At 39.8% G+C, this 69,649-nt stretch overlaps 2 protein-coding genes across 3 annotated transcripts in view; both read right to left on the bottom strand.

Moving 5' to 3' along the window:
* Positions 1-13,646, bottom strand: part of SAR1A (secretion associated Ras related GTPase 1A) — a 15,279-nt gene extending 1,633 nt beyond the window's left edge. Inside the window, exons 1-8 of one of the 2 annotated variants that reach the window (XM_016198353.2) lie at positions 13,559-13,573; positions 13,132-13,192; positions 9,919-9,992; positions 9,673-9,792; positions 9,178-9,243; positions 6,208-6,311; positions 2,478-2,609; positions 1-814 (exon numbers count right to left, since the gene is read on the bottom strand). The exon at positions 1-814 is cut by the window's left edge and continues 1,633 nt beyond it. In XM_016198353.2, the coding sequence (XP_016053839.1) occupies positions 698-814; positions 2,478-2,609; positions 6,208-6,311; positions 9,178-9,243; positions 9,673-9,792; positions 9,919-9,976 (597 nt within the window). In that variant the 5' untranslated portion in view covers positions 9,977-9,992; positions 13,132-13,192; positions 13,559-13,573 and the 3' untranslated portion in view covers positions 1-697. Of the gene's footprint in view, positions 815-2,477; positions 2,610-6,207; positions 6,312-9,177; positions 9,244-9,672; positions 9,793-9,918; positions 9,993-13,131; positions 13,193-13,558 lie in introns of both variants that reach the window. The other variant, XM_016198351.2, reaches the window with a different exon arrangement.
* A 22,962-nt stretch (positions 13,647-36,608) lies between these two features.
* PPA1 (inorganic pyrophosphatase 1) lies at positions 36,609-68,021 on the bottom strand. The gene is made up of 11 exons (XM_087824373.1): positions 67,879-68,021; positions 65,525-65,583; positions 54,955-55,008; positions 54,137-54,256; positions 52,983-53,069; positions 51,970-52,096; positions 42,249-42,376; positions 41,893-41,978; positions 38,739-38,808; positions 37,534-37,576; positions 36,609-36,960 (listed from the first exon to the last, which is right to left on the bottom strand). Exons 1-11 carry the CDS (start codon positions 67,940-67,942, stop codon positions 36,929-36,931), a joined length of 870 nt encoding a protein of 289 aa, XP_087680499.1. The 5' UTR covers positions 67,943-68,021; the 3' UTR covers positions 36,609-36,928.
* Positions 68,022-69,649: the final 1,628 nt, after the last annotated feature.

The raw sequence follows: 69,649 nt of genomic DNA, 5'->3' as shown, positions 1-69,649 counted from the left end.
CACTCTGTGATGAGGAACAGCCCTAGCTTGCCACAGTGGAAACCTGCTGCAACTGTGAGGCCAGGTTCTGCCCTTTCCTAGTCCTCTGTGCACAAGGTGATGCCACCTACTACAAACAAGGCAGTCAGACAGGCAGGGTAGCTTCTCTCACCAACCTGCTAACTCAACAGGGGTAAATTCACTTGATTGAGCTCTGGCCTCCAACATGTATCTGTGCATAATTTTATGAAGTATCTAAATGCCACTCACTAGATTAAAAAAAAAAAAAAAAAAAGGAATAGAAAACTCTGGACCAAGTAAATTGTAAACTCAAAAAGTTAGAAGGGAAACCAATTACATAAACAACACTTTCTTTAAAAAATAGAATCACTTTCTTTTGAAATCAACCACAGTGGTGAGACGTGTTTTTCTGTTCAGGTGCCCCATGATGGCACACAGCTTTACCCGGCAAATCCTGCCAGCTTCCAAGTCCTAGGATGCTGACCTGCACCAGCACATGGGGCAGCGTGACCTCCTGACAGTGTGGAGAAGAGCACATGTCACCACTGGGCAAAGAGAGCTGACAGAGACTCTTGGCTTCTCAGCGCCAGACATGGTTGTGGAGAGCTTTCCTGGTTCTATTAGAAAAGTTCATGAGGAAGCTGTGAATAGGATCAGTCCAGAGAAGTAAAACTCTTTTATTTTCACTGTCCAAACATCAGTCAATATACTGGGACAGCCAGCGGAAGCCCTCGCCGTAGCCTTGTCTCTTGAGCACGCTGCACATGAACACTTCCATGGGGCGGGCATTCAGCTCCTTCAGGGTCACATTCCCCTAAGGGAGACAAAATCCAGAAAGCCCTATTAGCACCTTCATGGTAGAAAAGTTTGAAAGGGTGATCACAAAAACCACTTTCTCCATTCCTCAAAAGCAAATCTAAGGAGGGATTAATTATAAAAATGTGGTCAAGGCCATACAGATGACTTCCCCAGGGCTTCATACATTCAGGATAGAGTAAGCAGCAAAGTCCTCCTATTCCCAGCCTCTCTCTGTGAAGAGCATTTGCTTTGAACACACCAACATTCATTGGCCAGCTATGGCAGCAAACCAAGAAGAAGGCCACTGGGACCCACAGAACCAGCATGCTCACTGATGGACAAGAGAAGTCTGAGACTTTTTAGAAATAACGATATTTTAGTTAATGCAAACATTCAGAAATATACATTAATAACAGGTTACACTGAAGAAATTAAGAATTCATGTGTGTATGACACTCATGCAAGAGGGGAAACTAAAATTAAAGGAAGTATTTCTGGAAAGAAATAGATAACCAAGAGGCAAGACTAAGGAACCATGTAAAAAAGTAATTATAGATCCCAGAAAAGGAAAATTTCAAAAATTAAATATGCCAAAGCCCTGAGCTGAAAAGACCAGGATTCCTGCTTAATGATAGCTGATTTAAATGTTCTCTCACAAGCATACTTTTCTCCTTTGAACTGGAGACAGCATAACCTACTGATCCAGACAACTTGGGTTTTACTCCTGTTTTGTACTGGCTTGCTGTGTAGAGCTGAATACATCACTGTCAGAATTTCATCTTCAAAATGGGGATAAGAATACAAGCTCCCTCAGCAAGGAGCACTGAGGATAACCCAGTACTGTGACTTCAATGCTTGGAAAGTGATTTATATAAATGACCACTCTTCTTCATAACCTGAAATCTCCAGTAAAAAAAAACAAACTGATTTCTGGCTAAAAAAGGATCTTTCAAAAGAGATTTCTCAGAGTTGAATTTGAAAGATAGTCAAAAAATTTCTTAAAATGCTGTTTGCCTTTTGTACCATTTCCTTCACCCTCATGTATAACATTAAAAAACAGTTAAAAGATACCCAGCCGGGGGTGGCTCAGCGGTTGAGCACTGACCTAGGATCCAGGCGATCGGGGTTCGATTCCCAGTCAGGGCACATGCCCGGGTTGCGGGCTCAATCCCCAGTCAGGGGTGTGCAAGAGGCAGCCGATCAATGACTCTCTCATCATTGATGTTTCTATCTCTCCCTCTCCTTTCCTCTCTCTGAAATCAATAAAGATGGAAGGGAGGACGGAAGGATGGAAGGAAGGAAGAAGCGAGCTCCGGCTTTCAGAGAGTCTACAAATTACCTGTAATGAAACAAATCCTAAGCCCAGTTAAACTTTAGAAAGACAAATAAAATCTAGATAGCAAAGTATGGAAGTTTGTTTTTTGTTTTTTTTAAATATATCTTTATTGACTTCAGAGAGAGGAAAGGAGAGGGAGAGAGAGAGAGAGATAGAAACATCAATGATGAGAGAGTCATTGATCAAGCCTGCAACCCAGGCATGTGCCTGACCGGGAATCGAACCCCGATCACCTGGATCCCAAGTCAACACTCAACCGCTGAGCCACACCCAGCCGGGCAGCATGGAAGTTTTAAAAGCTGTGAGTTTCCTTTATAATGTACCCTGAAGATTTTTCTCTTACCTTCCCTGTGGTCTGTCCATAAAGTCCAAATATCTCACGGAGTTTTTCTTCACTGATTGCATCTGCTCTGTCAATTTTGTTACCCAAGATAAGGATTGGCACATTGGATATTGTTTCATCAGTCATTAAAGCCTGAAAACAAGATAAAAAAAAGTGAGGAATCTATGAAAGCCCACCAGATAATGAAAATCTCTTTGACTTCCACTTGTCTATAAGGTATCAAATGTAAAATGGAAATCTAACCATCTTTACACCTGCATGATTAACTCAAAAGTTAATTCTGGACATTACATAGAACGCTCTTAATATTAGATACAAAGCCCCTAAAAATACTTTGACATTAAGCAAAAATCCCCAAATGCCTTCAAAACAATGGCAACTTAAGGCTCTCTATTTATGAGGCAGCTGACCTGCCCCCAACCTTAACTCTGAGCTAAGCCACTCACTCACAGACCATCCTCAGGCTATCCACTGAGCAGTCCTGGAAGCATGAATGCTCTGGCTAGAGAGCCTCAAAAATGACTACAGAAACTCCCCAAGTATTCACGGGTGCCGATGAGTGCAAAATGCTATCTTGGGTACTGACAGGGATACAAAAGGAGGGGTAAGACACGTCCCTAGCCTCAAGAAATCCTCACTCTATGTTCACACATCTGTCAACAAAGCAAGTGCATGATTGTCACAAGGAATGAGGACAGAATATAAATATTAAAAGACAATCAGGCAAATAAAATGCCGATGTGGGTTCAAGGAAAAGTCTGAGCAAAAATGTACAACCTAAACTGGGCTCTGAAATAGGGAACAGATCTGGAAAGGTAGAAAAGAGGAAGAATATAAGCAATGGCTTTATAGTAGGGAAAGAATTCAGGAAGCTGCATGGAATAACATCTGTCTGAATTAACGCATTTATGGTGACATGCAGTGACAGAGTAAATGGGATAGCAAGGGATAACCAGCATTATGGTTCCAGTCTGAGAGGTTAGCTACAATAGACCCTAAAGACCCCGAATCTAGAAGTTTCAGGACAGAATCTATATACTTTTTAGTACAATGAATTCACAAACACTATCTATCTATAGTGCTCAGGTAAGAGATGATGATCCAGCCTAAGATGGCAGCATATGATGAATAGTGCTGCAGGCATTTTGGAGTAAAGAGGTAAAGAGACTGAAGTTTAAATAATAACAGACAAAAGAGGAGCCAAAGCTGGCATAGATTTCAAGACTGGGTGAGCTGGTTCTGGTACCAATTCCAATGTGAAGGGAGGTTCCCCAGCCAACAAACAATTCTCAGGACTCCAGCTGGGTGTCCTACAATTCAACTCAATTCTGATACTATCTATCTGAAGATAAACATCAGATTCTACAGGTTAAGGGTTTAGTCCTACAAGACTCCTGCCCCTCTTCAGACACCAGTACCAAGTCCAGGTTATCACTTGTACTTCTGACCAACTGGGTAAAAATCAGAGGTTCCCATAACCCCCTCCTTGGGTTTAATTGTTAGAATGACTCACAGAACTCAGAGAACCATTTTACTTACTAGATTACTGGTTTACTATCAAAGGCTACAACTCCGGCAACAGCCAGATAAAAGAGATGCATAGGGAAGGTATGGGGAAAAGGCATGGAGCATCCATGCCCTCTCCAGGCATACCATTCTCCCCAAACCTCCCAACCCAGAAGCTCTCTGAATGCTGTTTTTTTTGGTTTTTATAGAAGCTTTATTACATAGTCATGATTGATTAAATCCTTGGCCACTGGCAATTAATTCAACCTCCAGCCCCTCTCCTCCCTGGGGGTCAGGGGATGGGGTTGAAAGTTCCAATCTCTACTAGCTGGGTCTCCTGGCAACCTCACCCTTAGAAGAGGTCTAAAAGCTACCTCATTAATATAACAAAAGACAACTATGTGGCTCCCCACGCTTAGGAAATTCCAGGAACTGTGTGCCAGGAACTATGGATGAAGACCAAATATATATTTCTCATAAATTACAATGCTGCACTGGGAATCTAGTTCTCACTAACAGGAAAAGCAGGAAAGCCTAGAGTTGGATGGATAAAGGGGAACATACTTTAACCATCTTAAGTTCTAGGAAATGACAAAATAGAGTAAGGAAGTCATTCATGCTAACAAAGTGCCTAAGGTCCGATGTTTTGCTAGGTACAGAAGTTTCGTTTAGCAAAGAAGACAGACAATGTCCCTACCATTTAAGATCGTAGTCTGGTGGGAGAGACCTATTAAAAAAAAACAGTAAAGACAAAAGACACTGATGAGGTGGAGAGTCCAACAACCTGAGAAGAGGAGGATTCCTAGAAGTGGTCATGCCTGAACTCTAAATTCTCTTAAAGGACATTTTCAAATTTACCAGCAAAAGGGGGTAGGGGGTCAGGTGAGAAAGCCAGGCAGGGATAGCCACTTCTGCATACTCAAAGAAGGGCAAATTGTTCTCTATGTTTGAAATGTAATTTAAAGTAAGCAATAGAAAGGGTGGAGAAATATACAGAGGCATGCTCTTGAGAGAGTTTATGTGCTAAGCAGAGCTGTGGATTTTACCCTGAAGATGACAGAGACCTATTAATGGGTGACAGAGACCTAAGTAAGGCAATGACAAGTCTGAGAAAGTTCCTTCTAGCATTATTACAGTGTATGGCAGGGTGGTGGTGAAATCTACAGTAATTCACATGGTGGGGAAGATAAAAAGTTCCATTTTGGGAGAACAGAATTGGTAGGTGGAGTTGTCCAGTAGGCAGCATTATGTATGAGGCTGGAGCTGAACAGAGGTATGGACAAGAGAAGTCCATTTGGGAGTCACTGTGGCAGAAGAAGGAATGGAATAGCCTGGACCAGCCTAGGAGAAAGTATAGACCCTGAGGAAATAACAAGATTAAAGGGTGATGCAGAGGAGTAAGTATTTGGGGAAGAGTCTGAGAAGTATCAACCAGAGAGAGAACACCAAAGCCAAGAATGTAAAGAGGAGTTTAAAAAGAGAGAATGGCCAGTGCCAAGGGGTCAACTAAGAGGACTGCCCTGTAGGTGATTCTACATGAGCCAAGAATACAGATTTGAGAAACATACTTACAAATAAACTTGAGACACATTCAAATTGCCAGGAACAAGAATGCAAAGAGACAATTATAAATCCAAGAGAAAGAAGAGGCACAGAGCGAAGCAGTGAAGGTAACAAAGGCAACACTATAGAAATTGTCAAGCCAAGAAAATGCACTGTTGAGAAAGGAGAAAATCTGAAGTGAGTCCTTGATAGTGCTGCACCCTGCACGTGACCAAAACTGAAGACTGAGAACAGATTCTTAAGGTCTGGCAAGTAATTCAGTGCAAGGGTGTGTAGGCACAACCTGAGAAGGCAGATTCAAAATGTAAAGGACTCTAATCTCTTTAAAGGTGTCACTATGCCAACACTTCATAAAGAGTGACCATACATGATATGTGAAAGGGAAAGAAGTTAATTATGCTGAGACAACAGATATAAACTGGGGAGCGTCTTGTGCAAACTGGACACAGAGTCACCCTATAATAGACATAAACAAAGTTAATTTACTCAAGTTCAAGCTGAGTTTCCTTAAGACACTGAAAAGCAACGTTGTAGGTTTCAAAACACTTTCTTCTCCTAACTAGAACCTTTATTAAATGTAAACTGGAATGATCACGTATTGGCACTACTGAACTGTATTCCTTAAAAGAAATATAGGCCAAAGAAAAAAATATAAACATACATTAAGTTCAACTTTGGATTCCATGAGGCGAGGATGATCCGCACAATCCACCAAAAAGACAATCCCATTAATTGCTGGGAGATAATTTTTCCAAACCCGACGTGCTAAAAGACAAAGTTCATAGTTGCATCAATAAAAAAAAAAAATCCATTTTGAATAATGGTCATATCTTGGCCAGATTTCAATAGCATTAAACTCCGTATGATTTTTCAACTCCTAGCCATTATTAAAAGTCAGAACAGAAGGTATGAACTGGTGGTCCATGAAACTGAATGATTTTTTAAAACTCAAAAACCAGGGGTTTTTGCCTGATTTTCTCCAAAACTGCAACACTTGTCAATCCCATGCCTACCTACCCACATGCCCCTTTGGATGAGATCTGGGCTGTTCAGTCTATCAAAGTTCCTACCACTCCCTACTGTCTTATACCCAGTCAATATGACTCAATTAAATCACATACTTTGCCCTTGGAGCCATGTTAGTTTGCAACCATTCAGTTAAAATATCATGATGCCAATTACTTGTCCATATTAACTTTAGTCCTAAGTTAGTTCCTAACCAACTGATGTGTAAGCGTACTGACACACTCATCCACTCAGCCGTCAGGGAGGCTGGGCTGACAGGTGGTTCACATACCCAGGCCAATCACCTGTTTCCCATATTCAACCAAGTGTGCCCTATAATTTTTCTTTGTCTGTGATATGAAGTGATAATGGTTTAGGAAGCAATGCTTTGCTTGTATTATAATTTCTAAGTCATTCATTTCTAATTCTTTCAATGAGATAACTAAGGAAGCATATCTACATTAAACAGTTAATAAGGTCACCTCTAAAGTGGGACTGGGAAGAAGAGTTTGGGGAAACTTTCACTTTTACCTCCTACCATATTTGTATACTGACTGTATACTGAATTTGTTACACTGAGTCTAGATTTTTATAATAGTTAGATAAATATATAACTATATATATATATATATCTAACTATATATATATATATATATATAGATATATATATTAAAAAATATACACACACACACACATAAAGGAAACTTCCAAACGTACAGTATTTTAGTAACTTCTGTGTAACAGTGGCTAGGCTATTATGAAAAACTGTTTCTTTTAAGTAAATTTTCCTCAAACTAACCTATATACATGAACACATTTCCCTTCTTACTCTATCAAAATCTGAAGGCTAAATTATTACACCAAATAATACATAATTCCCAGTTCAGATGTCTAAAAACACCTATTGCTCTGCATTCTCCAAATGGCCTCAGTTCAGCTTATAGCTGTATTACCTCGGAATTTAAATTTGTAAGCAGTTACAAATCTTTTTGAAAGAAGAAAAGAAACTATATACCCTTTCCTACCCAAATGAAAATACTGTAAGATCATTATAGAAAAACAAGAAAAAAGATAATCTAGAATCCTCCATCAAAACACACACACTGCTAATGTTCTTGTCTACTGTCTTTCAATATTTTTTTCTGTACATATATTTTATATAATTGTGATCTTACTACACATATGATTTGGAAGCATATAAATATTAAGTACATAAAATAAATGTAATTATATGCTACTGAAATCACTGACTATAAAATTATTTGGATCACTTCCCAGTCTTTTGGCTAAAATTTTTTTGGCTGAATGATTAGTTACCAACATTCTTTTTTTTTTTTCCTCAATGTTTTGTTAATCCTCACCCAAGAATATTTTTCCATTTATTTTTAGAGAGACTAAAAGGGGTATGAGGGGTGGGGCGATTGATGTGAGAGAGACACATTGATTGACTGCCTCCAACACACGACCCAACCGGGACTGAGGATAGAACCTGCAACCCAGATACATGCCCTTGACTGGGGATGGAACTCAAGACCTTTCGGTGCTTGGGCCAATGCTCTAACCACTGAGAACACCAGCCAGGGTCCAATATTCTATTTTTTAACTAAACTTTAAAAACCTGTTATCAGAGTCTACCTAACATAATGCTCCAAAAGGAAAACTTCTCAACTCAATTTAATAACAAGTGAATAAATCTGAAAGAATCCCAATAGGTTCTTTCTACCTTCCCAGAATATTTATTCCCACATCTTAAATGTTTTACTCCTAAGACCTGAGTTTTACCAAATGTAAAGCGAGTGTGCATCAGATAAAAATGGCCCATTCTGTATATCTCTAAAACACATATAAGACACCTGATAGGAATCTGGGAACCAGACAGACACAGCCTGAGTAAGGCAAAATGCACTGAGAACAAGTAGAACAAAATGTTCCACAAACTGACCCAAATGGGGTAGAGTAAGTTTGTGGAACAAAATATCAATTTAGATCAGCATGATCCCAAGTAGTCATTGTATTATTTTTACAATTTTGACAAGCTTGAAATTACTTACAAAGAATAATTTAATTTCCTATATACTAACACTCCACTGAAAAAAGGATAAAAAGAGACACGATTAAATTTGATGTGATACTGCATTGGATCATGTTTTAAAAGGAAAAATGCTATAAAGGAGATTACGGGGACAACTGACCAAAAAAAAAAAAAAAATGAATACACACTACAGAGTAGATAAAAATAAAACTTCCTGGGTTTGATAACTATTAAGATCATATACAGGAATATTCTTGTTCTTAGAAAATATACATTAAATATTAAGGAATAAAAGACCATGATGGACTCACAAACGATTCAAGAAAAATAAATATTAATATGTATTATATAAAGAGGGAGACTAATAAATGTGGACAAAAGGTATGAAGAAGTGGACTTCTCTATTATTTATGAAACTTTTCACAATTTGGAAATTACTTCAAAATAGTAAGTGAATAAACCAACTTCATTAAAATAAGATCAATCCTAAATGCAAGCAATTTAAAAGGTAAAAATGACAAACTGCTTTAAAAAAAAGAGGGGTACAAAATAAACCACAAGTCAATACCATCCTTCCAATGAACCTTTCCTTACCTTGCTCATGCCCACCAAGATCAAAAGTTGTAAAAGTCATTCCAGCAATCGTCAGCTCCTCTGATGCTGAAAAATTGTCAAAAAAGAGGAAAGAAATAAACTTCTCCATCCAAGCACCCCAGCCACATGAGTATTGTAAGCCAATATAAATGCAAAACTTAATAAAGCTTTCACCTTGTAAAGAAAAGAATTGTGAAAATATTCTTAAATTATTTTTAAAAGCCAAGTTTATTTTTTTCCAATGTGTCTGCTGCTTCTTGGAAGTAGATATGAGAGATGTGTCCTGTTACAGGGCCAGTGAGAACAGAGAGTGACAAAGTTCCAGAGGTTCAGACTTACGAGTATGTGACCTATTTGTCCTATACGGAATTTTTTCAAGAGAGCTGTCTTTTGGGACCTCAGTTAAGAAAAGAACTACATCAATTGGGGATTCATCCTCCAGCCCTGACACTGACCTTTAAATACCAAAAGGTCACCTGGTATTTTCAAACCTACTTGGATGTAATGTTGGAACATGTTGGCCCAATCTGTCATCTTTTAGCATGTGTAGAAGAGTGGTTTTGCCTGCATTGTCCAAACCCAAGAATACAAGTTTCCCAGATTTCTTGTACAGTCCTAAAAGAGAAAAAAATTTTAACATAATTTTGCTCTCTGCATACCAAAGGCTGCTTGTATTTAAATCGTTGGAGGAAATGTAGAAAGTTTGAAACCTATGATATATTTCAAGGAAATTTGCTTTACCTAGGAACTGGAGCACACTGCTGAAGCCATTGTAGATCCACTCAAAGATGAAAGACATTATTAATGCTTACTACCTGTATAAAATAAGAAAACAGCAAACATTAGCTTTCTGAATGCTATATAGTTCTGGAGAAGTTAACTTTTATTCCCGGGCCCTGATGCATGTTTACAGTCCCATGTTTTGGGGCATAAGAAAACAAAGGATTTTGCACCCTGTAGGGAAGTCTCTGGGATCTTTTGATCTGCACAAACTCCTGACTTTTAACAGTTTTCAACCTACAACACTCAGAAGACTAGGAACTGAAGATATACCTTCCTCTTTTACTATTACTTACTCCTCCAGGAAGCTGCTCATTCACATTCTCTAGATATACCACCGCTGTCTACCAGTTAACAAATTCTCTAGGAAATCAGTCCCATCAATCATCTATAGCAAAATTTCACATCAATTCATTAAGTAGAAAATAATGGGGGGGAAAGGCATATTAACCAGAATGAAAAGCTGCTTGTAAACTGCTCTTAAAAAACAGTCACAATTTGTCCTGCTGCATTTATCAATGCTATCTCTTCTTGTTTGTTTGCTTTTTTTTCTATCTCATTTTCATTTTCTTTTTGCTATCTCTTCTTAAACAATACTTGTTTAGCCCCTCTCAACTTATAGAAGAGGTGATACCACTATTTTGGAGAGAGCCATGAAGCAGTAAGAAGATAATCCTTTCATAATGTGAATAATCAAGACCTAACCACTGTACAAATACAGATTTTCTTAAAATAAGAATACTCATTCAGGATACTGTGGAAGGTTCCCAGCCAAGCACATACCTTAATTTTTCTACTGTTTCCCAAAGGCCTAGACAAAACAAAAGATGATCCAAAGCTACAAAAAGGTCTACACACATTGGTAATAAGCAAGAGGAACTGTGAAAGAAGTTAAGAAAGGAGGATCTAAAGCCAATGGCAGGTGGTAAGGTTTCTCATTGAGTCAGCATTTCCTGGTCACACTGAACTTTGCCTCATTATTGCAGATTCAGTGATGAGAAAGATCCCACATTTTCAATCCTGTCCATCATCAAGAGCATCTGAACACAATAGTTTATACTACTAGATGTGACCAACTGCTTTCAAATAAAACTTTCATGAAGCTTTGTTGTTTCAAAAAAGTAAAAGTTTAGTGGTGTTACTTTTACTAGTAACTTGGTAAAAAGGTTATCCATAAAAACCTACCTATATTCTTCAAAGAATGCTAGATGAAGAAGAAATTGGAAAATGGAGACAATGTATGTTATTTTCTTTTTCATTCGATTACTGGTTTTTGTGTTTGTTTTTTATCAGGCCTGTGACCTCAACTATAAACTTTAGGGGCTGCTTAATGCTTATTTTCTCTGGCTCTTACATGGAAGGCCAAATGAAGGGCAGGAGTTTGAGAGTGAGACTAAAGGCAAAAACTTTTATAAAAAGATACTAAATAAAGGGGTTTTTCCTTTCAGTAACATCAAAATATATTTTGGCAGAAAGAATAAATTTAGCATGTTAAATAACAATTCTGGCTGCAAACCTGTCTTGCGCTTTAAGAAGTCCAGAGACTTAGTACACTTACAAAGTTCCTGTGCTTAACTTCCCACGATAGGTAAGGAAGAGAACAATGGCCACGTCTGTGCAACCCCACAAACCAGCCATCCAACCTTCCCTACTTTCCTCAGTCTACCACGTGGAGAAGTGCAGATCACCTTTAGAAAGCGCCCGTCATTTAGGTCACTTCCACCCTGATCCCTCCCTTAAAACCCAACACATGCATTCATTTGCACTACAATGGTTTGCAGTCAGTACTTTACAGACTCTTTGTAAAGTTTTATCACATCGTTTTTTTAGAAGTACTCCAGCTAGACAAATTCTCGGAAGGTGACAAGGGGAAAACCCCATTTTAAGGAAGTTTTCATTTTAAATGAACTACTTTGATTTTCCAATTTATTTTCCCTTGACATAATCTGAGTTAAGCATCCTATAATTCTTCCCATCAGAATGATCTATGAAGAGTGAAGAAACTCTTCAGGCGATGTTAAAAAAATTAAAAAAACCCTTATTGGACACAAAGAGTTGTGCTGCATTACTACCCTAATTTCATGGCACCCCCATTCCTGAGGTCTTAGGATCTGTATCCCTTTCTAAGTAGTTATACAGTTAATGCAGTGCCTGCACATACATCTCATTTCAATCTCACACCAACCTTACTGGGACCAATCCTTGGCCTCCCTTAACATAATGAAGATGCCGACACTCCTAGGTTAGCCAGCTTAACAAAGACTGCTCAGCTGGAAAAGTAACAGTGCAAGAAAAATAACAGTGCCTTCCTCCTTCAATACCAAAGTCACAGCTCTTCCTGTTAATATTACACAAAATTCAAATCAAAATTGCAAAACTGCTTTTAAAAAAACATCAAACTTCCTTAACCCATCAGCTACACTCAGGATAATCTTCTAAAGCTTTCTTCCTTACAATACATCACACCTTTTGAATGGTATGTTAACTAGCATTGATCTATCCCTGATTCACTCTACCACCTTCTGGCATCTTATGGCAATTAGAGTAGTCTACAATTTAAGGGCTCTGAACTACCAACAAAAGCACTGCCAAAGTACACCGAACTAAAATGTGCAAATTTCAAGACTGATTGATCAAATCAATAAAAAGGAAAAGCACTAGGGTGCGCATTAGCCAATAAAGAGTCAATGCATCACTTCCTATACATACTCATTACTTCTACATATACTCAGAGCAACTTTGAGACACCATTCCAAACAGATCAGGGGTACCAGGCAAGCCGGCTTTTAGCTAAGAAATCTGCTTAGCTACAGGGTGTATGTGTCAAAGGCCGGACCCATTGCAAAGCTCCACAAGCCCCTGTTACAATCTAAGCAGATGGATCAAGGTGAAGGTGAAAAGACAAGAGCAAGAGAGAATACTAACGAGACAACTTGGTGTCCACGCTCACTTGAGTGCTCCCAACCGCTCGGCTACAATCATGAGCTAAACAATCTATATACCAAACGAACATGAAGAAAGTTTGCCATGAAATGAAGACAGAGGAGATAAAAGAAGGAGACAGAAGGGGAAAATATGGGTTCGACCAAGGACATCAGATGATAGCAGAGCTTAAGTGTGAGGGGGGTGGGGAGCCCGGGACTAGGAGGCAGGAGAACTGGTTCCAACGCTTACACTTGCTATCTCTGGGGCCTTGGCCAATTCACTGTGCCTCGGCGAGCCTTAGTCCCCGAGTCTGTAAAACAAGGGTAATCGTCAAGGTCTCTCACCCGCCTCACCGAGGGCTCTAATGGAAGCCTCATCTGAGACAGGGGATGTGCAGCTGTTTCGTAAACCAGAGCGCACAGTACAGACAAGAAAACTGTTATCCCGCCCAGCAGCTACAAGACCCCCGATACCCCGGAGGCAGGCGCGGGACCGTGCGGACCCGGCCGGGTCGGCCCATCCCCGCCCAGAACCAGTCCCGCGGCTCCACAGAACCGCCTGCGTGTCACTTCCCCCCCCACACCCCGCCTGCGCCGGCCTCCGCCCCGACCCTTCTGCCGCCCACCCCAGCCTGTACGGCCCCGGCTCCCTCCCTCAAGGCGGCAGCCAGACATACGGCCCAACGGGCTCCTCCGGCGGCGGCGGGCGGCTTCGACCCTCCTCTGAGCGCACAGCCCAGCAGCACTCGGGACCGCCAGCAACTCGCCGGATATACGTAACACCTCTCCCCCGGGACTTCCGGGCGCGTGCTTGCCCCGCCCCTTCGCGCGTCACGGAGCTCTGCAACCGCGGGGCTCCCTACGAGCGACTCCAGCGGCGGAGGGGCGGGCCTGGGGCGGGGCGAGAGCGCTCGGGGGCGGGCCCGACCTGGCCACGCCTCCTCCCTTACGGATCGCAGGACGCGCGAGACGTGGCAGCGCCGCGGCCCGGATCTGCAAGCTGCTCACCAGCTGGGAAGCCCTGGGCGAGCTGACAGGCGCCGCAGGCCCCGGTGTGCCCGCCTCTAAGGTGGGTGAAGGGGGCATTGTTGGGCATGTTGCCAGTTTTTCTAGATTGTGTTTTCAATAAATGTTTTGACTATGTCCTTAATAAGTAAATAATAGGACTGGGACAATTGGGTAGTCAAAAAACCTAAAAGGTGAATTTATAAATCACATACTATACCAAGTAAGTTCCAAGTGATTCAAAGATTTGTATGTTTTCAAATGACACCATAAAAGTATTAAACAAATGGAAGGAAACATGAATGAATTCCTTATAATATTGGAATGCAGAAACCTTTCTGGTTCTGATTGAAAATCCAGAAGCCATAAAAGATTGATAAATGTAACTACAGAAAAATAGAAAACTTTTATATTAAAACAACAACAGTGATGCCACCATAATACTCAACAGATAACAAGTTGAGAAAAAATATATGTAATCGCATCCAAGGCAAGTGAAGAATTAATGTGAAAAAGACTAATTGTTGTTAGAAAAATAAGCAAAGGTTAGGACCAGACAATTCACAGGAAAGGAAATGTAAATGGCTCTTAAACACAATAAACTAATAATAGAAATATAGTAGGTATTATAGATTACAGAATGGGGCAAACGTAAATTTATAGTTATGAGTACTCGAAACACAGTTCGTTTGTTTTTTAAGTGTTCCTTTTTTTTTTTTTTTAATATATCTTTATTGATTTCAGAGAGAGGAAAGGAGAGGGAGAGACAAACAGACAGAAACATCAGTGAGAGAGAGTCATTGATCGGCTGCAGCCCGCAACCCGGGCATGTGCCCTGACTGGGAATCGAACCCTGATCACTTGGATCCTAGGTTGATGCTCAACCGCTGAGCCACACCCGGCCGGGCCACAGTTTGTTCTTTATTATTATTTATTAATCATTGTATTCTCCATATGAACAGCTGTAAGCCTACTTTTGCCCCACCCTGTATATAGATATAGAAAATAATAAAAGATAAATAAACTCACTGAGATACCATTTTCATTCATCAGGTTGGCAAAGTCCACCTGTTTATTGGTGACAAGGCTCTTTTAAATATAATAGTCAAGGAAGACCCCACAAAGGTGTCATTTGGACCAGACCTGAAGGACATCTGGGGGTAAAATGTTTCAGGCTGACAGCAGAGCACGTGCAAAGGCCCTGAGGCAGAAGTGTGCTTAAGAGGTCCTGGGAAGAGCTGGGAGGCCAGTGTAGCTGGGTAGGATAGTAAGGGGAAGAGTAACAGATGAGGTGAGAGAGGTGAGGGGGTAAGCAGTTAAGAACTGGGAAGGCTCTGAGATTTTACCTCACTTGCAAGCTAACAACTTAGTCTAATATACTTCCTTGGATACTGACAGAGATGCAAGACTCCTGGGGCAGAGAAAGAATTTCATTACCTTAAGCATGGCAAGTAACATGAGCTTCTTGTTTGTGTCTTTTCCATTTACCTCCCTCTCCACCCAAGTACTTCGGGGTGACACAGAGCAGCCCAGGTAAATGCTACCCATATAGTGGGTTTGCATCACAGCTGAGGAACCCAGAGCTTAGGAAACTCAAATCTTTCATAATGGACTGTAAGCAAAGCTGCCCAACCTTTGACCCAGAAGTAGACATCATTTCACCGGAAGGTAAACAAACCTGTCCCCAAGCCCCAGACAAAGAGTCTGCCTTCCAGGGCTGTTCCTAATATATATAAACATCCTTGGAAAGATAGTCCAAACAAAGGCAGTCTGTACTTCTGCTCGAAGAAAAGCAGAAATGGAAGAGATTGTGGAGAATTGTCGCTCAACAGGGGTAAAGCTTTAGAGCCTTGTAGGCCACTGTGAGGATTTTAGCTTTTTTATTGTGGGTGATCTGGAGAGCCACTAGAGGGTCTGAGCACAGGAATTTTATGTAATTCTTCTCCCCACTCTATTCTTATACCCCTACACATGCTCAACATTAGCTAGACATGCACTCAGAAATTAAAATAGAGCCTGAAAAGTAACTGTGTTGGTCAGCGTTCTCCAGAGAAACAGAACCAATAGGATCTTTACAGATACATACAAAAGGAAGTTTGCCCTGGCTGGTTTGGCTCAGTGGTTAGAATGTTGGCCTGAGGACTGAAGGGTCCTGGGTTCGATTCCAGCCAAGGGCATGTGTCTTGGTTGCAGCCTTGATCCCCAGCCCTAGTTAGTGAGTGAGTGGGAGGTGGCCAATTGATGTGCTTCTCTCTCTCTCTCCCCCCTCCTCCCTTTCACTCTCTCTGAAAAGCAATAGAAAAAATATCCTTGGTGAAGATTAAAGAAAAAAAATTTTTTTAAGTATATAGGAGGAAATTTATTAAAGGGACTGGCTCATACAGTTATGGAGGCCAATAGGTCCCATGATCTGCTGTCTACAGGCTGGAGAACCAGGAAAGTCAGTGGTATAATTTAGTCCAAGTCCCAAGTCGAGAACTAGGAGGCTGCTGGTGTAAGTCCTGGAGTCAGAATGCCTGAGAATCAGAAGCTTTGATGTCCAAGGGCAGGAAAGATGGCTGTCTCAGCTCAAGAGAGAGAGAATTAGCCCTTCTTTTGTGTTTTTGTTCCATTTGGGCCCTCAACAGATTGGGTGATGCCCACCCACATTGATGAAGGCTGATGTCTTTACTCCGTCTCCTGAATCAAATGCTAATCTCTTCCAGAAACACCCTCACAAACACACCCAGAAATAATGTTTTACCAGTATCTTTGCTATAAGTGTGTTTGTAGTAGACATCTTTGCTGCAAGCATTTTTGCCACATTTTCACTGCATAATGGCTGTAAGGCAATTTTGCGGTAAGAAAGATAAAAATCACAGAAATAAAAGAAGAACATTAAAAAGGAGAGCAAAATTTAAAAGTCTTTCTTATAAAATACAAAATATTTGAATTCATTTAAAATGTGTATAGATTCATGTCAGTACTACACAAATAGCTGACTTTATTTTGTGGATTGTACCTAAGCACTTGTCTTATGGGAAATATGAATTCAACTCTGCATTCTCAGAAAAGGCCCTCAGGCTTTCTACTCCAAAGGTAGTGTTTCAAAATAAGACAACTCTTGGGGCAAATCATCATCATCTGGAAGAGTTGCTAACAATTTAAAACCACTAACACATCTACTTGTCACTGTGTAGACCATTATGAGGAACTAGCTAAGATTTATATGTAATATAAAAATGGGAGTAACTGTGAGAAGTTCGTCAATAGAGAAATGAAACTAACTTGACAACTAGGTCAAATATGCTAAACCTGTTGGAGGTTGTTGATTCAGCAACCTAACGGAAATGAAACCTAACTGAAAACTGGCTTAATTAAATACATTAAATCTGCTGAAGTCAACTAATAAGTTAATGGAGAAATTAAACTAAACAAACAAAAAAACAAGCTGTCAATCATTTATTTTATCTTTTTGACAGCCAAATTGCCTCATGGCCAATTAGTTACATGGCTAAAATGTCTGTAGCGAAGATGCTATGGTGAAAGTACTGTAATGCTGTTGTAATAACCTCGTTATTATTTAACAAGAAAGGAGGAAAGGGAAGACTAAATAATATAGGCATGCCATTTATACAGCTTTGCTAACTTAATACTCTCCAAGTCTGTTCCCTGATGGGGAAGGGACTGGACAAAGGCTGTTTAGACACGTGCCTGGTAAAGTCTGAGTGACATGGGAAGATGCTTACCTGTCTGTCACTCACACCTGGGAACAAATTAGTGGCCAGGATGGGCTTGGCCGCTGCAAGCACATGAAACCTGAACATTTAAACTTCCAGACAAAGAAGCACTCTCTCTTCTCTCTCTGGCACACCCAGTTCCTGGCTCTCCTGTTGCAGGGGCATTCTCCCCTGCACCCAGGTGGCCATGGCCATGTGGGACTCCACATACTGGGTTAATGGGCTTTAATTGGATGCTGAACTACACCCGCTGCAACATGGAACGGATCTACCTAATACATAGAAACAAACCCAAACAGGCAGCCAAAATGGGGGACAAAAAAGCCCTAAATGAAAGAACAAAAGAAGTCTCCAGGAAAAGAGCTAAATGAAATGGAGATAAGCAATCTATCAGATATAGAGTTTAGAGTACTGATTGTAAGGATGATGAAAAGAGATAGGGATACTATGAAGGAGATTAAGAATGACAGAAGAAATAAAGAATACATTGGAAAGAATATAGAGCAGATTAGAGGAAGCTGAGGATCGGATTAGTGAATTAGAAGACAGGGTAGAAAAAAATCACTCATTCGGAAATCCAAAGAGAAAAAACAGAGATCCAAAAATTAAAAAACAGGAGGACAGTTTCAGAGAGCTGTGGGACAGCATGAAATGTAACAATATTTGCGTTATAGGAATGCCAGAAGGGGAAGAGAAAAAGCAAGGCATAGACAATTTGTTTGAAGAAATAATGGCAGAAAACTTCCCTAACCTGGTCAAAGAAAAAGTCACACAAGTTCAGGAGGCACAGACAGCTCCAAGCAAGAAGAACCCAAAGAGGTCCACACCCAAACACATTATAATTAAAATGCCAAAAATTCAAGACAAAGAGAGAATATTAAAGGCAGCTAGAGAAAAGCAATCTGTTACCTACAAAGGAACTCCCATAAGGCTGTCAGCTGATTTTTCATCAAAAACTCTACAGGCATGAAGTATTCAAGGTAATGCAAAACAAAGATCTGAATCCAAGACTATTCTATCCAGCAAGACTATCTTTCAAGATAGATGGTGAAATAAAGAGCATCCCAGACCAAAAAAAAGGCTAAAGGAGTTTATCACCACCAAACCAGCATAGCAGGAAATGTTAAAGGAACTGCTGAAATTAGAAGTAGAAATATATATATAGAGAGAAACATAGGCATAAAGAATTAAAATGGCAATAGATATCTATCAATAACAACCTTAAATGTAAAACAAGTCGCTACAAGTTCAAGAAGATTGAAATCATATCAAGTATCTCAGATCACAATGGCATGAAATTAGAAATCAACTATAGTAAAAACACTCAAAAGCATTCAAACACATGGAGGCTAAATAGCATGTTATTAAACAATGAATGAGTTATCAATAAGATTAAGAAAAAAATCAAAAACTTCCCGGAAACAAATGAAAAGAAACACACAACAACCCAAAGTCCATGGGACACAGCAAAAGCAGTCCTAAGAGGGAAGTTCATAGCACTACAGGCCTACCTCAAAAAGCAAGAAAATTTTTTAGTAAGCTCTCTAATCCTACAACCTATAGAATTAGAAAGCTCCCCCATGAAGCTGTCCGGACCAGGGCTTTCGTTTGCTGGGAGTTTTTTTATTGCTGCTTCGATTTCATCAGTTGTTAGCCTATTCAGATTTTGATTCTTCCTGATGCAGTTTTACATGATCTCACTCATATGTGGAATCTAATAAACAAAATAGGCTGAGGAAGAAAATAGATCCAGAGACATAGAAGCATGGAACAGACTGATGGATCTAAGTGGGAAGGGAGGGGTGGGGAGAGATTAATCAAGAACTTATATGCATATATGCATAACCCGTGGACACAGACAATAGTGTGGTGAAGGCCTGGGGGGGGGGTGGATGAAGGGTGGAGGGGATCAATGGGGGGAAAAAGGGGCTATCTGTAATACTTTCAACAATAAAGATAAATTTTTAAAAAATAAAATAAATACAAAATAAAAGTACCTAGAACCTTCAGCCTAGAACCTACATCACGTTGATAGTACATGCCATGCATACTGTATGATGACAATGGCACTTTACCTTTGTGATCTTCCTCCCTAAAACACATTACCCTAGTCTAATCATGAGAAAAACATCAGACAAGTCCCAAGTGAGAGACATTCTACAAAATTCCTGACCAGTACCCCTCAAAACTGTGAAGGTCGTCAAAAACAAGAAAAGTTTAAGACATTGTCACAGCCAAGAGGACCTGAAGGAGATATGACAACTAAATGTAATGTAGGATTCCAAAAATATATCAGGCAAGAAGGAAATCTAAATAAAGTGTGGGCTTTAGTTAATAATGTATCAATATTGATTCATCAATTGTAACAAGTGTACCATAGTAATGTAAGATGTTAATAATATGGAAATGGACTATAGTTTATATGGGAACTTTCTGTACTATTTTGCAACTTTTCTGTAAACCTAAAAACATTCTTAAACTAAATATATTTTTTTAATAAATAAAACTACTTCAGTCTCACTCCTCCCCCACAGAGAATCTGAGTTGGGGGTGGAGAGGATTGTCAAGGGGGAAGGAAAGAGTCAAAGAAAATGATTGAAATCAACGTAGTGCCTCCAGCTGTGTTCTTCGTTCTTAGGAATGCTATGGCTATTCAGGGTCTTTTATGGTCCCATACAAGTTTTAGGATTGTTTTTTCTATTTCTGTGAAAAATGCCACTGGAATATTGATAGGGATTGCACTGAATATATAGATGGCTTTGGATAATACAGACACTGTGATAATACTTTCTTCTGATCCACAAACATGAAATATTTGATTGTGTCTTTTCCCATTTCTTTTCATCAAAGTCCTGTCGTTTTTCAGTGTGCAGATCTTTCACCTCCTTAGTTAAATGTATCCCTAAGTATTTTATGGTTTTCGAATGGGATTGTTTTCCTTCTTTCTTTTTCACATGTTTTGTTGTTAATGTACAGAAATGCTACTGATTTCTAGTTATCGATTTTATATTCTGCAACTTCGTTGGGTTTGTTGAGTAGTCCTAATGGTTTTTTGGTGGACTCTTTAAAATTTTCTCCATGTAAGCTCATATCACCTGAAAAGAAAGACAGTTTTACTACTTCCTTTCCATTTAGGTGCCTTTTACTTCTTTTTCTTTCCTGGTTGCCCTGGCCAGGATTCCCAGGGCTATGTTGAATAGGCATGTGGTGAGAATAGGCATCCTTGTCTTGTTCCTGACCTTAGAGGAAAAGTTTTCAACCTTTCACCATTTAGTATAATGTTGGCTGTGGGTTTTTCATATATGATCTTTATTGTGTTGAGGTACATTCCTCAACCAATTTGTTGAGCATTTTTATCATGAAAGGATGCTGTATTTTGTCAAATGCTTTTTTTGCATCTATTCAGATGGTCATATTATTTCAAATTGTACTACAAAGATATAGTAATCAAAACAGCATGTGACTGACATAAAAATAGACATATAGAACCAAGGGGACAGAATCAGGAGCCCAGTAAGAAATACTCACGTATATGGTTAACTATATGTGGCAAGGGAACCAAGAATACTCAATGGAGAAAGCATAGTATCTTCAATAAATGGTGCTGGGAAAACTGGATAACCACATGCAGAAGAATGAAACTGGACTCCTATCTTACACCACTCACAAAAATTAACTAGAAATGCATTAAAGACTTAACCATAAGAACTGAAGCTGTAAAACTCATAGAAGAAAACATGAAAAAAAAGCTCTTCAACATTGATGGGCAATTTTTTTGGATATGACACCAAAAGCACAAGAACCAAAAGCAAAAATAATTGGGACTACATCAAACTAAAAAGCTTCTGCACAGCAAAAGAAACAATAAAATTAAAGGGCAACCTATGGAATGGGAAAAAATATTCGTGAATTATGTATCTGATAAGGGGTTAACATCCAAAACATAAAAAGAACTCATACAACTCTACAGAAAAAAGAATGGGCAGAGGAACTGAATAGACATTTTTCCAAAGAAATGAAAAGGTGCTCAAAAGGCGGCCTTTGTAATACTTTCAACAACAAAGATAAATTTTTTTAAAAAGATCTTTAGCCCAGCAGGGCATGGCTAAGCGGTTGAGCATCAACCTAGGACCCAGGAGATCAGGGTTTGATTCCCGGTCAGGGCACATGCCTGGGTTACGGACTCGGTCCCCAGGAGGGGCTTGCAGGAGGCAGCCGATCAATTACTCTCTCATCATTGATGTTTCTATCTCTCTCTCCCTTCCTCTCTGTGAAATCAATAAAGATATATTTAAAAATATATATAACTTTAGTCATCAGGGAAATGCAAATCAAAACCACAATGAGATATTACCTCCCCCCTATTAGAATGGCTGTCATAAAAAAGAAAAGAGGTAACAAGTGTTGGCACGGATGTGGAGAATAGGAAACACTTCTGCACTGTTGGTAGGAATGTAAATTGGTGCAGCCACTATGAAAACCAGTATGAAAGTGTCTTAAAAAATAAAAAATAGAGCTACCAAGTGATCCAGCAATCCAACTTCTGGGTATATATCCAAAGAAAATGAAACAGGACATTGAAGAAATATCTGCACTCCCATATTCACTGCAGCATTATTTACAATAGTCAAAATACAGAAACAACCTAAATGTCTGTCAACGGGTGAATGGATAAAGATGAGGTATGTACAATGAAATATTTACCCCTGAGAAAGAAGGAAATCCTGCCATTTGCAACAACATGGATGAACATGGAGGACATTATGCTAAGTGAAAAAAGCCAGACAGAGAAAGACAAATACTACTGCAAGACATCATTTATACAGTAGTGCCTTTCTTATCCTCAGTTTTGCTTTCTGCAGTTTCGGTTACCTGTGGTCAATTGTGGTCTGAAAAAATTAAGTGGAAAATTCCAAAAGCAAACAATTCTTTTAAAATTTTTATTTTTCAATTACAGTTTACATTCAGTATTATTTTCTATTAGCAGAAGTAAGCAAATCCCACACCGTCCTGGTCTGTCCCACCCGGGGCGTGAATCATCCCTTTGTCCAGTGCCCCTTAGACACTTAGCAGCTGACTCTGTCATCTCATTGTCTGCGGTGGTATTGCAATGCTTGTGTTCAAGTAACTGTTACTTTACTTAATAATGGCTCCGAAGTGCAAGAGTAGAGATGCGGCAGTTTGGATATGCCTAACGTGATGCTTTTAAGTGAAAACCTGAAAGTTCTCAGCTTAAGGAAAGAAAAAAAATCATTTGCTGAGGTTGCTAAGATCTAGGGTAAGAATAAATCTAGCTGTGAAATTGTGAAGAAGGGAAAAGAAGTTTGTGCTAGTTTTGCTATTGCACCTTAAACTGCAAACGTTACAGCCATAGTTTGTGAAAAGTGCTTAGTTAAGTTGGAAAAGGCATTAATTTGTGGGTAGAAAATGAGTTCCCATTGACGGCTACGTGTTAACATCAGAAAGCATACGAAGACTTCAGCGAGAGAGTCCCTGAAGTAAGTGACACCAAGCCCTTTTGTGCAAGTAAGGGATGGTTACCCAGATTCAGGAATAGGTTTGGCATTGTATCATCTCACAGCGTCACGGGAAGGGTAAGTACAGTTCACTTTTACATATAGAGAGAGCACATTCACATAACTTTTATTACAGTATATTATTATAATTGTTCTATTTTATTATTAGTGGTTATTCTCTTATGGTGCTTAACTAACTTATAAACTAAACTTCATCGTAGGTATGTATGTATAGGAAAAAACAGTATACATAGGGTTCGCTGCTACCCGCAGTTTCAGGCATCCACAGGGGGACTTGGGATGAATCCCCCATGGATAAGGGGGGGCTACTGTTTGTGGAATGTAAAAAGCCAGACTCAGAATGTAAAAAGCCAGACTCAGAGAGGGGTGATTACCACCAGCTGAGGGGTGGGGAAAATGGGGAGATACTGGCCAAAGGGAACAAGCTCCCTGTTGTAAGATAAATTCTGGGGATCTAATGCACAGCATGGCCATTATAGTTAATAAAACTGTATTATATACTTGAAAATTGCTGAGAGAGTAGATCTTAAATATTCTCACCACAAAAAAAGAAGTGGTGATTATGTGACATGACATTGATGGAGGTGTTAGCTAATGCTGTCGTTTCAGAATATGTAAGTGTATCACGTCAGCATGTTGTGTACCTTAAAGTTACACCATGTTATATTTCAGTGCTGTCTCAAAGCTGGAAAAGAAAAAGATTGAAAGAAAGTGAGAGAGAGTAAGAAAGAGAGAGAGGGAGGGAAAGGGAAAAGTGTGATGGTATATATGCATTTATGTTAAATTATGACTTTATGGGTATGTATAAATTATAGCATGTTTTGGAAATAGGCTGTGTAGTCAGACGGCCTGGATTTGAATCCCAGTTCTGCCACTTAATTGCTCGGTAACTTTGGGTAACTTACTTAACCCTAATGTGCAGAAAATGGGTAATAGTGTCTGCCTTCCTCATTCTAGTTCCTACAGTGGCTATAACACAGGTTCCTGGCGTAGAGTAGACGCCCCCGTGACATTTATTCAGTAACTGACTGAGCGAATAAAGAAATGGTTTTTATGAAGATTAAATAAGATCATTGACTTATGGTTTGCTAGCATAATCCAAACATTCAATAAACCTTGAGTATTATCATCAACATCCTCTTTAGCCTTGGGAGCCTGCCTGTCTCTGTGCCTTTGCATGGGCTATTCCCTCTGTCTGGAACACCCTTCTGTCTCTTTGGCACCATGTACCTCAAGGTCCAGGTCAAGCAAACTCCGTGCTCAGCCTTTCCCTTGTGGGCTCCCCACCCATATGGCCCCTCTGCTTCATTTCTACCATTATAGCGTCTCTGGTGCTGGTTTACAATGATTTGGGGGGAGAGGGGGTGGTAATGGCTTTAATGAGGTATAATTATATAGCATAAAATTCATCCATTTAATGTGTATAATTTAGTGGTTTTTAGTATGTTTACAGAATTGGGCAATCATCACCCCAGTTTTAGAAAATTTTCACTGTCACAAAAAGAAACCCCATCCCCATTAGCTTCACTGTCCATCCTTTCCTCCTCTCCCCAGCCCCTGGCAACCACTAATCTACTTTCTGTCTCTGTGGATTTGCCTATTCTAGACTTTCATGTAAATGGAATCATACAATATTTGGCATTTTGTGCCTGGCTTCTTTCACTTAGCATAATGTTTTCTAGGTGCATCCATGCTGGTGCATGTGCCAGTACTCCATTCCTTTTCTTGGCTGAGTAACGTTCCACTTTACGGCTGTACCACATTTTGTTTATCCCTTCATCAGTTGTTGGGCATTTGGAGTACTTACATTTTTTGACTAGGAATAATGCTGCTATGAACATTTTTGTACAAATGTTTGAGTAGACACACATTCTCCTAGATATATACTTAAGAGTTGAATTTCTGGGTGAGTTGATAACTCCATGTTTTTAGCTTTTTAAGGAACTGCCCAACTATTTTCCAAAGTGGCTTTACCATTTTATAATCCCACCAGTAGTGTATGAGGGGTCCAATATCTCCACATCTTTAATAATTTTTAGTTGATATTAGAGAGAAAGGAAGGGAGAAAGAGAGAGAGAAGCATCGATTTGTTGTTCCACTTATTTATGCATTCACTGGTTGATTCTTGTATGTGCCCTGACCAGGGATTGAACTCACAATCTTCTAAAATCAGGATCATACTCTAACCAACTGAGCTACCCAGTCAGGGCCTAAAATAATTTTTTAATGTGTCTTCTTGCCAGTGAACTTCTTGAAGGCAAAGTGTGAAATTGTGGTATTCTGTCAGCCTGGCTCTTAGCCCAGTAGCCCCTCCCAGTGCCACCATAGGGTTGGCTTGCAATACATGCTTTTTAGATATTAGCAAGCCTATAAAATCCACATTCCGCTGAGGATGGCGCAGGAGGCAATGTGCAGAGTGCAGAGTAAGACAGGCACTTGCACAGTGCACAGTCAGAATAAGGCAGGTTCCATAGGGAAAGTGTCGTTTCACCATGAATCAAGCAAGTCCCCCCTGGTGCAGCGCTCTCCAAGTACAGTCTCAGACCAGCATCACCTGCGAATTTGCTAGAAACACATATTTTCAGGTTCCACCGCAGATCTAAGAAAGCAGGCTCTCTGGGGCTTGGGGCCTGCAGTGGGTTTTAACAAGTCCTCCTGGTGATTGTGAGGCACACTGAAGTTTGAGAAACACAAGGTTAGAGCTTTCTTTTGAGGGTTAATTAGACATTACTAGGAGGAAAGAGAATGTATGTTTAATAAACTAAGAGATTTTTTAAAAAATAAATATTGATTTCTGAGAGAAGAAGGGAGAGGGAGAGAGAGCTAGAAACATCAATAATGAGGAGTCCTCCTGCTGGGGATCCAGCCCACAACCTGGGCATGTGCCCTGACCGGGAATCAAACCCCAGTCTCCTGGATCCTAGGTTGATGCTCAACCGCTGAGCCACGCCCACTGGGCGAGATATTTTTCATTATGTTCAAAACCCCGAGGTTTGAGGCACTTTCATAAGTAGCTGGCAAGAAGGCAAACTGATAAGATCTTTCTGGAGGGCAATTGAGCACACATTAAAAATCTTTGTAAATCTGCAAATTTATTGAGCCTGTAGTTCCACTTCTAGGAATTTATCTTCAGGGGGAAAATCAGATATTTTCTGAGATTTACTTATGAAAATGTTCATTCATTGTGGCAATTATTTAAAATTGGAAGAAATTGGAAATAAACCAAAAAGCAAATCATAGGTGATTGGTTAAGTGAACTATTATATATCTGCATTATGTAATTGAGTCATTTTATATAGTTTCGAATGTTTTTATAAATGGAGAAAATTTACATTACATTAGGCTGAAGTAGGTCACAAAGGTGTAAAGTCCCCAATTTTGTTTTATAAATATACATATACATGTATCTCTACTCAGCGCTTCTCGCTTTTCACAGCAGTTATGTTCTGTGAGGTCACCCCAGACACTGAATTAGCGGAAACTGAACCATTGCCCTTGGGGCAGAGGGAGATACAGAGCCAGGTTCTTGCAATCCTCTCTTCACAACAGTTTCAATATATCAACTGATCGATACATAACCTTGTTTTATGTGTGTTTCTGCTTAAAGACAACTTATTTAATATATTTTGTTGATTCATTAACATTGAACTCATGGCCAACAGCAGTGTAATTCATGCGTGAGCAAAGCTTACCTAACACATGTATTTTCTCCCTAAGACACATCACAGCCTTTGCTTAGGAACACCAGAGAGCACTGAGCACTGCACTACCCGTGGGGGCTATTTAAACAGCAAAATCACCAACAAAAAGCCCACAAAGGAGAAAAAGCATTGCACTGAATCGACCACAAAAGGATTCTTGTTTACAATATGAGAGCTGGAACAAGAAGGCAGTGTCCCCATGTCTGACCTCAGCTGGGAATATGCACATCAGGTGACAAATTTGTCACCACTCTGCGCGTCTGTAAATGACCATGAAAGCACTGCAAGGGTGGAGTTTGGGGTTACAGGTAAATGTTAGAGAGCAGGCAAATTCATGAATTTGAAATCTGCAAGAAATGAGAAATAATGAGGATGAGCTATCAGTATGTATATATGTAATATGTGTATATGTATGTATGTATGTATATGTATCTACATACATGTGTAGATGTATGCATGTATATAGTATATTCATGTCCTTTTGTCCCACTGTTGAGAAGCACATTAAACTGTCACTATATTTATTTGGGTTTTTTGTGTGTGTTTTCTAATTTTTCTAAAATACATAAGTACTATTTATGGACTCCTCTTTCCCTAATTACTGCACCACCATTATCACCACCCCCCAACAGAGAAGAAGAAAAGCTTATCATCTTTTTGAAGATCATCTTATGGTTTGAATGTGTTGCTTGCACACAAATACAGAAAATTGTGTCTAAGAAAAGCTCAGCATCTGCTTCCTGCCTGCATCCCTAGGGCCTCAGTGCCTGGCACACAGCACTCGTGTGAATTTTGAAATAAAAGGGAAACAGATCCATCCCTTCCTGTAGCCCCCTTACCTCCTGCTTCCCTCTGCTGTTCCTTAGGAAAGGGAATTTGTTTATAAAGAGGGGAGCTCAATTCTCCCAGTTACTACCCACTCAGATCCGTCCAGTAGATTCCTTTTCTATTCCTTTTTTCTTCCCCTTTTTAGGGTCCTATTCTGTATGATACTATAATGGCGGATGTGTTGGTCACCAGGTGTTAGACCGGTGGAGTCAGACCCAACCTTGGCTCAGCAACCTCGGTACTTGAGTTCTGGCTAAGAAAGGATTCAGAGCCAAGACTCAAACTATAACAGAAAGTTTATTTGGAAAGTCACAGAGGTAGAAGAAGTGAGCGGTAGAAGAAATGGGCTCAGGAAACAAGTTACAGAGGCAAAAGAAGGGCCCTTGGAGCTTAGGAGAAAGAGAGAGGCAGGGAAAATGGCCCCGGGGGAAGGGGTGGGGTGGGTGCGGGCGTGCTCCCCAGAGAGAACTTCCCCTCTGCTGTTCCTAAGAGAGACTGCACAGCTGGCAGCTGAGGACAGAGCCCAAGCAGACCGGGCCCCGGAGGTGCCATCCTCAACCCTCAGGGCTCAGTCTTGTGACTTCGAACCACAACCTTTAACTTTCTGTCACTGCTGTGGGAGGAACGCCAAAGCACAGCAACTTAAGGAGGCTGCACCCCAGGTTCCAACTTGCCCGCCACATCCTCCAAGAGAAGCTCTGAAATGGTCCTGACCATTCTTTGCGGTCTGCAGGTTCAAGTTCAGAATCATGCGAATGTGGCTTGAACCTTAGTATCAGTCCTCCAGTCACCCACCTGTTCCCTTCAGTCACAGAGATTTTTTTCTGCCTCATCCCTGCTCACCTGGACTATATCAGAATAGAGAGACAGGACATCTTCATTGTTAAAATATATGCTCAAGGTAGGGGCCCACCACCTTGTTATACAAAATGAGCAACTGGAGGCCCAGAAAGGTGAAAAGATCTGCTTATGTCACACAGAGCTGGAGGCACGACGCCCAGCACAGAGCTGTTTCCTACATACTTTGCCTCTGAATTTACTTTAAAACCACAGGACAATCAACTTTGACTCCAGGGACCTGGTGGCACAGCCCTACGAGGGAAACCACAAATAGTGAATCACCCTGGTAGAGCATGTTTCTCTTTCAAATTCATGAAAAACTAGCATTCAAAACCATTAGCACACCTGTGATTTTAGCCCGTGTGTAACCTTGTGATTCTTTACTCTCTGGTAAAATGGAAGCCTCGGGGCTTTGCTCAGTGTCCACCCTGTGGCTCTTGCACCCCTTGGCCCAGGCTGTGCTCTGTGGGTGCTGGAGCCTCTGTGTGGAAAACCACTCACCACTCTACGCTCAGAGGCTCTTTGTAGAAGCAGGCAGTCACCAGATGCTGGCCCTGTCAACGTGGTTATGTTTCTGACTTTGGGAAGCCATTCGAGAAGCAACCAAAAGTTATTTACTGAACTCCTACTATGGACTTAGTGCTATGCTGGACAAGAGAGTATAAACATGACCATGGCATGGCGTCTGCCAGTGTGGAGCTGGCAGGTTGTTTAGGGATCCAAGGTCCCTGGCTCACCATGTATTTTAATGAGCTGGGAGGAAGTGAGCCAAGGTGGGGCTGCCTTTAGCTCACTGGGAAGTAAAAGCCACAGTGACAGAAGTGACCCGAGGTGGTGCTGCCTTTAGCTCACTGGGAAGTAAAGGTCACAGTGACAGAAGTGAGTCAATGCAGAGCTGCTTTTAGCTCACTGGAAAGTCAGAGGAGAAGGGGCCTTGGAGACAGGACCAGGGGTTAGCCTGGGATAAACTGCTGCTGCCCACTGCTCCCCTGGTTGCCAGTCTCATGGGGTACCTTCGAGTTTAGGAGGCAGTAAATAGTTCATGCTTGAGAAGGAGCATGGGCATGCTAGCAAGCCCACGCTGATATCCTTTGTCTTGAGGCTTTTCTCTCTCTTCTCAGGGTGAGAATCTTAGGGGAGGGTTTCAGCAGAACATTTATCAGCTTTCCAGGTGCATTTTTAATATGCTGACCCATCAAAATGAACGTATAGGGGAGTTTAGGATTATTCTTTGGTCTGCTTTACTGTTTTACTTTTTTTTTTTTTTTTAAATATATCTTTATTGATTTCAGAGAGGAAAGGAGAGGGAGAGAGAGATAGAAACATCAATGATGAGAGTCATTGATCGGCTGCCTCGAGCCCGCAACCCACGCATGCGCCCCGACCAGGAAACGAACCCCGATCACCTGGATCCCAGGTCGATGCTCAACAGCTGAGCCACCCCGGCCGGGCTACTGTTTTACTTTTATCTTGGGTCTGTCTGGCTCTGATTGGGTTTTTGTCATCCATCCTTGGGTTTTGCTGGCACAAATGGCATTAATTGGGTCTCTGTTCTCTAACTGACCAGGGTGATTTAAGCTATGAGCTCTCTTTTTAGGGAGGAGAGGTATGAACCATTTTTTCTCAAGTGTCCTTGGTTAGGGAAGATAAAGTCTTGCAACTCACTAGCTGTCTGTAAATTGTTCAAATTGTTTGGCCTTGTTTAATTATCTTGTCTCAGTTTCCCCATTCCACTTGCCCAGGAATTTTCCTAGCTTCTTACTATCATCCCTCAGAATCACCTGGGGAACTGGTTACAAATTAGATTTCAGGGCCCAGCCCCTCCCAGTTCTAATTCAGGTCATATATATGCACATAATTTTATTTTTTTACAAAGATCTCAGGTGATTCAATGTTGGTGGTTCAGGGGCCACTGGGAGGGAGGCCGCCTTGAGGCAGGGAAGCCCTCTGTCACTAGCTGTGCTGAGCACCATTCATTGGTGTTCTCCTACTCACTTGTCTTTTAAAAACTTTGTAATTGGAAGGAAACTCCCTGGACCCCACCTCTCCCACACTTGACTCTATACTCCTGCCCCCTGTAATAATCATTGTTAACTGTGGTTTGTTTTTGTTTCCAGAAATTGTCAATGCTTACACAAACATGCCTATTAATGTATCTCTTTCTCCCACACTCCCTTCCCGATAGAATTGAGGGTTTGGCAAACATTTTAAGTAAAGGATCAAGTAGTAAATATTTTTAAGCTTTGTGGACCATATAATCTTTGTCCCAACTACTAAACTCTCCATCACAGCTTGAAAGCAGCCACAGCAATTCGTAAATGGATGGGTGTGGCTGTGTCCAACTAAAATTGTGTTACCAAACAGGCAGCAGGCTGGGCTTGGCCCGAAGCCGTAGCTGCCTGCCGCGGGGCGCTCCCACCGCCTTTCACTCAGGCATGCCGAACCTCTTTTCCGCATCAGCCACGCACTGACTTCATTCTCTAACTGCTACACGGCACAGATACTATATTTAGCCTTTCCTTAGTTGGACAGTTAGATCTTTTTCCAGGTTTTGCTCTATTAAACAAAGCTGCCATACACTGTATGCTTGGTCCATTGACAATTCTTAGTCGACTGGAATGGATTCTTAGAGCAGAACTGCTGACTCCAAGGGTAAGTATGAATTTAACATTTTGAGAGAGATTGTCAAATTACTCTCAGACTTCTTTTTAAATCCATTTTGCCATACCTTGTGATTTTCATTGCTTAATCTTACTCCTGGTGAACATTTTCTGTTAATTTAAAGGTTTTGTAATAACTAAGGAAAAGATCCCAAAGACCAACAGGAAACAATGAACTATGTGACAGCTGACTTGAGTTTATGACTCCTCAATAAATACTTGTCTACCATGAAGCAATTTGCACAGCACTCGTGTCAATGTAAAAGCAAAGTCCCTCTGCCCAGGCTCCCAGAAATCAGTAGAGGCAGCTTTTTCTAAGTGTAAAGAAAATCCTGTGCAAAAGCACAATTTAAGCCCTTGCAAAGCAATTACACTGATCATGTAGGACATAATTGCCATTGTAGCTGCGGGACATGCAGGACTGGGCTCAGTAATGGTGAAAATGAATTCTGAATTTCCAATCTGAGTTCTCATTCAGATCCTTTACACAGCTGGGCAGTGCTTCAGATTCCTGAAAAAATGCATTGATCACACTCAGTGTTGTTGAGACTACAATTATGAACAACCAGCTTTATTGAGCACCTACTATGTCCCCGGCACTGGGCTGAGTCCTTCACCTACATTCCTTCTACCCTGATGATGGTATCAGCACCATTTCACAGATGGGAAAATTAACACTCAAATAGGTTAATTAACCATGGTAATATAGTCAGCTCTGTATGACTTCCAAGACCATGGAGGGGGGGCAGGAATGCAATCATATGGTGCTTTGAAAACTGGCGAAAAATTTGCAGAAGAGGAACGACATGTCTATATTCCATGACCTTGCAATCTACCCCTGGACATTTCTCCTTCGAAAATAATCCCAAAGAAAAAATTATGCCCAAAGATAATAAAGAGCTGAGAAACAACACAGTTTAACAAAAGAGGTATGACTAAGTAATCAGTTTGATGGATTACTAAGTACCGATTCATAATGATTGTGAAGACTATGAAACAATGTAAATGAGTGGGAAAACCTGTTTTCAAAACCAGATGACTGGGTTTAAGTCCTACCCCCCTCCCCTTGACTATCTTAGAGAGCTTGGGCAAGTTACTTAGGTTCTCTGAATCTCTTTTATCATTTAAAAAAACAAACAGAAACAGCTCACTCTTCTGTGTATTAAGTTAGACAATGCTTCAGAGTATTTGGCATTCTCATGATCGGGAAATGGTGAGACTTCATTCCAGGGTAAGGCATGGCCGTGGGACCTGCACTAGCCAATGAAGTGAGAACGTCTATGATGTGTGTCACTTCTGGGCAGCAGTATTTAATCACTTCCGCAAGACTCAACGCTTTCTCAGGCGGTGATCAACATGACAAAGCACGTGTTCATGACGGAGGCACCATGCTGAACTGCCACACCGAGGGCAGCTGCCAACTTTGTGTGAGTGACGAGTAAACTTTTTTAAGCCACTGAGATTTGGGCACCGCCAAACAAAGCAGACCTATTGAGACTATTAGAGTAACCTCGTCTGTCTGTCTGAACACTGCACCCCCAGGATCTAAAACAGCGCCTGGCACAAAGTCAGACCTCATGAGCTATGTGGAGAATGGCTGTTGTCCTCAGGGTTAGTTTCTGTTTTGGGCTCTAATATGCAGGTAACTTTAATCCAGCATTGATGATGATGAAGAGAGCTTTCCAAATACCCAAAGCTTCTCCTTGGGAATTGTTTCAGGTTGTGTCCCACAAAATTTCTATGTTGAGGTCTTAACCCCCAGTCCTCAGAGTGTGACCTTGTTTGGAAATAGGATCACTGTAGATGTAATTACTTCAGATGAGAGCATACTGGAGTAGGGTGGGCCCCTAATCCAATGACTGGTATCCTTATAAAAAGGGGTATTTGGACACAAACAAGCACACAAAGAGAATGCCCTGTGAAGATGAGGGTTATGCTGCCACAAGCCAGGATCTACGAGAAGCAGGGAGAGAGGCCTAACCCCTTCAGAGTGAGCATTGTTCTGGCCACCATGGCCAGAATATACCTAAGGAACTAACAGTAAAGGTAGAGCAAGATCCCTACTGTACAGGACAAGGCCCGACAAGCCAGCCCAATAATCACCGCGCCCCACCCCCGCGAGTTCCCATAGAAAGAACAAACCAGTCACACTCCGGCCAAGCATAACTCCATTACTCCTTGTAAGACATTGTGTTTAAATCGTTCCTTTTGTGTTGGTAAAGGACCCTCCTTGTTTCCTGTACCAAAAGCTGACAGCCCGACAAATTCTTGGAAACCCCTTTACTGCAGCGCCTTTGTGGTTCCTGAGCATAAAGTGAGAGAACTGAGGGTCGGGGCTGCAGTTCGGCTCTTACGTGGGTGAGACGCCGCAACTGAACCGCTGGCCAGCTAACGAAGCTCCAAAATTTGAACACAAACTCTGCTGGTCGCCTGTCGCGGGTCACCCCAGAACAAGCATGGCCCTGCTGACACCTTCATTGTGAACTTCCAGGATCCAGGACTGAGAGACAATAAGTGCCTGTGGTTTAACCCATCCAATTTATGACACCAAGGACTGGCAGCTTTCTATGGAGCGTCTTGTACAGAACTATAGCTGACATTTCCTCCTACTAGTGCTCTATCCCCTTTTCTTTCCCCGAATATGAGTGGGCGATTCCTATCTTTTGGGCCACATGACATAATCTTTCATTAGAAAGCATTTCTTATCCTAACACATCACTTCGGAAATCACATATTCTCCGGGTCCAGCCACGCTGTCGCCAAGGGAGACTTCCTTCTTCGTAGCTGACAGTGTTCCACTGTGTAAACGCGCGTGGACATTACGCTGCGTGAAGTACGCCAGTCAGAGCAAGACAAACTCTATGACTGTACTCATATGTGAAGTCTAATGAACAAAATAAACTAACAGACAAAACAGACAAGCCCTCACGGACACAGACAACAGTATGGTGAGTGCCAGAGGGAAAGGGGGGGGGGGAGGTAGAAGGGGGTCAAGGGGGGACAAATGGTGACGGAGGGACATTTGGTACAGAGTACAGATAATGTATAGTAGAACTGTACATATGAAACCTATGATTTTATTGGCCAATGTCACTCCAATAAATTCAATTTAAAAAAATCTCTTATTACAATGACTAAGGCAACATTTAAAAACAGAAGGACTTACAAAAGGAATGAGAAATATTACTAACATTTGATTGCTCATGTTTCTGATTCTGTCCAAGATGGCACAGACCCTTTTCCCCTGCTCCTCCCTGCTAAACAGTTATAAACCCTGGAAATGGCAGACAACCAAAGGAGAACTCGAAGGCGAGGTGGGACCTCAGGACCAGAGCACAGCACAGTGGCAGGGAACATGAGGAGGGGAGGCCTTCCAGACCCCTGACCTCGCAGCAGAAGGCAGCCCACAGAGGCTCATTCCTCTCCTATAGGGAATGCGGGTACCTCTGGTGAGCACGCCACCACCTGGGAAGGGGGATCCCTGGGAGCCCAGGTAGAAATAAGCCACCAGGAAAGGTACTCTCCTTCCCACAAAGCCTGAGACCCCCCTTTTCCAAGAGTTCTCTAGGTGGGGGATGGGCTGAGCCTGAAGGAGAAATCCAGCTATAGTGGGTGGATTCTGGAAGCCTCTTTATCCCTAAGGCCTAAGAGTTTCCTCCCCCATGCAGAGACACAAGGGTAGTGAGGTGGGTTGGGAGGACCAATTGGGGGACCTCCACATCCCTTTCCCACCTAGAGATACCCAGCCCTCTCGCGCAAAACCTGCGGGCATCAGCAGAAGCCCCAGGGGCACCAGATAAACCAAGCAGCTCAAAACAACCCTGCAAAGCTGCTGAAAATGATACTGCCACTGAAACCACAAAAGTACACAAAACCTATGTGCTAACCCCAAGTAGGGTGATGCCTGCAAAAAATAAAATTTAAATAGGCCCTAGAGTCTCCTAACACAACAGAGAAAATGTCTAGAGCACTATTAACAATCAGTGACCACACCAAGAACCAAGAAAAGCACAACTTGAATGAGAAAAGAATCAATGGACGACAAGAGATGAACACTGACAGGAATTTTTAAAAATGTATCCCACCCTTGACAGGAATTTTTAAGCAGCTGTGTTAAAACTGCAATTAGCCAATTAGAAATTCCCTTGCAATAAGCTGAAAAAGAGAAAATCTCTTAGCAAAGAAATAGTAGTTTTTAAAAAGAACCAAATGGAAACAATAGAACTGAAACACACAGTAGCGGAAATGAAAAACGTGATGGGTAGTTTCAGTATTAGAGTGGAGGTGACAGAGGATACACAGCGAATGAGGGCAGAACAGAACTCACCCAGTCTCACAAAGAGAAAATAGACTTGGGGGGATGGAGGGACCACAGCCTACAGACCCAATATTCACATCATCAGAGTCTCAGAAGAGGGGAGTGGGGCTGGCTCTGAAATATGGCTGAAAAATCCTCAAACTTGGCAAAAGACACAAACTTACAGACCCAAGAAGCTGAGCAAACTCCAAACGGGATATAGTGCTAACCTAGCAATAATTATCTTGACCTAAACCTCACACCTTATACAAAAATAAACTCAAAATGCGTAACAAACTTAACTGTAAAATATAAAACTATAAAGCATTTAGAGAAAAAATAGGAGAGAATCAGTATCTTGTAGGATACAGGAACTGACATAGGTGATTAACTTGTATAGAACAATATGTCATTCAAATGAGTACGAGTAAAACTGGAAAATCCAAACAAGATTGATGGATTATATAAAAGCCAATGTCCTGGCTGTGATATTATACAATAGTTTTACAAAATCTTACCTTTGGAAACTGGGCAAGGTATAGAGAGAATCTATTCTTTCTCACAGCTGCCTGTGATACAATGGTCTCATTAAGAATTTCAAAAAAGAAAATTTGAATGCTTAATATATTGTGTCAATAACATCTCCTCACTTTTACAAATGAAGGAACTGCAGTTGGGTGGTAACTGACCTAAGATTACAGAGCTAGTAAGTAGATGGGCTAGGATTAAAAATTCAGGTCTGTATCAGTCCACAGGCCATGAACTTAATCACAGAGCTATTGTGACTGATAACTCATGAGAATACTGTAAATGACTTAAGGGTTCAATTAGTTGCTTAGAAAAGTTAAAAAAGTAACTTTATCATTTCAAAAGGTGAGAAAGATTGTGTTTTCTGCTAATACGATATAAATTAAAAAGCTTTTGCTTACACTGGAATGCTAGGAATTAGGCAAGAGCACAGTATCAAGACTACTATAAAAATAAGGAATTTCATTCTCAGATTCCTAAAAATAAAGTCAGTTTTAGTCTAATAATTATAAAATTGAATTGTAAGATCATTGATGGAAAACAAATAACAAATAGCACCCATGCCTGCCTGGTAATGTCTGGTTTCAGGTTAAAATAAAAATATAAGACAAGTTTCAGCAAAATAATTTTATTTCCTAACACATAGTAAACATATACACCCAATATCTTGCATGTTTATCCACAAATGATTTCCAAATTCCAATAACTGCTTTGATATTTAAGCATGTACTAAAAGTTATCTTAGCTAAGACATGAAAAATGCTTTTATATGGATAACACACTAAATCTATTGGATTGGTCACAGCAGAATTTGCTTTGTTAGTTAGATTCGTCCTATAAATTTAAAGCTTTGAAAAGCCACTACTTTTGCATCTAATACTTCCAGATGAGTAGGATGCAGCAATATCAACTTGTATTCCAGAGAAATTTCCTTAGTTTTTCTGGTGATGGAACCATTTATCTACTATATTCAGAGAAAAGAAAAACAAATTAGAACCCCCGTTAAGAATCAAAATATACCCAACATATAATAAAGAATAATATACTTGCTTTAATGTATTCTATTATGGATTACCTTAAAACAAACTTTCATACGTGCCAAGTTTCACTATGGCAAAAACAGGTACTTTATCAGTGGTTTTTTTTGGGCTTCCTTACTCTTTATACTAATCATATAAACATCAGATCCTCACCAGAAGAACCTTATAGCAAATTCTAAATCTATAGGGGGAGAGAACTGATTTCTGGGTGAAGCAGTCTATGGCCAGATGGGGACCCAGAGCCCAGCCTGCTCCAATGTCCACAAAGCATCTACCAGAACCCAGAGAACAGCAGGTCGTGGTTTGGAAATGGCTGTGACTGGGGTTGGCACCAAAGGGGGTGTGGACAGCCATTTTTCCTCCCACTTACACTATGGAACTCTGCAACCATTTCCTCTCCCCTTCCTTCTCTTCCTCGGTATGGATGTGGTATGTAAGGTTTATCCCCACTCACACACATAATGTCTAATGTATTTTGACTAGAAGATTGATCTTACCATCTGCTGGTATTGTGCAGGCAGATTCACACGGCGGTGGTAACTAAAATAAAATATTAAAATGTATTAGTTTAATCCTATTTTTTAAAAAGCTAAAAAAGTATACTGACACAAAAGTTAAAAAGAATCTGAACAGATGACAACTATCCTAATTTTTAGGTTCTAAAAGTAGTAATTTATAGGAACAATGTAAGGTTTGTTCTGCTAAGAAATGCTAACAAATTCAAGCCTCTTTTAATGACACACATGAGAATAAATAAATGTATTTTGAAATAAAGAATAAAACCTGATTTACACACATATGATTTTATATAAAATGTAGGGAGAGCCTGGCCAGCGTGGCCCAGCAGTTGAGCATTGACCTAGGATCCAGGAGATCTAGCTTCGATTCCCGGTCAGGGCACATGCCCGGGTTGCGGGCTGGATCCTCAGCAGGAGGACTCTCTCTCATCATTGATGTTTCTAGCTCTCTCTCCCTCTCCCTTCCTCTCTCTGAAATCAATAAAAAAAAAATGTGGGCAGAGTGTTCTCGTTGAAATCATGATTGCTAACCAATAGCTTCTCCCTTCCCATTTTCCTTATTCATTCAACTCTGTTGGGATTCGTAGATAAAGATAAACCTACATTAGTGGCTTTATTGCTAAATTGTTATTTTTTCTCTTAATTACAAAGCAGTAAAAAGTCAGACCTCATTTTCGTTTTCCTTATTTAATATTGTGAGAAGAAATTAAGATGATCTAGTTAAGCATTTCCACTAACCCAAATCAGGTGAGAAATAGTACAAAACCAAAATTATTTCTTTGGTAAATAGTTTACTACCTTACATGAAAGTCTATTCTAGGATTATGAACCACCACTGTGGCAGTACCTGAAATGTGGTAACTTTCTCAGTCCTTGCTACAACCAAGTCAAGTAAGTTCCCACTGATTCTTTTATGAAAAATGGCTTATAACAGGTACACAGGCATTTGGGTTAGTAGAACACCCTACTAACTACCTGCCCAACTGAGGGTGGACTAGGACCCTACTCAGCTTTTACGTGCAAATGTCTGCCTATATGTGTTCATGGTTTGTAATTTCAAGACCTCACACAGTAATATGCATACAGGAGGTACTCAAATATTTGTTGAAAGAAGTACTTTCCCTCCTCAGTACCATACTTTGTAGCCACCAGGTATGTTCTTTTTCAAGGAAATGTTTACGTACAGCATCCACAATGGCTTTGGCAGCATCAGGATCACACTTGAAGGGGCTCTCAGACACTGTGGTATTCATGCTATTAAATAAAAAAAGTAGACATGAGTTATAAGTTGAAGATGGTAGGCCAGATGAGATTCAAGTTCAGTTTACTTGAACCTCAAGTTTACTCAAGTTATAGGATACAAAATCAATATACATAAACAGCTGCATTTCTATACATTAATAACAAACTATCAGAAAGAGAAATTAAGAAAATAATCCCACTGCCCTGGCCAGGTGACTCAGTTTGTTGGGGTGTCATCTTGTCTACCAAAAAGGTTTTGGGTTCGATCCCTGGTTGGGGCCAGTATAGGGGGCAAGCCAATTAATGTTTTTCTCTCACACTGATGTTTCTCTCTCTCCCCCTTCCCTCCTCTCTAAAATCAATAAAAATGTATCCTTGGGTGAGGATTAAAAAAAAAGAAAATAATTCCATTTACTACATAAAAACAACAACTAGAAATAAATTTAACCAAGAAAGTAAAAAGATCTATAGAGTGAAAACTATAAGACAATGAAAAAAATTGAAAAAAACTATAATAATATCTTCTAAATAATATATATTATTTATAGGTATAAATGTATATTATAAAATAATATATGTCCACTAAAATAAATGGAAATATATTCCATGCTTATGAATTGGAAGAATTAATGTTGTTAAAATGTGCATACTGCCCAAAGCAACCTACAGATTCAATGCAATCTCTATCAAAATTCCAGTGGCATTTTTCACAAAAATAGAACAAATAATCCTAAAATTTGTATGGAACCACAAATAGCCAAAACAATCTTGAGAAAGAACAAAGCTGGAGGCATCACACTCTGATTTCAAACTATATTACAAAGCTATTGTAATCAGAACAGTATGGTAATGGCATAAAAACAGACATTGATCAATGGAACCAAATAGAGAGCTTATGAAATTAAACCCATGTCAATTAATTTATGACAAAGAAACCAAAAATATACAAGGGGGAAAGGACAGTCTCTTCAATAACAGTAGTGGGAAAACTGGACAGCCATCTGTCAAAGAATGAAACTGGACCACCATCTTACACAATACACAAAACTTAACTCAAAATGGATTAAAAACTTAAAATGTAAGACCTGAAACCACAAAATTCCTAGAAGAAAATATAGACAGTAAGCTCCTTGACATTAGTCTTGGTGATAAGTTTTTGGATTTGACACCAAAAGCAAAGGCAACAAAAGCAAAAATAAACAAGTGGGCACATCAGACTAAAAAGTTTCTGCACAGAAAAGGAAACAATAAAAAAAAAAAAAAAAAGAAAAGGCAACCTACAGAATGGGAGAAAATACTTGCAAATCATAATCTAATATGGGGTTAATATCCAAAATATATGAAGAAATCATAGGATTGAATAGTAAAAACAAAACAAAACCCCAACAATCTGACTTAAAAACAGGCAGAGAACCAGGATAGACATTTTTCCAAAGAAGACATGGAGATGGGAAACAGGTACATGAAAAGGTGTTCAATATCAACAATCATTAGGGAAATGCAAATCAAAACCGCAATGAGAAATCATCTCACGCCTGTTAAAATTACTGTCATCAAAAGGACAAGAGATAATAGTGTCGGCAAGGACATGGAGAAAAGGGAGCCCTTGTGCCCTGTTGGTGGGAAATGTACACAGTCACTATGGAAAACAGCATAGGGATTCCTCAAAACACTGAAAATAGAACTACCATATGATCCAGAAGTCTACTTCTGGGTATTTACCAGACAAAAATGAAAACACTAATTCAAAAACATATATGCAACCCCCAGTTCACTGAAGCATTATTTATAATAGTCAAGACATGAAACAACCTAAATGTCCACTGATAAATGAATGGGTAAAGAAAACGTCATACATATACCCAGTGGCATATCATTCAGCTATAAAAAAATAATGAGATCTTGTTATTTACAACATGGATGGTGGACCTTGAGGGCATTATGATAAGTCAGACAGAAAAAGATAAATACCGTATGATCTCACCCATACAGTTAACCCTTGAACAACATAGGACTTAAGGGCACTGACCCCCGCCCCACACAGTCAAACATTCTCATATAACTTTGACTCCCCCAAAACTTAACTAATGGCTTACTGTTGACCAGAAGCCTTACTGATAACATAAAGTTTATTAACACATATTTTGTATGTTATATTTTAATAAGTATACTATATTCTTACAATAAAGTAAGCTAGAGAAAAGAAAATGCTATTAAGAAAATCATAAGGGAGAGAAAATAACATGTACAGTACTGTATAAATTTATTTTTAAAAATCCACATGTGAGCAGACCCATGTAGTTCAAACTCATGTTGTTCAAGGGTCAACTGTACATACATACTCATTTTGAAATCGGCCACCTTGCTGAATTCTTTCTTTTTCTAGGGTTTTCTGGGTACACAATCATATCATCTGCCACAATATGTTCCCCCTTTTCCAATATTCCTGCATCAAACACATGATTTCTTCATTGGCTACTATTTCCAGAACAACGGTAGTTAAGAAATAATAGTGAGCATTCTCTGATAAGTCTTTATATACCTCAAAGGAAGTATTATTGTCCTGAACACTGGTTGGGGGCCAGACAGATTTGGATACGAGTCCTGACTCTGAAATGCTTATTGTGAGATGACTCTGGTTAAATTTAACCTGCCTACATCTCTGTTACATATTTGGCAAACATTTACTGCTCAATAAACATCAGCGACTATTAGCAACAGTACAGTTCGTGTGCGCAGTAGACACTGGTTTAGTAGTGATGCCCCTTACACATTTACATAGGAGAACACTAACTCTGGGACTCAACCTGGTTTCACCCATTCCATTCTGACACCCTGTGCTAGGAGCCCTTCCCAGTTCCCCTCACAAAGCTCTGATCTCATTGTCCCATAAGTTTTAGTTTGTCCTTGTTCAGGTGTATCTTATGGGCACCTTTCGGGTGTTTACTTACCTTCCCACTCACTTGAGCACTGAATGACAAAACCAATTATCTCTTTTCTAAGTGAAAGTAACAGCACAGTGCGTTATGGTTGTGAAAACCTTCGGAGCAGGCCGGTCTGCTTTGTGGGTTAAACATGTAAAGAGCCAGTGCTTACCAACTGATTCCTTTTCCATCGATTTTCTTTGTCACTAATGCTCTCCAATAGTCATGAGTGCTTTTAATAATATCGACTGCAAAGTCCTATAATTTGAAGAGATATGCATTACAATGATAGAAAGGCACTCGTTTCTTAGTATCATCATTTTCCCAAAGCCTGATAACTTTGTCTCCTTTGAATTGTTTCCTTGGGTCAAAAAAGGAAGAAAACATTTAAATGAATAAATTAACGTCAAGACTGTCGTGTCTTTAGACATTTTTTAAATGATCATATAGTCTTAAATGGTAACAGCAGGTTAATTTATAAGTCTCAATACAAACAGGCTTAAGCTACAGTTCTGAATGACACATTACCTTATCTTTAAATTCGGCATTGAAAGAAAACTGGTTCTCTGGTTTTCCATCAGGAACCTTGTACCTTCTAAACCAGTCCACAGTAGCTTCTAGGTAGCCAGGTTTCAGACGCTTGACATCATTAATACCTTAGAAGAGAAAAAGCAGATTGCGAGGTGCATATGTAATTATTTATGTGATTAAAAATATCAAGTATGTATTTACTTTGAAAGAGCTATGGATGGTTATATTAGAGCTCACCACCTTGCTGAGAAGGGAACACATATACACTTCAAAAGGAAATCATCTAGTGTAGCTCTGACATTTAGTAGTAAGAGAACAATCAGTACAACAGTAACTTCTAGTAGATAAGAAGAGGGAGAGATGATTGGGGCCACATAATGAATAAACAGTTTGGCAAGTGTAGATCATTTTTATGAGGATAGATGATACTAAAAAAGACAGGTTGCGACTATTCACAGAGATCACACCAAAATTACATACTAAAGACAAGAAAAACAGATTATACTGATATCCATTGATGTGCTACATATTAAATATGACTAGACCATTCTAACTATAGTACTGGCATTCTATATCACAATGCTTTAGTTCTGGCCAACAGCAAAGTGTTCTGATTTTAAAAACTTTTTAAAGTTTCTGTATGGCCATCAACAATGGTTAGCCTCAATGACATCAAACTCAACTTTAAATGACCAAGCTGCCACTCAATGCAAGCAAAGAGAAGATACAAGTGCTAAAAATATCAATTGGTAAAAAATATTTTTGGAAGGAGGAATACATTCAACAACAGAAGCTTATTGATATTTGTACAAAATAACTTTGCCGAAGTCCAATTTAGAATATACATAGTTAAAGAATATCATGCATTTTGTTTCACAGTACTACTTAAAGTATGGAAAGTTTACAAAGTGAACTGGGAACTGTTTAAACACTGATAAGTTTCAAGGAAATTATAATAATAGTTCACATAAAATGTGTCACCTAATACAGAACTAATTGGAAAATCCAGAAATCCAAAATGCAGGTGTAGGAGGTATTTTCCAACAAATTTTCTGATCAGTTCTCCTATTCTTCAGGCACTAAGTGTGTGTCTAATAATTCAACTTAATAATGACACTACTGGAATTAGCATCAGATCCCACAAGTTAAAGGGCTCAGTCCCAAAAGACTCCATTGTACCTACATCTTTGTATATATTTATGAGGAATTCCATGGAATAGACACTTAGAAGTACAATTGCTGGGTCAAAGTGATACTGATCATAATACAAATTTTCTATAAATGTTCTAAAAAATAATCTTATTTGGGATATTTGAAAAATATTTCTTGTGTAGAAGGTGAAAGTGGAAGTTTAAACCTCCCTGCATATGGTGCTTGCTTTACAAAGCCTGTTCACTGATAACAGGTGTTCTGTAGACTCCAAAGATTCAACTAGTGCAAAGCCACTGGTATGCTGGGGCCCTGATGAGCTTTGCGGCCACATTTACCCCTAACAACTTCAAGTTCAGTGTTATCAGATTTTAGAGAGGAAGAAAGAAAGAGAAACATCAATTTGTTGTTCCACTTATTTATGCATTCGTATGCATTCATTGGTTGATTCTTATATATGCCCTGACCAGGGACTGAACCCACAACCTTCATGTATCAGGAAGACCCTCTAACGAACTGAGCTACTCCTCCAGGGCTTGGGCTTTGACTTATATTTTTCTCAAGATTAGACTAGGGTTATGGGTTTGGGGGAGCAAGACCACGGAGGAAAAATAACATTAAAAAAATATCATTATAAGAGTACATGTTCTTAAGATGACTCATCACTATAGATATTGATCTTGATAACCTAGTTGAGCAATGTGTGTTAGGTTTTAGCTGCCAAGTTATCCTTTCCAGCTCCCTTTTCCATACTGGACTCCTTTTAAGGAAGTCACTGTGAACAGCTCATACTTCTGGAATGGGGAGTATGCTCTACCTCCTTGAGGGTGGAAGTATTTACATATATTATTTGGAATTCTTCTGTATGGGAGATTTGTCTATTTCTCCCCATTTGTTTATTTATGCAATCATTTATTTATGTCAGTATGGACTCATGAATATTCATTTTATACTCTGGGTTATAATCCAATACTACCTTCTTTTGTTGCTCAAATTGTTTCAGAGTGGCCACTAGAAACATGCTCAATTGTGTGTTCTTTGACACCGCCCCCCCCATCGTTTGTTTGTTTTTTTTAAAGCATTTCTTTATACTTTCTGGCACTACAAGATGCTCCTGACTCATTTTATATGTTCCCTGCCCCAGCCCTAGAACCAGCTATTTCTCCAAGGAGACTTGGTTCCTTTTATTGAAGAATGGCCTAGCAACCAAGATCTGAGTACTAGGCGTGCTTGCTGCTTGTGAAGGGGTCTTTTAGGTCCTTTCAGCTAGTAGAGCAAAGAAAGAGAAGTGTGTATCCTAATCCAATATATACACATATCTAAAAATATTTTATATGTATCCACCTGTATCTCTATTAAGTTAAACAGTACTTATTGATGTCTCCAACTCTAATCAACTACCACATGGATCATTCTAATTCCCTTCCTTGCTTATCTATAACCTCCCACTCCAACAGTGAGAAACCTGGCTTCCACCATCTACCATCCATTACTTAATTCCTCAAACTCAGTATATATATACATATAGTAGTTTCAGAATTGTTAACCTATACTCCATTGAGAAATACCTTTACCAACTAGGGTACAGTGCTTATGAGCAGTTCTTTTTGCCTTTAGTCTTACCATCTCCACTCATTTCCAAAGTTACTTGGTCAGTCAGTACCTTTCCTCCTACCCTTCAGTGAGGTTATTTCACACATCACAGTCTGTACTTCATCAAGGAAATGACCCCATAAATGATTTTTTAAATTTGCATATATTCAGCTTCACTCCTTGTTTTGTGTGTAAGTTATCTATTGCTGCTGTGACAAATCACCACAAACTTAGTTGCTCAAAAGAAAGAAAACCATGAAATATTTTTATCTTATAGTTACGTGGGCCGTAAGTTCCACACAATCTAATCAGCCTAAAATTAAGGTGTTGGCAGGGCTGTGCCTTGTCTTCTGAAGGCTCTAGGGGAGAATGTGTTTCCTTGCCTTTTCCTGTGTTTACAGCTACCCACATTCTTTGGCATGTGTGTCCCCCTTCCCCAATCCAACATCTTTAAAGCCAGCAATGTTGCCTCTCTCTGATCCTTCTTCTGCCATCACGTCTCCCTTTGACCATAGCTGGGAAAGATTCTCTGTCTTCTTGGACTCACATGATTAGACTGAGCCCACCTGGTAATCCAGGATTCTCTCCCATCTGAAGGTGCTAACCTTAATCTGAAAGTCCACCTGCCATGTAAAGAAAATATTCATAGGTTCTGGGGGATTAGGAGTTGAGCCTCTTTGAAAGGGGGAGGGGGCATTATTTTAAAATTCTATGGGTTTTGACAAATGCATAGTATCAAGCATCCATCATTACAGTGTCATATGGAATAGTTTCTCCACTTGTGGTGGCAGAATTTCCCCACCTCCAAGATGTCCACAGCCCAATTCCCAGAACCTGTGAATATATGTCACATGGCAAGTAGAAATGAAGGCTGCAGATGGGATTAAGGTTACTAATCAGCAAATTTTGAAATGGGGAGATTGTCCTGGGTTATCTGAGGAGGCCCAATGTAATCATAAAGGTCCTTATTAAAGTGGAAGGGGGAGGAAGAAAAGACAGAGTCAGAGATGTGACAAGGACTTGAGATACCATTGCTGGCTTTGGAGACTGATAGGTGACATGAAACAAGGGATACATGAAACAAGGCAGCCTTTACAAGCCAGAAAAGGATTTTCCCTTAGAGTCCCTAGAAGGAATGCAATCCTGCTGACACCTTCATTTTAACCCATGAGACCCACTTCAGACATGCAAGAGAATAACTAGATAAATGGATTAGATAATTAACTAGAGGCAAGGTTAATATAAAAATAGTTGAAATGTTAGACAAAGAGTTACAGAGTATAAACATATTTTTCAAAAAGAATTTTAGACAATCAACTTATACCACTAACCCATACATTCATAGTCAACTGATTTTCAACAATAGTGCCAAGACAACTCAATGGGGCAAAGAACAAACAGTCTTTTCAAAAAAAGAGTGCTGGGACAATTGAGTATCTACATGCAAAAGAATAACACTGAACTACTACTTCACATCACATACAAAAATTAACTCAAAACAGATCAAAGACTTAAATGTAAGGGCTAAATTTATAAAACTCTTAGAAGGAAACGTAAGTATAAATACCTGTGACCTCGGATTTGGCAATGGTTTCTTAGATATGACACCAAAAAGCAACAAAAAATTCTTGATAAATTAGACTTCATCAAAATGAAAAGCTTGAGTGCTTTAAAGGACACCATTAAGAAAATGAAAGAACAATCCATAAAATGGAAGGACATACTGACAAATCATATATCTAATACAGGTCTAGTATCAAGAATGTCTAAAGAACTCTTATAATTTGACAATAAAATGTGGTATATATCCAGACAACGGAGTAGTATTTATCAATAAAAAAGAATGAGTACTGCCCGGCCAGCGTCGCTCAGTGGTTGAGCAACCATTATGATCCAAGAGATCGTGGTTCGATTCCTGGTGAGGGCACATGCCCAAGTTGTGGGCTCGATCCCCAGCAGGGCGCGTGCAGGGGACAGCCGATCAATGACTCCCTCTCATTGATGTTTCTCTATCTCCCTCTCCTTTCCTCTCTCTGAAATCAATAAAAATACTTTTTTTTAGAAAAGAATGAGTACTAATACATGCTACAACTTGGGTGAACCTAGAAAACATTATGCTAAGAAATCAGATACAGAAGACCACATATTTTGTTCTTCTACATGTCAAATATCCAGAAGAGGAAAATTTATAAAGACAGAAAGCAGATTAGTGGTTGTCAGGGCCTAGGAGAAGGGAAAAATAAGGAGAGATTGCTTAAAGGTACAAAATTTCCTTCAGCGGTGATGAAAATGTTCTGGAACTAGATAGTGATGATGGTTGTACAATATGATGTTTGCGACTGAATTGTATACTTCAAAATAATTACAATAGTGAATTTTGTGTTATATTAGTTATACTGCCAAAAAGAGGGAATGAAGTACTGGACATGTTACAACATAGATGAACCCTGAAAACATTATGCTAAGTGAAAGAAGCCAGACTTATCATCATATGAACCCATTTATGTGAAATGGTCAGAATAGGCAAATCCATAGAGAATCCAGAATAGGCATAACAGATTAGCACCTGCCAGGGACTAAGGGAAGTGGAAATAGGGTGTGACTGCTAATGGATATGGAGTTTCCTGTTGGAGTGGTGAAATGTCCTGGAATTAATGGTGTTGATGGTTGTACATCCTAGTGAATATTTTTATTAAAAACCATAGGATTGTACACTTTAAAATGGTGACTTTTGAGTCCCAGTCAAGATGGTTAATAAAGGGAATACTTGCATCCTCCCATGACCACATCAAAGTAATAACTAAACTACAGATCCACCATCACTGAGAACAGGCTAAAGTCTAGCTAAGCAGAACTCCTATAACTAAGGAGGGGTGGGGACGTGGAACAGGCTGGTCCCATACCCATGTGCGGTGGTTAAAAACCAGGAGGAATATCTCAGCTATGGGGGTCACCCCTGAAAAGCAAGGAGTCCCAACCTCACACTCAGGGTTTCAGTGCCTGGAAGAGAAGTCCCCATAACTTCTGGTTGTGAAAACCAGGGAGACGGAGGGCTACTGGAGCCGCAGTTGTTCATCTTAAAGGGCCAGGAGGGACTTACTCAGTGCTGAGTTCCAGCACTGAGGCAGCAGCTCAAAAGGCGCCAGTGACATACAGGGAGCAACTGAATTGTCTAGCTTTGGGGTGAGGGCTGGAGGGGCAGCTTTCTCCCAGACAGAAGTGCTGGCAGAAGCCATTGTTTCTATGCTGAGTCCTCCCCCTGAAGGCACAGGAAGGGGCCATATCTGAGACTATTTATCAACCTAACACTGCCCCACCCTGCTGATTCTGTTAGGCCACATGAGGCTTCACCCTACCTAACTCATGGGCCTACCCAAACCACTTCCTGTGACTTTTCCATACAAACATCCTATCTTGGTCATGCTGTGAACTTTGCTAAATTCTCTCCAAGGTTCACAAACCCTAAACAAGCAGCATCTGTCCTGGACATGTCTGTACCTCTTGCTAAGTGGCCTAATGCCCAGCAGTAGCAGCATCTAGACTGGGTTCGCAGCTTGAGACCTCTCTTGGGTACTTCTAAGCCCAGCACAAGTAGCAGCCATCTGCAGATCACATTGTAGCTCATGCTGGGTGGCCTCAGGCAAGACACAGTCTGAGGCTGACCTTGGCCTGCACCTCCCAAGAAGCCCCTGAGCCAACATACCTGGTGGCCAGCTTTAGACCACACTGGAGCAGCACCCAGCAACGTATAAAAGTGATACACTCAAGGGATGGACTCAACAGGCACCAGTGCCCCACTGAAGCAAGTTCTGCTCTGTGGGGTCAGTCAGCCCCTATAGAGCAGCTACTCCACTGTAGCTGTGGTTGGCCTCATAGCCTATCAGCCTGGGGGGTCAATACCTCCCACTGATACGCCAAAAGCAATCAAGGTTCAACTACAACAGGAGGGTACACACAACCCACATGGGAGTGCACCAGAATCATTCAGCTCAGCTGATCTGGAGGCTGTGCCACTGGATCCTACAGGGTTCTTATTACATAAGGTCACCCTACCAAGACTGGGAAACATAGCAGATCACCTAATACATAGAAACAAAGACAGAGAAGCAGCCAAAATGGGGAGACAAAGAAACATGTCCTAAATAAAGGAACAGGAGAAATCTCCAGATACAGAGTTCAAAACACTAGTTATAAGGAGGTTCAAAGAATTTAGCAAGAACTTCAACAGCAGGAAAAAAAGATATAGAAACCATAAGAAAGAACCAGTCAGAAATGAAGAGTACATTATCTGAAATGAAGAACACGCTACAGGGAATCAACAGTAGACAGATGAAGCAAAGGATTATATCAGCAATTTGGAAGGCAAGGTAGCAGAAAACACCCAAATTAGAGCAACAAAAAGAAAAAAAGAATTTTAAAAAACATGAGGAAAGTTTAAGGGACCTCTGGGACAACATCAAGCATAAAAACATCCACATTGTATGCCTACCAGAAGGAGAAGAGAGAGAGCAAGGGATTGAGAATTTATTTGAAGAAATAATTACTGAAAACTTCCCTAACCAGGTGAAGGAAAAAGACACACAAGTCCAGGAAGCACAGAGAGTCCCAAACAAGATGAACCCAAAAAGGCCCACACCAAGACACATCATAAATAAAATGCCAAAGGTTAAAGACAAAGAGAAAAATCTTAAAAGCAGCAAGAGAAAAGCAATTAGTTACCTACAAGGGAGCTCCCATACGACTGTCAGCTGATTTCTCAATGGAAACTTTCTAGGTCAGAAGGACTGGCAAGAAATATTCAAAGTGATGAAAAACAAGCATCTACAACCAAGATTACTCTACCCAGTAAAGGTGTCATTTAGAATCAAAGGACAGATAAAGAGCTCCTCAGACAAAAGGAAGCTAAAGGAGTTCATCACCACCAGACCAGTATCACAAGAAATATTAAAGGGTCAAGAAGAAGGAGAAAGAAGAAAGGGGAAAGGGGAAAGGGGAAAGGGGAAAGGGGAAAGGGGAAAGGGGAAAGGAGAAAGGGGAAAGGGGAAAGGGGAAAGGAGAAAGGAGAAAGGAGAAAGGGGAAAGGAGAAAGGAGAAAGGAGAAAGGAGAAAGGAGAAAGGAGAAAGGAGAAAGGAGAAAGGAGAAAGGAGAAAGGAGAAAGGAGAAAGGAGAAAGGAGAAAGGAGAAAGGAGAAGGAAGGGGAAGAAGGAAGAAAAATATGAATAATAAAATGGCACTAACTACACATCTATCAACAATTACTTTAAATGCTCTAATCAAAAGACACACGGTGGCTGAATAGATAACAAAACCAGACCCTTATATATGCTGTCTACAAGAGACTCACTTCAGAGCGAAAGACAAAGATTGAAATGAAAGTGAAAGGATGGAAAAAGATATTTTGGAAACAAAAAAAAAAGGCTGGGGTAGCAATGCTTATACCAGACAAAACAGACTTTAAAATGAAGGCTAAACAAGAGACAAAGAAGGAACCAGTAATTCTACTTCTGGGTGTGTATCCAAAGAAACCCAAATCATTAATTCAAAATGACCTATGTTCCAGGAGGTCGAGGTTCGATTCCGGGTCAGGGCACATGCCCGGGTGTGGGCTCGATCCCCAGTGGGGGGCGTGCAGGAGGCAGCCAATCAATGACTCTCTCATCATCAATGTTTCTATCTCTCTCTCCCTCTCCCTTCCTCTCTCTGAAATCAATAACGACATACTAAAAAGAAAAAGATATATGCATCCATGTTTATTGCAGCATTATTTATAGGAGCCAAAATATGGAAGTGACTTAAGTGTCCATCAATAGATGAACAGATAAAGAAGTGGTGCATATATACAATGGAATATGACTCAGCGGTAATAAAGAATGAAATCTTGCCACCTGCAACAACATGGATGGACCTAGAGGATGTTGTGTTGAGGGAAATAAATCAGAGAAAGGCAAACGCTATATGATTTCACATATATGTGGAATCTGAAAAACAAAATAAACAAGCAAGCAGAATAGAAACAGACTCATAGATACAGGGAACATTTTGATGGTTGTCAGATGGGAGGGGGTTGAGAAGTGGTGCATATATACAACGGATGAATGAAAAAGGTGAAGGGATGAAGAAGTACAAATTGGTAGTTTCAAATAGACATGGGGATATAAAGCACAGCATAGGGAATATAGCCAATAATATTGTAACAACTATGTATGGTACTAGTTTTATCGGGGTGATCATTTTATAAGTTTTATAAATTTCTAATCACTGGGTTGTATACCTGAAACTAATATAATATTGTACGCCAACTGTAATTGAAATATAAAGTTATTTAAAAAAAAAAAAAAAAAGTCCCTAGGAACTCACTACCATGCTGTCCATAAACCTTTCTGTGATTATATAAATGTTTTTAAAAATGATGACTTTTATGCTATGTGGATTACATTTCAATTAAAACAGATCCAGAGACACTGTAACGTGCAACAGATGGATGTATCTCAGAGGGAACGCAGGGAGGGCGGGAAAAGATTAATCAAAGAACTTACATGCATATATGTATAGCCCATGGGCTAACAATAGTGTGGGGAAGGCCTCGGGTTGGGGTGGGAGTGGGGTGGAGGAGGTCAATGTGGGGGGAAAATGGGGGACATCTGTAATACTTTCAATAATAAAGATTAAACCTATTAAAAAATTTTTTTTAATAACTTTTAAAAATAAATCAAAACAGCAAATGCGTGCAAGTATATGAGGAAGGAAAGGAGAAAACAGTAAACACAATCTATCAGATTTTTCCCTTTCCTGGAATGAAGGAGAAAGTTCATTAGTAAATTATAGAGGTTCAGTATTAGAAATAACAATGCTTTGCCAAATGTTTTGCTCCTCCACTCTTTAGCAGCTTGGAGGCGAGCTTATGACTGTGTCGTTAAGGTTAAATGGTGCATCAGAGGTAGACACAAAGACTTCAGACTCTTTACATTTTCTTACCATTATAATTGGCTGCATCAGGATCGTCCACATTGATGGCAATGACTTTCCAGTCGGTTTCCCCTTCATCAATCATGGCCAATATGCCCAGAACTTTCACCTTGATTATTTCACCTCTTGCACATACCTGAGAGTCAATAACCACAGTCAGGATCATACTATAGAATGAAACTTTGAAAGAGAATCTTTACTTGGTAGATAGTAGGAAATAAGGAAGATGCCAAGTTTCTGCAAACTTACCTTAAGATTGTTCCTCTAAGTTTTTTAAAAGCTAAACAAGTAAATGATTATCAGTCTTATCAAAGTAGAAAATATACTCTTATTACCTATAGGTCCTAAGAAAATCAGTAACATGGTTCAGGGCAATTAATACTTTTTTAAACTGTCATTGATTGTGCCAAAAAATAAGCCCTCTATAATTTGTTTCAAATGTATATTTTAATGTGTTTTCTCTACATTTTATTTTATAGAAGCCACTGAGTTGTCTACCATACAATATGACTGAACTTTATGACTTGGAAGAAACTGAATGACAACTTTCTTTTCAGTTGCTTACCATTTCCCCGAGCCTGAGAAAGATCATAAAGACATATAACTACAGTCAGAATCTTAAAGCAACCCTATTTGATAGAGGAATCCCTATCACAAATCTCCAACTTGTGAAGCTACTTGGCTTGGGTCAATTCCAAGGTTTGCCTTGTATTGAGATGACATTTGCCTCCTAGTACCCTTCACCTATTGACCAGTCATCTGCCTTTTGAAGCAATGCAGAACATGTCCACTTCTTCCACATATATGCATAGTCATAGACCATATATGCACATTTTTTTCTAGGCTAGGTTTAAAAATACAAATTATAATTATACAAACTATAATATACAAATGCTTTAAATGAAATGGAAGCTTCTAACCACCCAAAGTGACATTATTCATAATATTTTTTAAAGTATGAACTTTATATATTTCATTAATATCCTCTTAGCACTAAAGAAATACATTTCAGATTCCATTACCTTGCTTCCAATTTCACAGACATCAATTGGGTCATTGTCGCCACAACAGCCAGTGTGTTTGTCATTGTGTCCTGGGTCTTCCCAAGTCTGGGGGGAAAAAAGGCTTAGAGCGTATCGTTCCTATACATGCTACTGAGAGAATGGATCATATTGACATTAAGAGATAACATCGCATGAGTCTTTCTGTAAAAATATTAATTTTTAACTTTTTTCTCATTTAAAAAAATTTTTATTCACATCTAAGAATGTTAACTATACATAATAATTTTGATTAAATGCCAGGGCTCCTATTAAGCATATAATGCTAAACTAAATGTAAGCTTTAAAATAGGTAATGATCCTGTTTAAAACAAACAAAAATCAACCACCTGCGCTGGCCTATGGCTCAGCTGGTTAGAGTGTCGTCCTGTACACTAAAAGGTTGAGAGTTGATTCCCAGTCAGGGCGCATACCTAGGTTGTGGGTTCAATCCCCAGTCGGAGTGTGAATGGAAGGCAACTGGTTGATGTTTCTCTCTCACATCGATGTTTCTCTCTCTTTTTTTTAATTCTCCCTGAAGATATTTTTTCCATTGCTTTTTAGAGAGTAGAAGGAAGAGAGAGAGAAAACATCTAGAGAGAGAGAAAGAAACAATGTGAGAGAGACACATTGACTGGTTGTCTCCTGCACTGCGCCCTGACTGGGGCGGGGGATTGAGCCTGCAACTGAGGTTCGTGCCCTTGGTCAGAATCGAACCCCGGACCCTTCAGTCCGTAGGCCGACACTCTAACAACTGAGTCAAACTGGCTAGGGCTCTCTCTCTTTCCCTTCCTCTCTCTCTAAAAACATTAAATATATATACACACACAGATTTATATGCCACTTATTCCATAAAAAAAGAATTTGCATAGTTTATAACTAGTCCATAGGGAAAGATAAATACTTCAAAAAAGAACAAACTTTCAAATATGAACTTAAACATTATAAATATTTACCTTTCAGTTTTTCTTAAAAAGTTATTCAAGGAAGTATTAAAATGAATTAATTACCACTATGTTTTAAAAATCTATTATAGCAAAAACTTTCTGAAGGTGTTTAAATCTTTTTTACTTAATAGTAGGTTAAATTTTTTGTAAGCTAAAAAGTACATTTCTAACAATTGCACAGAGACATACCTGAGGAATGGCACCATAGTTCCAGATATACCCTTTATAAGGGAACAAATTTGCAACGTAACGGAGTTTTCCTTTTTTCACATCTTGTTTAATTGGGTTTAAAGGGTCTTTTGTTGCAATCTGAAATAAAAAATTTCAAATAATTGCATACTTGGATGTGAAATATTATTCAAATAAAGATTTGAGGAAATTAATTATGGAATGCACATCCCCTAGTTCCACTGTCAGCCTTTATGTGGAAAACATCTGAGGTATATGGGAACTATTAAGAAGGGGAAAAAAGCATTTACTAACTCCTGAAAGCAAAACTCAGCTTGCCTAGAATAAATCCTAACATTTGAGAAATAAAAGATTTTTATTAAAAGGGCAAAATAAATATTACCAAATTCAGCTTTCATTTAAAGCACTTAAAATTATTTAAATATTTGAGTGCCTATTACTTGCAAAGTGTGGTTACATTAAAAAAACTTAATTAAGTGATATAAAACATATAATAAATATCCTTAACAAAAAGCCAGATATCTTAGGTGTCATCAGAAGGAAATTAACAACAGAAATTCCAATAAGGTCATTTGTACTGGGGTGACAAAGCGAAGGTGTAAGAGAAGGGAAGTCTGTAGCATATTTGTAAATAGTAAATAGCTGAGTTTAGTTGGAGCACAGAGGAAAGATTGGCAGGCAATGGGAGATACAACTGGAAAATAGATCAGGACTAGAAAGGTGTAAACCTTGGGCTTTAGCTGTTTAACTCCCGAGCAAATCAGTGTGGCTAGATCAAAACTAATATCCTACATCCGACTATTAAAGGCAAAACATACCTCCATTTTTGCATTAGACCAGCGTGGTACTTCAACTACCATGTTGAACACATCCTGAAAAACAGAAGGTCAGATGGTCACAGGAGCTAATTTGTTCTCTTCAAAGACCTTGCCCTGGTTCCTCCAAAGTTAAACAGCTCATTGTATCTGATCTTTGAAGTCCATGGACTCTCAACAAAATGCATCAAAAAATAAGACAGAATGATGGGTGAAGAGACAAAGCAAACAGAGCAAAATATTATTTTCACAAGGCATTATTCTTGCAAAAACTATTCTGCTAAGGTATTGCAGAATCAAGGTGGTGGATATACGGCTGTTCACTGTATAATTTTTTAAATTTTTCCAGATGTTTAAAATTTTTCATAATAAAATAGTTGGGGTGTGTGTGGAATGTTTCTATAGAGAAAGGAAACAATTTCTACACATAAAGAACTTGTACCTCTGAGGAAGTCCATCTTCAAAGCAATCAAATCCAATGCCTATCATTTCCATTGTGACTGCAATTTCTGAAAATGTTTTTGGATTGCCTATTTCAGAGGTGGTTTATAAGACAAATCCCAAATCAGTTAAAATACTTTGTCATAGTTTAGTTTTAGTCTCAAAAAAAATTAATCAGCTCAATTACCCATATTATTCTCCCAATTTGGCTGTTTTTAAAAATCAAGTACTCCTCAAAAGGACCAGAAGTTTGACATTGAAATAAAATATGTTCCAAAAATATTTTAACCAATAGCATTTCTAGAGTAATTAGTTTACAGCCTTAAATTGACTACTTTCAAATGAACAGTATATTTTAAAAATTCCCAAGTGCTTACTGTTTAAAATCAATGAAAGAAACTCACACTCATCTCATTGTGCACACCCAAGTCAAATACCGACTTGACATAGGGTCTCTAATTAAAACTGAGCCTTGAGGAGTCAGAAAATTATTTTTACCAAGGAATAAAACTTTAAATTCAGTTTTTCAGTTTATAGCCTCTGTACAAGGCGCACATGAAGCCAAATCTTCAATTATACTATTATAAAATGTGTATTTTTAAAAGTTGACTTAAAATGAAAAATCAATTACACAATTTCTTAGAATTACTACCTTTGCTACTTTGCATTAAAAAAAACAAAACAGGGACTTATAGACTTGTACACCTGAAACCTATATAATTTTATTAACCAGTGTCACCCCAATAAGTTCAATTTAAAAAATGCACACAAAAAACGGACTGATGAGCTACAAGGGAATAAGTCAGAGACGTCAAGCCAATAATAACCCTGCCGCTACTTTTAACCAAGCAGAAAAGGTACACGGATTCATATTCAAGCGTGTAAAGCTTGGTCAGACCAAGGGAGACAAATATTTCCTGGGCTTGTATTCTAAACCTACAGACATCTACTTGCTAACAACATAAAAACCACAAAGAATGGAGACATTTAAATCCAGGACTGAATAAATTGCTCTATCCTTACAAAGGAATAATGGATGGTTTTAGAAAAAGGAACACTAATTTTTCAGCATAGTTTTCAAGAACAGCATCTCTCTAGTAACACTACTCTGGTATTAAAATGTAAGATCTGTATGTCTATGATACGAGAACCAAATAAGGGCTTTGAAAGTTTTCAGCAGCAATATCCTAAAGGTTCACAAGATGGGGCTGTTACTACATGGAAGATTCAACTGAGGTGAGGCAATCAAGATTTGCTGCTGCCCAGGGCTTGTGAAACGGTATCTTGAGAAAGGAAGTTTTGTGTGGTCAAGCCGAATAAGCTTGGAATGAATCTAATTAAGTACATAAATTTAAATATCCAAAGTAAGCTGATGAAGATTTAGTCTTTCTCTTGATCTGGAAATGGCTTTGGGGTGTTCCAGAGGACCCCTAGAATACCTTAAAAGGTTTGGTTTTTTCTCTTTTTACAGAGAAATATTAATCAGGTGTTGTTTTTTTCAAATGTCATTATTGACTTCAGAGAAAGGAAAGGGGAGAGAGAAACATCAATGATGAGAGTCACTGATCGGCGGCCTCCTGCACGCCCCCTAGTGGGGATGGAGCCACAAACCGGGCATGTGCCCTGACGGGGATTCGAACCTCGATCTAGAACCTAGGTCGATGGTCAACTGCTGAGCCACACCTAGTCGGGCATAAACTAATTAGGCTTATTTGGTGTTGAAATTATATGGAAACATTGCAAATAAGAAATATCACTGAGCGGTTGAGCGTCGACCTGGGATCCAGGCGATCGGGGTTCAATTCCCGGTCAGGGCACATGCCCGGGTTGCGGGCTGCAGCCGATCAATGACTCTCTCATCACTGATGTTTCTATATCTCTCTCTCCATCTCCTTTCCTCTCTCTGAAATCAATAAAGATATATTTAAAAAAAAAAAAATATCACTGAGCCTTATGTTGTATTTGTATATATTGTAGGTGTTCCAGAAATTATGTGAAATTCCTGGAAATCTGAAATGTCCTGGCATAATATGTCTGTCATCAAAACTGTGTACCAGTACAGCAGACAAAAATCAATACTAAAGGGCACTAAGATAAGCCATTTAGCATGTTCTTTAGCTACCCTGCTCACATTACTTTTATACATGTAAAAATGTGTGTGTGTATATATATATATATATATATATATATATATATATATATATATATATGAACATTTTTCTTATCCATTCATTCATCAAAGGGCACAGGTTGTTTCCACATCTTGGTGATTGTGCACAGTGCTGCAGTGCACATGGGAGTGCAGATGTATCTTCAATATCCTGTTTCCATTTCCTTTGGATTAGCCCCAAAAGTGGATTGCTGGATAATATGGTATATACCCAGCAAGAAACCCATTTCTTGATTAGGCTGATAACTTCATTGATAAAATATGAATATTACAGCAGCACGGTGATCATAGGTCTCATCTCCAAACTGGTCAGTGTTCTTGTGGATCAAGTCAGTATCCTGATAAGCCACTTACCAATGAATAGACTATGGCTATTATTAGTAATGTAGTTAAGTATGCATATATACTCTTAATTTAATTATATCCCATCTCTGGGTCTTAGCAGTAAAGTTAAATGTATCTTTAATGAGAGACTTATGAGTGCCTCATGACGTATGATCTGTTTCTAACACTAGTGAATGTGACATGCTGGCCTGCAAAATTACATAAGTGGCTTAAGTTAGCATTTACAAGTTGACCCATCATGTTTCTCTAGCTAACTTCAGCAATCAAGTAAATATCAGATTTAGGGAGCAATACAAAAATTATAATTCTATTACCCTTTCTTTCATTTTTCTGTTTTGCAATAAATTTTGGAGAGCAGTGGTGGTAGAGAGAACTTTCTTCTAAATTTATCTAGAGATTAGATATAAAGCAAAAGGCTAATAAAAAACAAGGGCATCTTGTCTTTTTGTTTTTTAACTCCTAGGATAGTTTTGGGTATAAAATCCCTATCAGAAGAGCTTGTGTAGTTCATAAGGAAATGCTCTACTTCCATAAAGGTGCTTTTGAAAAGATGTCACACATTTCGTCATTTCCAATAATATTTTACCTGATTAAGTGCTCACCCAGTGACAATGGCTCTTAACCTTTAGTTTTAAGGTTTGGCTTCAAAGTTGGTTTTGTGATTACAGGATATACTCTAAGTTGCTAATGCATTCCTCCTTGTGCACTGTTGGTGGGATTGTAAATTGGTATGGTATGGAAAACAGTATGGAGGTTCCTTCAAACACTAAAATAGAACTGCCATATGATCCAGCAATCCCACTGATGGGTAAATACAAAGAAAGTAAAATCAGGATCTCTAAGAGACACCTGCACTCCCCTGTTATTGTAGCAGTATTCAAAATAATCAAGATATGGAAACAGAAATCTAAGTGTCTGTAAACAGTGAATGGATATATACACAATGGAGTATTACTCAGCCTTTAAAAAAAGGAAGCCCTGCCATTTATGAAACATGAATGAACCTGGAGGACATCATGCTAAGTGAAATAAGCCAGACACAGAAAGACAAACATGGTATAAGCTCATTAAGCTTGACTGAGAGATCATTTGATTGGGAGCATCATTTTACAACGTACAGATATATCAAAACATCACATTGTGCCCCTTAAATAAGTACAATGATTACTTGCCAATCATACCTCAATAAAGCTGAAAAAAATTTTAATTTAAAGGAAAAAGTAAATGGGTTCTCACATTATTTCACTGACAAGCGACAAAAGTCTATTTGAGAAGCTGACAAAAACAGAAATATGATGGAACACTGAACTTATTCTGGCTGCAAACTACTTACACATCAAAGGTTTACTTGATGTTACATGCAAGACGGTTGCTAATATGATCAAGGGGAAAACTGAAGAGATTCACAAGACCTTCAATATAAAAAATGACTTTACTGAAGAAGAGGAAGCCCAGGTAGGCAAAGAGAACCAGCAGTGTGAAGAGAAGTGAAAAGTTGTGCCTGACACTGTAACACTGTAAGGACTGTTCCAAATACTAGCTGCACTGCTGTTTATAATTGTTAATATTAAACAAACAATAGACAAATGCAGCAGCAAGTCAACTGTATTAGCAGAATATCATCTTGATTGCATATATAGTATGGGCACAGATTCCAAACCTATGGCTGATCAAAAGTTTTGTTTTTTCTCTGCTCTGAATAAAACTAAATTGTGGGTCCTCTATAAAAAGGGAATTTGGGGCTTTCTCTCTCCTTGTAAAGCATTTTCTGCCTAGTTTATTGTCGTTAACTTTAGTCCAGTGACTTTTTAAAAGCTGGCATTGTAAATAAAACAACTTGCAAAGGTTTTCTGAAGTAGGATTAACAATGTATTATTACCTTTATTCATGAGTTGGAGGCTGGAAAATGGCTGCATGAGGCAACTGTTCTGAGTGGGGTTATTAGGATGTCTTCAGCTTCCTGGCGTCAAGCAGCGCCACTGGTATTGATTAGCCCATAGGTAGCAGGGCTCCCTTAATTGGATCTGGGGACTTGTTTTTGCATTTTTAATCCTCTCAGCTTTGAATATGTTGGCTAGAGACTCAGTTACTACTCAGTTTGTGGGTTTGGGGGAAAATATAACTAGACAGTAGTTAGCTTTTCAATTAAAAAAGACAACCCTTATGGGATGTCATCTTTTATTTTTTTATATATTTTTTTAATGTATCTTTATTGATTTCAGAGAGAGGAAAGGAGAGGGAGAGACAAACAGACAGAAACATCAATGATGAGAGAGTCATTGATCGGCTGCAGCCCGCAACCCGGGCGTGTGCCCTGACCGGGAATAGAACCCCGATCGCCTGGATCCTAGGTCGATGCTCAACCGCTAAGCCATGCCCGGCCGGGCGGGATATCATCTTTTAATAATCAGTGATCCCATATTGGGAAAACTATTCACACTACTTGCATGTAAAAAAAATGTTAACCTTTAACATTAAAATGTGTGGCAAGACCTAAAGCAATTAAATTGAATTAGATAGAAGAAGAAATATGATGACCAATGTTCACACTGTGTGCTCCATATTCATTATAATTGTAACTCTACAAAGCAAAACATGATTTATAGCAAACAGACATTTGCTCAACCAGTTGTGGTGAGAGTCCAGGGAAGATAGTTACCCCATTAAAATTTAAAAACAAATACCTGTCAGTAATACTCATTTGTTTTCCAGTTACACAGATTTTCTACTCATAGCAGTTCCAACAAATTCTTATATTTGGTTAATACCTACTGCCATATATACCTATTGAAAGTAAGAAAACTTAAAAGCTCCTATTCTGTCCCTTCAGATGAGCTTTAAAAAGACTAAATTTTGAAAAGAGATATTTTAACCATAATCAGTCTACTTTCTTTTTTTTATAAAAATCAAGCAGAGTCTGCATTTCCAGTTGTCAAACTTTTCTATGATTTTCAACAACTAAAAATTCTGACCCTAGAACTTTCCCCAAGAAAAATGCATATTTATAGCAAATTGCAATTTCAGAGAATTCACAGGACCTCAGAAAGCCACCAATGGGCAGTCCAGGACCTCAGGGCCACCAAGAATCCCTGGACTACACTTTACAGCCTTCCCAAAGAAAGAACATTCTTATTTATTTCCTTTGAATTCTAAGCTAAAACAAAACAAAACAAAAAATCAAGCAAGTCTTTCTTTCCTACAGTATCAAAGAGACATTTACTGTAGAAAGTGTGGAAAATACAAAAAGGCACCAAGTAAAATCCACCCCACATACATGCCTCATGGGTGGTAATGTAGCTCAGTGGTAAAGACCACCGGTTCTGAGCCAGAATGCCTGGCTATTGCTCATGAGTTCTAGCTGGTGATCCCAGATAATGGGGTTAATGAAAGAACCTGGCTCAGAGAATGGCCTGGTGGTTAAATGGGATAATCCACACAAGGGCTTTAGCATAGTGCCTAAGGTATAGAAAGCATTCAATAAATATTAACAATATTATTTGACTTTTTAAATACAAATCTTTAATGAGACTTCATCAGTAAGTTTACAGAATATACAGAATCATGAACTGTCAGTGTAGAATGTAACATAAAATTCCACTAAGACCAACAGTGCTCAGAGGTAAAGTAACTTGCTCAATACCACAAAACCAGTCAGTTGGTAAAACCAGGACTGAAATCAAGATTTGCTATCCATAGAACAGAGAGCTCTCCAGGGCTTCAGGAATAGCCAGTCACTGAGGTCAACATAATTGCCTTATTTTTGTTTGGTTATTGTGTTTTGAGACTTTGCTATAAGCACATTATATGCATATTTAATAATCACAACTTAATTTTTTATAAAGTTGATAAATCACAGAACTTATGGTTAGAATAGTTGTTTTCAAATTTTAGTCATGTCAAAGCTCATCTGAGGAGAAAAAATAGGAGCTTGTTCTTAGTTATGACAAGTCAATTAAGTTTCACTGTTACCAGTTGTCATCGACGTTTCCAGTTCTAACTTTGGTTTGGAAAATGCAAAACCAAAAGATAAACAAAACAAAACAACCCAGAAAACCCAACCATTCTACATAAACAAGTTGGGAAAGACAAACTGTGTTTATATTATTAATTCTGTGATACTTTTTAAAACTTCAATTTATGGAACTGTCTATAAAAGAAAAAGAAAGTTCAAAAGAAAGCAAACTCTGTAAGAAAGTGAGAAATCTAAAAAGCATCCACTTGAGTACCATAGAAGAGTCTAAAAATTTTGAGTACTGTACAGTGAGAGTATCTTTAAAATGTTAAGAATGATAAACAATGCAAAAGAAATTTCTGTTATATTTCTCAAACCTTAACCTATCTGATTAGAAGCCTGACTTTTTTTTGGAAGGACAGAAAAGAAACATAGTTCCATATTTACATATGTTCCCCACAGTCACTGAAAAACAAACAGAAGCCTATATTGTTAGACTAGTATTTAACATCAAAGTTTAAGATGCATAGAAAAATACCAAACTTCTAAAACTAAACATGAAATCATAATATTTGAACATTTTCATATTTAGATAAAGCTTTAATTTACCCAATGTTTCACATTGTTTACGCTCTCTTTTGTATTTCTAAAATTTCTGGTATCTTAGAAATTTTATGCCAGAAGACACTCTGAACTATACAGGTGCTTTTATATTTGATTCCCAAATAGACCCAGAGCAAAGGACACTCTTACAAACCAAAAAACAACAATCCAATGAGTCCTTGCCTTTGTGTTCTTCTACCCAATGGATTTGGAAATAATCCAACCAGGGTACCTGAGTTATAAGGATTCTCAGGATTGGCTGGATTGATTACCTAATGGCATATATACCAAATCTAATGCTCTCCACACTGAAAGGTCCTGACCTGGAATAGGATAACCCTTTGGGCATTTTTCCTTAGTAGAGATGAATGAGTTGTGTTCAAAGTACCTTCTCTCATTATCATCTGTCAAATGGATGACCATATTAGGGATAAGGTCTATGGCCACACACACACACAAAAAAAAAGTATGGAAATTTAATTATATTGGAATATTTTAAAAATCACCTCTTCTGGAACCAATTGAGTTAATCTGATCTTTTATTTAGGCTATAATCCAAAATAATTTCTGTGTACCACACCCTTACTTGTTTTGTATATACCGAACTTCCTTAAAAACAAAAGAACTCTTTCCTGTTTCTCAGGCAGAAATCTGAAGTGCTGAAGTTCACTGAGGTCTGGACCACTAGTGAAATACAGAGTTGTTGCAAGAGCTTGTGCTTTTCTTTGGGTGGTACAAAAGCAACGTTTTTTTTTCTTTTTTAAAAGACGTGTTTATTGATTTTAGAGAGAGGAAAGGAGAGGGAGAGAGAAACATCAATCAGCTGTCTCCTGCATGCCTCCTACTGGGGATTGAGCCTGCAACCTGGGCATGTGTCTTGACAGGAAATGGAATCAGTGCCCTCTCGGTGCATGGGACGAAGCTCAACCAACTGAGCCACACCAACCAGAGCCAAAAGCAGAGTCTTCATTTGAGTAACCCCAGATTATAGACACAAGCAATCCTGTACAAGACTTCAAGCAGTCACAGAATAACTTGAGTGAAGACGTTTTACATGACACCAATGTAGTCTTCAGTTTCCTATTTTGAAGAAACTTGGAGCAGCAATAAGATTAGGTACCACAACTGCTATGACCATTCTGGTCCTTGGCTAGACTATTGCCTAGTCACTTACTGCTACGCTCTGAATGTTCGCGTCCCCCCAAAATTCTTATGTTGAAATCCTAATCTTCAAAGATGATGGTATATTAGGTGGGACCTTTGGGAAGTGGTTAATACATGAGGGTAGAACCCTCATGAATGGGATTAGTGCTTCATAAAAGAGGCTCTGCAGAGCTCCCTAGACTTTTCTGCCATGTGAGGATATACTGAGAAGTCTGTAACCAGAAGAGAGTTCTCACCTGACCAAACTGGCACCCTGATCTCAGACTTTCAGCCTCTAGAACTATGAGCAATACATCTCTGCTGTTTATAAGCTACCCAGTCTGTGGTATTTTGTTATAGCAGCCCAAGTGGACTAAGACAGGAACATTAAAAAAATACACACACACAATGCAGCTATGTGTCAAGAAAATGTTTTCCATCCTTAGTAGATCCGTATACCAAGGTAGCATCAATAAACTTAGAGTCATCACTTTTTATCTCTTCATTACTCAAAATGGTCTAAGATGTTACTGTAAAGTACTTTGCTATACATACTAATTATACAAAAAACATCCAAGCCAACCAAATGGTGCCAATTCAAGAGGAAGGAAAGATCCTGCAATTCACATCAACTCCCAGGAATCCAGATGTAATAGAGTCGAGTCTCTGAGTAAACACACTTTGAGAATCCCACAGGAGAATACATACAAATTAGAGGCCCCTCCTCTAACTGTGGCACATAATTGGCCTGGGGCTGTTTGCTCCACTGCCTCCAGTTGGAGCTCAGCTCAGGTAGGCTACTTGGAAGCAACACACAGGTTGGATTTTTCTGCCAATGTCCAAGTGTCAATATAAACCTACAGCAAACTTCCCCGTAGAAGTAAAATGAATTTGTCTATTTCTCTCCGATAGACAAGCACAGAAAAATAGTGAGACAACACACACAAGGATAAAATTTCATCTTTACTAGTATTCTAGATGTACACTGGAACATGATGTTCACATGTTTACGTGTAGACACCTAGCTAAAGATCAAAAATCGATGTAGCTTTTACAACTCCAGCAGATTTGTACTCACTGTGAATCAAGCTTCCTGGCTAAATGAAAAAAAAAGTTTTAAGGTAGAGAAAAGAATCAAACATTTGTCCTTTTGTCAGTTCCTAAATATAGTACACACTTCTCCTATTGGGAAGGAAGCTAAAAAAGCTGTGTTTTCTTTTTAAATGACTATTTGAATCTGTACAAATAATGCATATTCTTTATAAAAAGGTTAGAAAATATAAAAAGGCAAAAATGAAAGTAAAAATGAAAACAGTCACTAGCAATTAATTCTAGGATCATGAATATTTTGGAATACGTAGTTGTAGGCTTTTTTTTCCCGAGGAAAGTAAAGAGTCTTACCATTTTGTGGTAAACCTATCAATTTGTGCTAAAGTTAGATTTCTTTGGCTCACTGGTATATACAGAAACAGACATCTCTTTTTAGAAGTCTGTGGACTTACCTTTATTAACACTATTTGGAGATCTTAACTCAACCAGTCCATTAAAAGTACTGAATTTTTCTGTATTCACTGAATAATCTAGTTTATTTTTACTATTTAGTAAATATTCCACAGCCCAAATTTTGGGCTGGCTACTTAATTTTGAAACCACTAATGGAGTATTAAGATTTTAGTTCCAAATACTCATACAAAAAAGACCAATGTGATTTTTTTTGTTAACCGAGGCAGCTTTAAGACATTTGCTTCTATTCCTCTACTCCTTCCCCAAGTTATAGTTGCTTCTTTAACTAATAACCTGGATTTAAGACTGACTTCTTAGTCAACACCCTTTTAACTCACTGCACAACGAGGCATTTTAAGCGCTTGTTAAGACATAAGAAAATCCCAGACTGGGTTCAAAAGAAAAGAACATCTTACCTTATGTGCATAAATTGGAATATCGTGAAATGGAGATATATATTGCCCTTTTTCATTTTCTGCAAAATAAATTAGAAAATGTTATTACTTTTTTTGTTAATTATATTTCCAGATACATGAAGTATATTTTAAAAAAAAACACCTTAATTTTTTAAGAACAGTTTTAGGTTTATAATAAAATTGAGAAGGTACAGAGATTTCCCATATACCCCCTGCTCCCACAAACACATAGCCTCCCCTATTGTCAACACCACTCACCAGAATGATACAGTACACATTTTTATACCAAGATTTTATTCCCACAAAAAACTGGTTGTATACTCCACCTTTTCTGACTCTCCTCCAAGGCTGGATTAAGTTTTCGTCGTCTGTGTTCCTTAGGCATCTAAGACGTATTAACCTCTATAATGAGGGCAGGGACTGCCTTATATGTACCTTTGTATCCCCAAAGCCTAGCAGTGTCTAGTATACAAAAGGTGATCAAATTGTTTTGGGTTGATCTTGCATCAGTTAACAGTTTACAAAACCAAAGAAATACTTGGGCTCAGAGAGAAGGGAGGAGATCAGTTTGCTGATTTATAAACCATTTTGCCTTAAATGATGTTCCAGGAAGACAGAGCCATCTTAGATTATGATTTTTTTTTTTTTTTAGGATAACCAAGTTGCAACAACACTTTCACAGGTAATTTCTATATTCTAGAGACCAAACTACCATATCCAAAAAGTAATTTTTAAATTTCCATATTATTCTTCAGGAAACCTAAGCATCAGTCCACATTGCATCCCATCAGCTTTAGAAACGGACAGTGACCACTCCCAATCAACTGACTTTTCCGTCTAGCCCACTCTCAGTTTTAAAGAGATTGGCACATGAAACACTACAGAGGTTTAAAAAAAAACAACCTTCCTATTAAAGAATGAGTCTAAGAAGTTTATGATTTTTAAAAAATTAAAATTATATAAGTATTTAAGTTCCAGGAAGTTCCATCTGATAAAAAGTTCCTTTAGCCAGTGCCAAAGTCAAGGAGTGGCTTTGATTCTTCCATAATGGCTATCAAATATTTGCTACCAATACATAATCTAAAAACTGCATTTGCTCTGCACATATAGCTTGAATATTACCCAAGCCATTCCCCTCCCTTCAAACCAGTTACCCGTCTAGTCTAAATCCCTCCTAGTGAGGAATTCTGCTGCCAATCCTAACTCCGTTCAAATAGTTCAGTGACTTGTCAAAGGTTCCTGCACTGCCCTTACTGCTATTTCCAAAATTATATAAAATGGGGAGTCGCAGCCTTCCTGGGTTTCACATGGTAGTCTAATGTTCAACTAGATGTGTAAACCTGAGAGTTCAGCTACCTTTTCCTCCCACCCGGGCTACTTTTGGACAGGAGCTCCGTTCCCTCTCAGCGTCCCATTTGCTCCCCTGAAACCCACTCTTTCCTGCCCTCCGCACACTGCAGAACTCACAGAACTCAGCGCGCCTGCCCATCTCCCTCCAAATAAAACTGTAAAGTTCAAACAGAACGGTCTCTGGTGACACCTTTTCCAGCCCCTCCATGATCTCCAATAGCCTCTTCCTAAGAGCCTGCGGAGGGGCTGGAGAGTAAAGGTAAACCCGAGGAAAAGGCGGGGAGCCGGGGAGAGCCAAGCGCCGCCAGCCGGCAGCCCCCGGCTCGGCGCGGACCGGGCAGGAGCCCCTGAGGCGCCGAGTCCCCGCACGGGGGCAACTCCGCGCTTTCTCACTCCGCCTGTCAGTTGACGTCACCTGTGTGACTCGAAGGGAACAGTTTTCTGTTTCACAGGCCAGTTCCCAGCATCAGCGCTACGGAGAAAACACGCGGCGGAGGCACGAGCGCTCCTGGGATGCCCCCGCCCCGCCCCCCCGGGAGGGATGGGTCCGGTCCTCCGAGCGCTCCCGATCCGGGCCTCAGTTTCCCCGTCTGCAGAACAAGGGGCTGCACTTAACCCGCTGAGTGTCCCAAGTCTGAGCACAGTGAAGGAATTAAGGTCTGAGGGAGTCCCTCCCCCCTCTCCCAACTCCTCCTCCTTTTCCTCCAAATGGGGTGACTCAGAGGTCTCCTTTCCCATCGCACACTGCCGAACACCTGCAAAACGAGCCTGGCCCAGGTTCGGGTCCAACCGAGCCCGTGCCGTCCCGCCCGCAGGCCGGACCTGTGAAATGGGACGATCGGGTCGGCCCAAGCTCCAGGGACCGGCCCGAGGAGCCGAGCCCGCGCCCGGGACAAGGGGCTGAGAGCGGGCCGCAGGCGCCCCGGCGGGACGCGAGGCGAGGCGAGGCCCGGGAATGAATGGGCGGGCGGGCGGGGAGGGCCCGCAGGACCACCAACACTCACTGAAGAAGACTCGGTACTCGAGGGTGAAGGGCGCGGCGCGCTCCTCGCTGCTGAAGCCGCTCATGATGCCGGAGAAAGGCGCCGCCGCCGCCGCCACGGAGCCAGCAGCCCGCACGCCGCGCCGACTGACTGGGAGAGCCCTCCGCGCCTGCGCACTCCTAGCCCGGGACTGCCGAGCGGCGCGGGGAGCGGCCTTTAACGCGGCCGCCCCGGGTGTCTCCCCCGCCCCCGCCCGGCCCACCTCGTGCGCAGGCGCACTCCGCCCGGCCCGCGCGTCCTTGAGCCCCAGCCCCGCCCCTCGGGCTCCACCTCCGCAGCCCCGCCCCGGGCTCCCAGGCTGGGCCACGCGGCCGGCCGCCGGTTTTTGGCTGTTCTTTGGCCCGCGAACTTTGGGGGCTGTGGCCGAGGACAGTAAAAGCTCAGGTTCTCAGTTTGGACCAGCTAGGATCTGGCCACGGCCCTCTCCCCCACCACGCACGCTGGAAATTCACCTTTGGCTCTCACACACCCTTCCCTGCAGAGCGATTATCTCAAAAGTCGTTTATACGTAACCCACCCGCTTTCCCCGACCGGCCCTGCCTGCGGTTGGTGGTAATAGTGTGTATTTACGTTTCTCTAATCCGTTTAAGCAAAGCTGAAGCATATGACTGACACCTGCCGTGGCCACCAGCCAAGGACCAGTCCCACGGCTTTCTAAGGGTGTGACCTCGGTCAGAGCACTGCGAACCTCTCTGACTCAGTTTCTCATCTGGAAATGGAGATGGTCATAGGAACTATTTCGTGAGTGTTGGGATGATTCACGGAGTGGGCACACCCCAGGAGCTGGAGGGAGAGCCTGGCTCCTAGTAGATGCTCGGGAAGCACAACCTGTCACCCACCGTCCCGGGAGCAGGGCTCACTCCCCCCGCCTTGCCCGGCCCACCCCAGGTCCTGGGGACTTAGATGGAAGCCTTGGAAAAGCTCAGGCTTGAACTCTGAGTCCCTTGAGGACATTTTTCTCAGGCAGAAGTTCTTGGGAGCTTATTTTTCTACTTCTGTTCCAATTTATCAGGCCAGACCTCAAAAGCTAAAGTCTGATTGAAGGTGGTGGGTAGATATTTGCATCCATTACATACCCAATCCTATATGTTTTAAAGAAAAAAAAGTATATTTCAAAATCCTAATTACAAATTAAGAAATGATTATTCACATTTCAAAGAATGCTAGATTTATTTAAATTTTTTGCTGGCCTGGGTTTCTCATAATGTGCCTTAAAAACATTTTGATTTAAACTTTGTTTTCTGCAAAACAATGCCTATTATGTAAAATGAGATGCTCCCTTTATTAAATAAAAACCTAGTAAGATAATTCTAATTAGTTAGAAAGTGCCCCTCCCTTGTCACCATCCAGACTCCCATTAATTTTCAGAAGGCCATGACTCGCTGACCTTTTGAACACTGCACCGCACTGTTTTACCAGGAGTTAGAACACAGGGTAGGAAAAAAAAAGGAGCAGTAGTTTAGTCAGTAACACAACGTATTGTTGAAAATTAAAAGAGTCTCTGCAGAGGGATTACTAAACAGGATAACTTCTGAGACTTTTTGAGGGGACTTTCTTTTCATTGAACTGCTCGGTTCTCTGCCTTTGGGCAGATGAAACTAGTTTTCTTGGAAAAATCCCGATTCTCATCTGTGACTGACTTATGGACAGACAGAAATGATGCAATAGTGTGCCACATGTACTTTCCCTTTGCCTCCTGCCAGCTCAGAGCAAGAGAGTAAAGTTTTCCTGA

Source organism: Miniopterus natalensis, chromosome 14 (genome assembly GCF_054644295.1).
Source record: "Miniopterus natalensis isolate mMinNat1 chromosome 14, mMinNat1.hap1, whole genome shotgun sequence".
In the NCBI taxonomy this organism is placed as follows: Eukaryota; Metazoa; Chordata; class Mammalia; order Chiroptera; family Miniopteridae; genus Miniopterus; species Miniopterus natalensis.
This window is presented reverse-complemented; position numbering and strand designations above follow the sequence as displayed.

Coding starts and splice junctions, on each gene's coding strand:
- PPA1 (XM_087824373.1), bottom strand. CDS start 67,942: ATGAGCGGCTTCAGCAGCGAGGAGCGCGCCGCGCCCTTCACCCTCGAG. Junction 54,257..54,954: donor GGTCTAATGCAAAAATGGAG/GTATGTTTTGCC, acceptor TTTTTATTTCAG/ATTGCAACAAAAGACCCTTT. Junction 41,979..42,248: donor ATGCCGAATTTAAAGATAAG/GTAATGTGTCAT, acceptor TTCAAATTATAG/GACTTTGCAGTCGATATTAT.